At 32.9% G+C, this 72089-nt stretch overlaps 1 protein-coding gene across 1 annotated transcript; it reads left to right on the top strand.

Annotated features, from left to right (window-relative positions):
* The first annotated feature begins 34270 nt into the window (after positions 1 to 34270).
* Positions 34271 to 53238, top strand: LOC144467692 (histone-lysine N-methyltransferase SETMAR-like). Its single transcript, XM_078176606.1, has 2 exons — positions 34271 to 34274; positions 52667 to 53238. Exons 1-2 carry the CDS (start codon positions 34271 to 34273, stop codon positions 53236 to 53238), a joined length of 576 nt encoding a protein of 191 aa, XP_078032732.1.
* The last annotated feature ends 18851 nt before the right edge of the window (positions 53239 to 72089 follow it).

Genomic DNA, 72089 nt, shown 5'->3' with positions numbered 1-72089 from the left:
TTTAAAAAGAAATTAATGCTAGAGAAAAAGGCTTAAATATTTAATAATTCCCTTAGCGCTTAGGATTGATTTAATAGAATCATATCTCACGCGAATGATGATAAAGTCTGGTGCACGTAAACAAGTGAAGCTGCTAACTCGACGAATTCAATTTGCTTTCTTTAAAAACAAAGCCTCGCACCTAAACACATCCTCCTCTGTAAATCTGTTCAATGCTATTACAACTGTTAAATCCTCTGCAGACTTTGAAAGTTGTAATGTTTCCGCGAAAATATCGACTTTATTCGAATCAATCAAATTCATCCACTTCTGTCACTACTACTGTAGCATTATCGATTATTTATTCGCAACATCCTTAACTGCAAAATGTGCAATTAGTAGATTACAGTTTAATTATTTATAGCATAAGGTGAGATTAGATGAAGAATTATCTTAGGACGTTTCATGCGACCATTTATTTTATAAAGTCTAAACATTAGTTATAACCAGTTAGTTATTTAATAGTATATAAAACGAAATGAATAAATATTTTAATTATATTTAGCAAATTATATATGAGTGTAGGAAAAATAATATATTGACGCACTGCTCAAAAAGAATTATAACAATAAAAAATTTTTGATAGAAATTAGCCAACTCTGACTGACCATTGAAACCTCTATTTTACGATATGGTTTCTGGTTTTCATATCTGATGCAACCTCGCCACAGCAACGCTTTAAATGCGAGGCCATGCTTGTTACAAAATTATCAAGTTTGACAAAATGGTAATGCAAACTCTGATTTCATGCCAAAATTGCAAGGGTTACTCTAAAGTGCTGTAAAAAGAAATCGAATGTAATTTTAGAACGTCATTTCATAAAATTTGGCAATTTCTAATACAAGAAACCTGACCTCACATTCAAAGAGTTTCCATGGTGATGACGTATAAAAATCTAGAAATATGATCTTAAAGTATGGGCTTTGAGCTTTAATTTAACAAGCAATCGTCACATATAATGATTATTTCACAGATTTATCGTCAGTCAAAGGTTGGCCAATTTTTATCCAAAATTTACAAGTACTATAATTTTTCTCGGTTAATTCTTTGTTCCTAATTCTCTTTATTTATGTTTTCAAAATCTCTAGTTAAAACTTTGACAGAAAAATGTACAGTTTCCTTTTTCCTTAAGCCGACGTTCCATGGTAAAAGCAAGTCGCCGACTGTTGTTCTTGATACATCAGAGTCGTCGAGTCGCATATTTCCGGTAGGCGATGCGTCAAGTGCCGATTCACTGCAAATTCAGGCTGCCGCGACTTTTTCGCTGACCGGGAGGCGACGATAATCGATGGACTCGATCGATCATCGAAAACAGCGGCGTGTAACAAAGAATTGCCCGGCGATCCGACGCCATTTGGCGGATCGAAGCCGCGTGCATACACGCTAGAGGTCCGTTAGTACGTACAGCAAATTGCGAAATTGGGTCGGCCAGAAATTGAAGCTGATCCGCTTGTTCTTCGCGGCGATGACGGCAACTGCGAAGGCGACACGTGAAATTTTACCGATAACAAGGCGACTTCGAACGCTTGACACGCTCCCGTGAACCCGATCGAGGACCTCGATCCCTTTTCTTGCGAGTTCGCGATCCTCGTCGTCGCACTGCTTCCGCTTTGAAATATTTCTTTCGGAACAGCGATAACCTTCTTACAACTGCATTAAATGAATTGAATTTTTTTACATACAAGGTTTACTGCAAAATGATTAAAATAATTTTTTTTAATTTTGCTATTAGTTAAAAAATACTCTTGTTCTTATATATATATATTTTTAAGTGCATAAAAATGTAAAAACATAATAGATAATTGTGTTTTTATGTTGTTTTGTCACTCCAAGTAATAGGAAAACAAAAGACAGTATTTTAGTAATTTATTATTTAATTTATTAACTAAGAATATTTGTCTGAGAGAACTAAATTGTGTATGAAAGATTTAGGTAACAATGAACAATATTTCCTGATATTCTGTTAGGCACGTAATTAAATTGTAAAAGAGAGGAGCTATGAGTGGGAAACTTATGTTTCGAACGCTATATGTATAAAATTGAAAGATCATTGTACTTGATATCATTGAAAAGTACCAACGGTTTCAGTATTATGTACGTAATATTATTAATTTGTTCCTACATTTATGTACATGTAATATTTTCGATTTTTTAAATAGCGTATTTTGGTGATATTAAAAGCTCACCATCGATATTTATGAATTAGCATAATAAATAGACTGTGGATATTGTTCATTGATTAAATACAAAACTAACCACATTAGAAGAATCCAACGATATTGCTATAATATTTCTATTTTCTCGTAGTTATCAAATGAAGAAGCATATTTTTATTTAACGTATGTTCCCTGCAATTAACGTTTTTGCTTAAACGCTTTGCTTACACGTGGTTTACTAATAAAAGGTTATTGCCATGATTTCTTGAATTATTATGTAACAGAACGATGAAGATCTTAAAGATTTTGCAATTGATCGTATCGAGCTTCTATTTTGTATTATTTTATTTACCGTACCTTGTATTTTCTTTATACTAACACGATCTCGGTGCCATAATTCGACTGAGAAAAAAGCAACAAAGTAGATATTCGAAACAGGAATTGTTTAACTTGCAATAATTTACAATAACTCGCAACAATTTCGCTTCTGAATTCCATGTCGTCGATATTTTTACCGACTGATATTCCTGCAATAGTTTCTAATTGACATTTACGAACTAATGTCCCTGTCTAAATGCAAAAGGTCACTTTATACGTCCAAAGAAAACCACATTTTACAGAGACTATATATTTCGCGCTGCTTTTAGTGCTTCATATTAACATAAATCTTATGCTTCAAGCTTCGACCCTTATCTAGCAATAAAATGCTCTCTGGCATGTTTCAGTATTTTTTACTTAACCAAGAAAATGCTTTTTTTTCTACGAAAGAAACTGTTATAAACCTTTTCATGAAATGTTTTAAAAACATTGTAAAAATATAATTGATGCATATTGTCTTGTTTACAAAAATTCGAGGAAAGAGAATAGACAATGAAGAGATGCAAAAGTGTATTATTTTTTAATAACTGGAATGTTCAACAGATTTTTATAATATAATGAGTACGTTGAAATTAGGGTTTACTATATTAGGGTTTATTATATTAAGCTTTATTATATTAAGGTTCATTATAGTAAGCTTTCTTATATTAAGCTTTATTATAGTAAGCTTTATTATATTATTGAAATTAGGGTTAGGTTACATTGAATACATACAAATAACCATTCTCCAGTTGCTATGCGAGACTGTTAAAGGACAGACAATAAACTCTGTCAATTTATTTCCAACACTGTGTTAGACGCAGTATGTATATTACTAATAATTCAATACACTGTACATTAAAATATGCTTCATTTGAACATTACATGTATAGTGAGTAACAATGATATTCAAACACATTTTAAAACGCAATAACATTTTCGAAAATGGAGTAAATGACTTTAATTTTGTTGAGTCGTTACACTGGTTGCTTTAAATAAACAACGAGTAAAAAGAATCATATTAAAAATGTTCAAAGTATTCAATCTAAAGGCTTGAGTAAGTTCAAACTTTTTAGGCAAACTTTAAAAAAGTCATCGTTTTTCAAAATGCATTCGAATATTATCGATATTAATTAATACATTGTATATTATATCGCGATACATATATAATGCGTTATTATTAACCCCTTGCCGTACTTTGACGAGTCGCACTCGTAATGGAAATTACTAGTAACAAATAATTAAATATGGATGTTATTCTGTTCATTAAAATTGGAATAAAATTCGAATCCCTCGTTATTAATATTTAATCATTCAAGTAAATTCAGGCACGGCATAAACATTAATGTTCTGTCCCTTTCTAAGGAATTGTGCCAATTGAAAAATCCCTAATCGCGGTGACTGTGAAGAAAATGGTACGTTAAGGGGTTAATACATCTCACTGATGCATCATCGAATGAAAACTTATAAAATTTAAAAAAAACAAGACTTATAAAAACTTATAAAAATGAAGAATATTTAGCAAACGATTCTTTATAATGGTGAGAGGTCCCCGCGAATCGACACCCCCGTTCCCGCATTATTAGGACGTCAACGTTTATCCAATGCGCTCCGCGCGGACCTGATAAAATAACTTCGCCGCGCATAAGTGTCTGGGACTCGCCAACGGCGGTGTACGTTAGAATGTTTTCAGTTTCAGCCTAATTTAACGCTCCCACGCGAATGCCGCGCGGAGTCGCAGAAAAATGGGAACTAAGACCATTTCCCTGCGCGGCGGCGCAAAACCCGACGAGTACGAATCAGTTTGATACACGAACGTTTTCTCCCCCTGTGCACGCCACGATAAACACTTTTCGAAGAAACTTTCCATTTTTATTTCGTGAACGCGCATAATAGTGGGCAACCGGCCGGTGGCCACGTTCACCGAATAAAACTGTCGTAAAATTTAACAGCGAGATAGTGTGGGTATCGTGCACGTAACAAGTCATCAGCATTTCAATACTTTAACTGGTTCACCAAAGATTATGCTGATATGTCATTTAAGAGTTGTAGATAACGATTGATTAACTAAGTAAATAGTTTAAGCATAGAAATAGAATTGATAAATAGATCTCCACGGGTTTCTTAAGTAATGTACTTGGTTAATTGGATTTTGTTTGTGAGAGTTTAGACTATGGGGTTAAAGCTCCATATCCTCTTCATTTCTTCATCTAGCTTATGATTAAGATGATTCATAGTTAATTTATAGATCAAGTTATAGCTAGATTGCGGATCGTTATGCAAAGTACGAATTGCAACATTAGTTGCAAGAAAGAATTTTATTAAATTCAAAATAATACAGCGATGTTTTCTAATTACTTTAACCTTTATTAATATTTCTAATTCCTTAAACTCTATTATTTTAAATCGAAACTAGTTACTTTTGTTATAAATGCATGAATTCCTCGGTTTATTTATGACTTATAATGTCATTTGTCTGTTTCGTAGATTACATTTTATCGAGTAGAACAAAAATTTTCGAAGATGTGACTTACAATGTTATTAATTTATTCACATATTCTATAATTCATAGCATGTTTTACTAGAAAATTTTAAAGAATGATTTCTTAAAACATTATTTTTTGATTAAAAAAGTTTAGAAAGATTCTGTATATACATGATCTTATCTACAGTTCATGAATAACGGTAAAATTTAAACTTGAGAAATTGCATTTTTGCGATGAAATACCTTCCTTTCATACGTGCAATTTATTATTTGTATGTGCAATTATTTATAACATAGTAGGCAATTGTCATTCAACCCTCTATAAGAGTTAGCAATAATTTGTCAGACTCCGGTGTGGATGTTTATGCAAATTTCAATTGATAAAGGTTATTTTATGAAAACTTGAAGTAAATTTGCTAACCAAGAAATTACTTGTTTTAATAATAGAGTAAAAATTAATGTCTGCTTACGTGAATGTTGTACTTTAGAACTCTTCACTATTAAGCTACGGATATTTCATGGAAAATGAAAATTATCCTTATTAATCACAAGATTTTAATTACATAGACGCTTACTTCTCTCCTGAATCATTTTAATGAGTTCTATAATAACATTTTCGAATTGTTTAAATGTTTCTACCATTACCGTAAGCATAAAATTACAAAATACACAAATACATAAAATCCGCAATTCGGGAAATTAATCGCTAAATTAATTAATCAGTAAATTAATAAATAGGAATATCATGTTTTTCGATAGTCATTACGATAAAGCAACGGCATTGTTACTGATACGTATAGTTGAGCATCAACCCTTAATATTCCCATAACATAAGAGTTATTTAATTAATGAAATCGAAACTGTGTAGGTAAAATTTACCACAGTAACTATTGTATATATAAAATATACCATAGTAACTAAAAATCCTAATAACTTCAATAAAACTGAACTTCAAAATCTGGTTAAATATTAATGGCATTTATGAACGATGCGGTACTCAACGTATTCATTATTTATAGTACGTAACAACATTAACCGATTTCGATGACTAATTTCGCTTGTTTAAATAGTTGAAAATATTATATTTTTTTATCTAGCTATTTCAACCAACCGCAAATGTCTACAAAAATTTATCTAGACATTGTCTATTAACTACCTTCCAAACATGACGACAACTTCAATTCGCTTAATTCAATTTTGAAAAAGTTGCAATGTATGGACATTTTACATTTCTCGCGTTTAAACAAGAACTTAATAAAGCATATTTTTATATTTCTATATTGAAAATAATAATTGATGGAAATATGCAAAACATATTGTTACATTTCTATATTAGAAATAATAGTTGATAGAAATATCAAAACATATTGTTACATTTCTATATTAGAAATAATAGTTGATAGAAATATGCAAAACATATTGTTATATTTCTATATTAGAAATAATAGTTGATAGAAATGCACAAAATATATTGTTATATTTCTATATTAGAAACAATAGTTGATAGAAATATACGAATACGACGTTTCGTTGAGCGTCGGTCTAAATGTCATTAACAATGTAACAGTTACCTTGAGTTTATAATTACGCACACCCCTATTATGCCTTAAAACGAAATTAAGACTGTATTCGTACGATGCTGCGAAGCGATGAAAATAAGCACTATAGCGCAATAAGCGCCGAAAAGGTGAAATAAAAATTCGAAGGGGTTGGTTATGTTTCCGACGCGCACCATGGAGCGCGAATGGCGGTCGAATTCGCGAATGCGTTTAACGCCTGCTATTTATATACCGATGCTAACAGTGAGATTATGCAATATTATAGATGCGGCAGGTACACCCGGGGCTCCTTGTTCGCGAACGCGTCGCCGCCTGTTCTCCGTTTCGGTTTTCCTAGAGATTCGCTTCGCAGAAATCCTCTCCTCGATCGCTTCGATCGCCTCGATCGCCTCGATCCACCTTGCGGCTGCCTGCTGTGTCCCGGCTGATTAATTAAACGATTAGAGCCGCGACGGTGTATCGACGTTCAATAATACGGGAAAATTGATTGCCCGGTTACCATACAGAACGCGCCTTATTGACTTATCGTTGTGAAATGGTCGAACAATCCTCGCTCGATTGTGACGCAACGTGCTCGTAAAATGTAAACACTCGTCGGATCCGTCCCGCCATAGTTACGCCTTCGCAGGAAAGTTCGTTTTTTGTTTGCGTATCCGTTATCTGGCAGAGCGGTGCTATCTTTCTTTTCGGTGGCCTTCCCTCGGCGTAAAAGTCAGCTATTCATTGACCACGCTTCGTTCATGGTGGAGGCGAGAGAGGCCCCTTATCGGAATTCCTGTCACTCAATCTTTCCAATGTCCACTGTATCAAACCTGTGTTACTTCGGGCATGATTGATTAATCATTCTCTTCGACCGTGCGGCCACTCGACCGCTTATCCGCCGGCCGTATCGAAAATATCGAGTGCGGCCGACGAAATTAATCGGTTCGATTTCAATCGGTCGCCGATCGATGTTTTTCATAGAAAATCTCGCGGTAGTCGCACTTCGGAGGAAAAAATAGAACGAAGATAACGCTCGACTACGCTCAGTCTCGAGCTTCCCGCGTTCTTCGACGAGAGTTCCGCGAGTTTTAACAATGTATATTTCACGTTAATTGTTCTGCAATCTTCCTTTTACGTAATCACCGCGGATCTGAATGCAACATGAGAATTGCGTAAAGTTAACTTTAGAAATATTAGTTAGACGAAAATGCCTTTGCATTTTGGTATTTATAATTATCAATTATATTTATATTTTCAGATTTATAACAATATCCGTTTTCTCGTGTCTTTAGAATGTTTTAATCGACTTCATTTTTGTCGTAAATGCACGCTAGACATAATTTAGTAATGATATTTGAGCAATCTTTTTGTGACAGCTTTAGCAACACCGTCACACATGTAATCGTTATATGATGTATATAATTGATTCACGATGTATTATTAATTAAGTACTGTCACAGCTTACATAATTTCTTCTTCATTCAAACTATGCATTTTTCTGCTAATTGCGAATTTGTTGATGTGATTTGAGAAGCAGAAATGCGTTTCGTATTATTTAGTTCTGAAATGCGCTGAGAATTAACCAGTTTCTTTATATATTTGTTATGTCTATCGGAAAACTTATGTCCGCTAAGGTCATTTCATTTGCGACATATATTTCTCACATACGTGACATCAATTATAAATGTAAAAAACAACATGCTCTCACAATCTACCGATACTGTTTACATTTCGCAAATGTGTTATAATAATTTAGTATGAAAATTAATTATCAAACCTAATAATTCTGCCAGCCACGTATGGAGGACACATGAAATCAGTGTACATACGATCTTACGTAAATACGTAAGCGATTTTATATTTAATATGTTTTTTAATATTTGACTATAGAATAAATTAAACAAAATTTCTTTAGTAAATCAAGCTTCGTAAGAGCGGCGTATTATAAAAGCGTACTAATTATCAAATTTTGCCTTTTCTATTCGTAATCAATAAAATTCTTTCAATTTTGTAGGAGGTCTACCGGAAAACTTATGTCCGCTAATGTCATTTCATTTCCGACATATATTTCTCAAAAATGTTATTCATAAATCGCCATCACGCTGACAATAGAGCACAAGTTACAATTATATTAAATTATTATAGTAATACAATAAATATTAGGTGCATACAAAATTTATTGTTTTCTTTCTTTTTAAGAACAGACAGAATTTTCCGGTAGACCTAAAATGGTAACAAATTTTATGGAACTTGAAACTCTGTAATTGTGTGTAATTTTGATGTTACGTATTTGTATAATACTTACGTTAAGTAATTATTTTCAAGTTTGTTAAGTTAATATTTTAAAGTAATAATTATGTTAACATTTTATTCCATTAGAATTGTAACTAACGAATATTATATAATACAATATAATAAATGTTTACTATCGAATGAATTTCTTTGTAATTCGTTAACTCAATTAGAGAAACTGAATACGATAAATATAGAACAAATATAATATTCAGCGAACTGCATTGCAGAAAAACTATGCAAAATATGTAGAAGTCGTATTTTCTGATGTAGTAGTGATAAGTACGTACATGTCATTGCTATTTTATGTCCTTGCGAGATAAATTGTTGTTAGAAAAACACGCCTGTAACATTTACGGTTTTCGAAAGACAAACATTTGTTTATAGTTGATGATTATTTTATTTATTTTATTTTGATTTCTTAAGAAAGCATTAATGTTAAAAGAAGTATAACTTTTCAATTAAATATTCTGCGGTCACAATTTCGATGGTGTCTAAAAAATACAAATGGGATAAAATCCTTGAAATAAAAAAGTTTGTTAATACAAACGTCTTTTCGAATGTAGAAATTGTTGCACTTGAAGTTCTGTTTTGCTGTATGATCGTACAAAGTCTTGCGATGCTGTCACACTATTCAAATTTAACTATCAATGTTGATTTATATCATCGACAACTCGAGGGAGCAAATGTTGTAAATTAAGAGACTATATTGTTCATCAATTCAAAAATGTTTACGATTGCATGAGAACACGAGGTATGTTTTAGAAATAAGAAGAATAAAAGTAGAAAGTTTTGTTAATATCGCAGTAACAGCTTACTTCTATGTACTATTTTTCTAAATTAGGTAGCAACAAATAGTCGCTTCCATTGATCACTATGACGTAATTCGAACTGGAAAAAATATCAACAATTTCAAGGCTTTTAAAAATGCGATTAACCGTATGGTTATAGCAAATTCAAAAGTATTTATAAGATATTCACAGTGCCTAGCTAAATATAGTTTGACAAACAAAACGGAGTTTTAAGTAAAACGTAGTTGCCCATAATGGTAATTTCAGAATTTAAATATGTAATAACACCGTAGTACAGAGTTTTACATTTTACCAATTTCTTAAAATTATCATGCATTTAAACAGTCCGAATTATTTAAAGAAATAAAATTGTTTTTATATAGTCTGAAAAATACAGGCTATGTCGAAATTATACATTCATTTTGCGTCTTGGCTCTGGATTTTTTATAATTATTGTAAAACCAACAGTATAGGATGCATAGTTGAATATTGTATTCAGTGAAATCATGTATAATGCATAGAATGATATAAAGACGCGTAAATGAAAATAAAGTATCGTCCATTAACAGTCCAATGTTATATATTTACTGGGACTTACTACACCCCGTTGAATAATACGGAGTCTTAGCTTTGTGAAGTTTTTCGCATTCTTGATTTACCGAACTATTAATACAGGAAAACATGTTATTTAATTTTAGATTCTATAAATTCATCGGTCTGTCTATTCATCAACCGCGGTGGTTAATTATAGTACGAAGCAAGTAGAATTTCTAAACATCGAATAAATATATTATTAAATATATAAAATAAATCATAAATACATATATATTATAAGTATATTATAAGTATTATTATATTATTACAAGTTAAATATATTATTATACTATTATATTATTCTTACTAAACTGTCGAACTGTATGCAAAATAAAAATTGTCTACATTAATTTTAAAATCAAGAAGCCACATAGACATTGTTTTCTTTCTTTAATAATTTAATTGACTTCAAACTAATACAACAGTGTATTTACATTTAGTAATTTACTTTTATTGTATCGTGTTTGATGTACTCATTTGTGTAATCATTACGTAACATTCTTCTGCAGTAAATTACGAAGAATACTTTTTGCAGAGTTCATTAAAGTTTTTAATGGTAAAACATGAAACACAAGGAAAATTTATTTATACTTTGTATTACTTAAACAATTGGATCGTATATTTGAATTTATAAAAATGACTCATATCATGAAAGGCTACATTAGAAATCTGTTAATAAAGTAAACATTTCTCTCTTCTCCCTAAGAACCTTAAAAAATTGAAACTAATATATACGTGTTCCTGTATTCCTTTAATCTATCTACTATTTTAATTATAAAAGTATTGTCATTTATTAATACTACTATATTTGTTATTTATTAAATACTACTATACTAATTCTACTATTTTCTAATTATACCATGTATAAACGAGTCTTTTTTAATTAATTCAGCTATTATTTCTATTTTATATTATATTATTCAGCTATCATATTATAGATTTGACACGTCACCCTGAATCTTTACAAAATACATATTCTAATGAACACGTGATAGCGAATCGAAGCAAAAGTGGTAATTTATTGGCAGAGGTAGATAATCAATTTTGCTTCATAATGACTACACATTCACAGGCAGCAAAAAAAACGACAATGGATATTATCTTCTCTTGGCGTTGGTAAAATCTTCTTCGTATTGCTTATTTTCTTGATATTACTTCATCTCATTACCATTTCCTTGAGTTACCGCAAGATTATTAAACAGACATATATCTTGAATCGGCTGATCGATTCGATTAATTTAACATCCTTCATTACAAAATTAACGCGAAGATATTAAGCACTGCACGATCAATTTCCTGTCATTATTTTTAAATAACAGTTCTATTTTATTCGCAAATTGCGAAGAGTTAATTCAGACATTTCACGGTTACATGATAATTTCATAATCAGTTTAAAATACATCGCATAAACAATAATATTAAGTCTACCGGAAAATTCTATAAAAAGAAAGAATTATCTCTTAGGAAGAAAGAAAACAATAGATTTTGTATGCACCAAATATTTATTGTATTATTATAATAATTTAATATAATCGTAACTTATGCCCTGCTGCCAGCGTGATGGCGATTTATGAATATCATTTTTGAGAAATATATGTCGCAAATAAAATGACATTAGCGAACATAATTTTCCGGTGGATCTAATACAAAGTTAACAGAATTTTATTGACCACGAATAGAAAAGGCAAAATTTGGTAATTAGTACGCTTTTACAATACGCAACACTTGCGAAGCTTGATTTACTTAAGAGACTTTATTTAATTTATTCTATAGTCAAATATTAAAAAACCTAGTAAATATAAATTCGCTTACGTATTTACATAAGATCGTATGTATACTGATTTCATGTGTCCTCCATACATGGCTGACAGAATCATTAGGTTTGATAATTAATTTTCATACCAATTTATTATAACACATTTTCGAAATGTAATTAGTATCCGTGAAACGTAAGAGCATGATGTTTATTACTGTCAGAATTTTATTGTGGAATACGCGAAATGAAGAAGTAATTAAAAAGAACGAATATTTGAACTTAACGCGACCACTTCTATACAATATATAACATACGATAGAAAGATTAATGTTACGGACAAGATAAAACCACGTATTGCGCGTACGACTGCTGGCTCATGAAGAAGGAAGAATCGCATTTAGGGAACAAAAGATTCGCGACAACTCATCAACGCACGCGCATTCTTATTATATGTACAACGGCATGGATCAGTGCTGCCCAAAATAATTAGATCGAGCTGATTACACTAGAAATTAACCTATTTCATATATTTATAATTGATGTCACGTAACCGAGCTTTACAATTTTAACATGATCGAGAACAATGGTTTCATCAAGTTCATGAGATTATTATCATGATAAGGTGATATTTCTTGTTGAAGTATCACAGTCCCAAGCAGTTTCATTATACTCCCTAAGAAATAAAATCCAAAGTGCAAAGGATTAGAACCAGTTAGGGTCGCGCGAACAGCCCTGCTAGCGCCAGGTTAATTGCTAATCGACTTCTGAAACACCGTTCTCACCGCGCCGCGCACATTTGCTACATAAAACATTTTCCTTTTGTCAGCGCAACTGCCGATGCATAAAGTCCGCGGCTCGTGACGAACACCGGCGCGGAATAGGAATAAGGCTTCGCCGTTTCGGTGCGCCGCAGAAGCGCAAAAAAGTTCGCTCGCACGGAAGGTGGCACATCGAAGGAAACAGCGCGCGACAAAATTGCAACCTTGGGCGAGCAGATAGGAGAAACGAAGCGTAGATACGAAAGAACCATCTGAGACAGAAACGCTGTAAAATGTAGCCTCGGCCAACTTAGACATGCCCATAAACGCCAACTCGCGGGTACTCGATAGTATCGGCGCGCCGCGGTGGTACGCCAGGTGAGAAGAGGCTCGGCGAATCGAACGATCCCAGAAGAAAGAGGGAGAACGCGATTTCGTCTTGTTTCGCGTTGCAAGCCGATTCCGCGGAATTAACATCGCGCGCGACAGACATGGTCGTTCGAATGCAATTATTTTTAGATGGGCGTACGCGTTGTTTCCCCGCGCGTAATTACGTGGCAGTTAATTCGCGCGCGGCGCGCCGGCCCGTTTCCAGCCGATCCTCTCTCTCCCTCTCTCATTCTCTCACTCTCCTCCGTTTCCCAGTTAACAGCCGTCTTATCACGATTTACATTTCAATAAATGTTTCCCGCGATCGCGTTACGAATCATTCCTGATACTCTTGTTTCAACCGCGCGCAAATCACCGCGTCCGAATGATAAATGCTGATTTTAATGGTCGCAATAACTATGCAAATTGCAGCTTAGCTCCGGTGAAGTTCGTCGAGGCGGCGGCGGCGGTGTCGGCCAGCTATTTTAATGATTCGCGAAGAGAACTGGGAGCGCTTCATGGTTATTCAAACGCGGAAAAGTTTTTTCCTGCCGCTTTTATCGAGCTCCCCACGGAGAAGCGCTTTTCCTTCGTTTTCATGATTCCTTTTCCTCGTTCCGCGCGTTCGCGAAAACCTACCACCTGGCCGATGAATATTTCATCCGACTGGAAAACTATAAATTGTAATATTATCTAAATTATGCCGTGGAATTTCTGGGTACAGGCGATTCCCGTTCGCTTCGCGGAAGTTGACGTTCCGATGCTAAACGTTGAACCTGACCAGCCGATCAAAGTGATTGGCTGTTTAAACAAGTTTGAATAAGTTCTGTCTTGTCATTCTTATGAAGCAACAGCGCGTCAAGGCTTCCCGCTGAAAATTTATCCTTTTGTACATTATGTTCACCTTGCTGCACGCTAAATTGATATTCTTTCATCTTCTTCGCGTTTCTCGCTTTAAACCGATCCTTTCGCAAATTAAATTTGCTCATTTTCAAATTTATATTTTTAACAAATGAACGACGATTTAGAAATAATTATTGAGGATTAATGAACATTTGCAATAAAATTTGTATTAATTTATAAATACGTATATAAATTCATTTGTTTTTAAAACGGAGTAAAAGACATCCAACTTTCATCTGTGAAATGGCTAAGTTGTTTTTCAAAGTGATGGATAAAACCTGCAGGACAATTAATTTAATTTACTAAGACGTGAACAAAATGATTCATTTTCAGTAGTACTTTTAGAGCTCGATATAAATAGTATTAAACCTTAGCGGACGGCTTGCGGATATATCCGCCCAAAATACTGCGCGCTCCAATACCCGTCATCCACAGCGGCGCTCGCCCGTTGAACGCCACCGTCCGCAAAGGGTTAAAAAATTGACGGAACTCTGTATCGAGATATTTCAGATTAATTTTAATCTTGCGACGATCAAAGGAAGTTGTTATAGATGTAGGGAGTACGATCTTAACGATAAGATGCAAATTACAGACAGAGTGGGATATTACATTGCCAATAAGATAAAAAATCAAGGTAATCTATGAATCAAAGATCAATCGATAATGCATAACTGAATAATTAATTTCATCGACAGAAGAACTCAAATGCGATTTAATGGCAAATTTGTTTCACTTCTAGCGCGATTTAGAACTGTCTTAATTTTACATACATCGTCTGTGAAAGAATATATTTTATATATGTATGCTTTTTATAATAATATAATACGTGAGCTATTTAATTAATGTTCACGATCATCATAGTTACTATAGTTAATAAATAATTATTCCACTTACGTTCAAAATGATGTATAAAGAACTTCTTGTATTATAATACAATACATACAAAACTTATTGTATTTATTATTATTATATTGTATTAATATAAACGTAATATTTAGTTATTATATTTATCAGTTACTTATCAGTTATCATTTATTACATAATATAATTGATTATTATATTATATTATATTGTGTAGATATTATTAATTTTATTGCGTATAAATGTATCTATATATGTAATACTTAATTTTGTACGATATTGTTAAGGTTATATATCAAATTTATATACATAGTTTATATACCAAATTTCAATCATTAATATACACGAAAATATATTCATGCTACTGAAAAATGTTTGGATCGGCATTCGTTGCGAAATGAAATAGTTTCATATTAATGAATTTGCTATTAATAAGGTAAAATATCTTATACATTATTTGGCTGAAAAATAGAGATTTCAACACAATGTAAGATGTTATATAAAAATTACTTTGTTATACAAATCTTAAATTTTGCTAGTTAATAAAACTGTGAACAAAATACATTTACGCAACCATTACTATAAAAATATCGTTTCTGAGAAGACTACGCCAATGTCGAAGGAAGAAATTATGAACACATGCTGCAGACAAAATAAATAAACCGACAGGAAAACTCCGTCCTCATTTGTTATACTAAACATTTTCTTTTTACAACTCGGAAGATCACTTCAAGGGCGCTTGAATTCGCTTTTACACGCTGTTTTATTACAGTTAAACAAGCATGCAGCATCCATTTAAAACAAAAAAAAACATTAAAAGAAAATCATCGAACGACCTTAGAAGATTCTGTGAAAAATTATTCGGTTCTCATTAACATATTCCATGTAAAAAATACACTCAAACCTTTTTTTATAAAATCCTATCGTTTACCAGTTATTTCAAATGACACTCGTTGGTGGCTCTGTGAACACGTAACCCTTCCATGTTAAGCCATAATAAGTAGAAATCTAAAATAATTTCTCCGGCTTATACTATTTCCATTTTATAAAACAGAGTGCACTTGATACTTATGTAAATGATTCTTGCGATTCAAACTAACATAACATAACGATGTATTAAATGCACGCAAATGAATATTTTAAATACAAACTTTGCTGGTATAAAGATTATTTTGGAAAGCTTCAAAGTTACCACTCGAGTGCAAAGGGTTAACAATTCCAAGACTCTTTGTATACTGGCCTAAAAATTCATCCCCGCTCCCTGATGGAACGGTTTTACTGGCGGCCAAGAAAGCAACCAAGGCCGGCGCATTGCTGAAAACTATATCGCGCTGACAAAACCAGAACGGCGCGTACCAGGAAAATGGCAAACGAACCCTTTTTTTTCTCGGCCAATCTGTCGAAGGTCTAACCGAAGACGAAGGGTCACAGTCTCAGCATTACGAGGTGTTTACGAGGTCGTTTACCGGCGTCCGACTGGAAATTATTCGGGCCGTTATCGGTCACAATGCCCAGATTATGAGAGTTTTTATGCACGGACTCTTCTCCGGGCCGCATCTCTTCTCTTTCTTCCGCTCGGCCGTTTTTGTTTTTATTGTTACCACCGTGAAAAGGGTTTGAGGAAGTTGCCCGGTCGTTTTTTTTTTTGTCGGGTCGTAGCTCGGCGGTGGACGGAGCACGAAGGCGCGGGAGGAAACCGCCGCGTTATCCAAGACGATTTTCACTCGTTTCTTGTCCGGCCGGCCTTTTCTTCGCCGAGTTTTTCGTCGGTCGTGCATTTTTTGCCCGGGCAGCCGTGTTTCTCTTATCCTTGAGTCGCAAAGGGGATTAGAAATTGGCCTTCGACGCGCGCCCATTAAGGCGTTTAAGGGCACACGGTCCGCACACCGACACGGAAACGGGGGAAACGATTTTATTTTACTGCGCTCAGCGAGCGCTTCTCTCGGTGGGAAACTGTGTCAGTGAAATCGGGGCTTTCGGACGGTTTTGCATCGAATCCTTCGGACAGCCTTGGACCGTCTAGTCAATGCTACCCTCGGTCAGCTTTACCTCGACGCCGTTTGTTCTTGCGTAAACATACATTTCCGATGACTCCTTCCAACCCTTTTTAGTTGGACAGTTTTCTTGGGTCGTTTACTTGAAAACCAGATCTTGAACAAATTTCATTTGTTGTTATCTTCACGTTGGATAAAAAGTTTTCGTACACCTAAATATTGCAAGAATTGTTCGAAAGCATTAATTGTTAGTAACTCGTAACAACGTTGACCGATTTCAATGATATTTTTTCAATGCCTATAGTTTAGTCAAAAAGCGTCCTTAAAATTTAGGATTATATTATAAATTATAGGATTATATAAAAAGGTTGGAAACACAATTTTTTAATTATATCAATATTCCAAACAATTCCTGTTTTTGATCTATTTTGTAGTAAATTCATTCTCTTGTCTTTTTATAAAAATTTAGATCGCTTGAATCAACTATAAAAAGGTTATGCTGTTTTAGAAAATATAGGATAACTGTTTAGATCGAAATTCAATGAAAACACAAAATTAAGATTAATATCTCTGTTGACACAATAAAGAGATGAAAATATTTTTATTTACACATCTTGACATAACCTTAACATGTGAATATTTCAATAACAATAATAATAAAAAAAAAACATTTCGAAGCGAATAATTTCTAACAGAACAGTACATAAACTGTTAAAAGTTAGGATCAACACATTTCGTGGGTCTTTAAAAAGTAGGTAAAATGATTGTTTAATTATTGTTAATTATTGAATAATTGTCCTCAATTTTAACTAGAGATGTTTATAAACAGTGAAGAAAACGTTTTAAGAATATGATTTTCGCCATCTTCAAATCCATTTACAAATATTACATACAATCAAAAGAATTCATACAATATTACATATAGTAATGTAAAATTGATTACGTATAATTGCATGTTGTTCTTGCAAAAACAATGGACGCGATAAACATTTTGCAAAGATCTCCATTGTGGGAATACTTCTTCCGATGTGCCACAGGTTTAACACCTGTTTTTGCATCGCGGCGCGGCGGTGCGATTATGTTATTTATGGGTACGCGTTACTTCGCGTGATCAGTTTTCGTTAAAATAACCGTTTTTCGCGATGCAAATCTATTTACACGGTCTCACCTCGACTAGAGAAATGGGAGCAAGGTCCGGGAAGTTAGGAAGAGGCTGCTAAGGTGCAATAGGTGGCTCGAAGCCAACTCCTTGGTCAACTGACTAACTCGTAAGAAAATAGACCAGTCCGAGAAATATCGGGTCAGACGTTTCAGAATGTTGAAACTTGTTTATCACTTCCTGTTCGACATTATACATAACAAATAGCCTCTTTTCGAAAAGACGCGACAATCTATGGAAACGATAACAAATAAATGTTCAGTTAAGTATTTGAACAACGTATAATATTTATCGCCAGAAAGACTATTTATTTGTTTAAAGAGTATAGTATAATCGAATTAATAAATTATAGTAGATCGATAAAGAGTATGAAACTTCTTAAAAATAAAACATGTATGGCACTTTAAAAACATTTGCAATGAAAATGGCTAAAGAAAGGTTTTATTTAACACAAGTGGCATGTGCAAATTTCTAACAAGAAATCATGTGTATTTTTAAAAATGAATAGCACTTTTATTTTATTGTCATCGTGAGGAATCTTTTACTTAAAGAAATTTTATTTTATCTCAGTCTACATAAAAATGAGCATTGAAAATAGATAATATGTTTTTATCTTTTCTTATATATAGTTAATATATTTTTATTTGTATATACTTAATATATGTTTATAAAATATAAAATAGCTATTTGTTTGTATATTATGAACAGTTAAGCTGATATTTTGAATTTGTTACTTATTCATAACAAGTGCATCAACAATTTATAATCCAACCCAAAGTTGTTGCCATTTCTATCGTAATACTTTTTCCATAAACGTTCTTAAGGTCAGTTACGGATAAGTAATGTAATATAAAGAAGAACATTTTGTTAAAGAGTTTTCTTCGGACGATTAACATTTATTTTCAAAAAGATTCTACGTATACATTCTCAAACCTACATAAATTCTAATAGGTCTTTATTGTAAACAACTAAACAATCGAATAAAAAGGAGCACACTTTACAAAGAAGTAGCAAAAAAATTTACGAATCATTCCATAGAAATTCCGCAGGTATTTTACGAAATTAAACTCGCTGAAAATAACTTGCTGCAAGGAGTTAAACAATGACATAAAAAGGAGACAACCGTATAAAAAAAGTTCCCAAGGTTGACATTTCTTTTCATAAGAATTGAACAAGGCGCTTTCTCAAATGAAACACACAATTCGAAGGAGAATTTGATTGAAAATGAATGGACAGCTATTCCGACCGCCGTTTTCAAAGGCGTTCCTCTTCTGGCCGGCATCGGGGACAGGAAGTTCTCCACGGGAAGAAACTTTTACCAAACAAAGGTCCCCCTTTCTCGGGCATCCGGCTGGCTCTCGCCATCTTCCTTGGCAAGCGGGAATGGTGGCGGCGCGGCAGAACCAATGTTTGGTTACTTTACTTTCATTTTCATTTCGTCGCCGTTCGCGGCACGTTGGCGGTCGGACGAAATTACGTAAGCCGGGAACGCGGCTCGACCACAGCGTTGCTCGATCCAAGTCATGTCAAAATAATAGTGGCCATTCTTATTATGTACCTTGTTCTGCCACCGGGTAGCCGGCTCGGACCCGAGTCTTTTGCTCCTCGATCGGGAACACCGGGATACACTGCCAAGAAACGCTACTCGAAATCGACCGTCAAATATTTGCGGACGTCTGATCGTCGCTCCGACGGTGAACCGACGTCGTATCCTGAGCAAACCTTGCGGATAGAGCTCCCGGGTGATTTCGTAGATCGTTTAAGATCCCCTCGATGGGATATGGTTGACTGAGAAGGGCATCCTTAGAGGTGGCACAATTGGTGTTGGATTTTCTTTTTAACCTCTTGCGCTACGATTCCTTTCTCGTTGCGTTCATCAACGATTATTTGTCTTTAATATATCTAATAATAGGAACAGACAATTTTTGTTTCTTTTATTGACTTATCTAGACTTTGGTAAGAGAAGAATTCGTCTTTATTTCGATGTAAAAGAAATTAATAATGTTCATATTTAGTGGATCTCGCATGAAATCTGTATCACGAGTTTGACTAATTATTGTAGTGCAAGGGGTTAATTGCTTGAGCTATGAAAATCAGATTTGTGACAATGATTTTATAAACATGCTATTAACACATAAAGCGCCGACAATCGACCACTAAAATCCTCACATAGTTAAAACAATTTAATGAATTGAAGCGAAATTAGAAAATCAATATTTATCATAGGGGGTGGCATTAGAATTCTTTCACATTCGAAACATTCTAGTCAAATTCAATTTGTTCAAATTTATTACAATAAAAATGAATTTCCAAGATCGGTCAGAAATTAGTGTCATCCATAGCTAGGTGACGCGGCATTTAACATGTTTAATATGAATTGTATTGGTTTCTCCTAAGTCGAAGCTTCGTCTCTTTATGCATTTTTATAGTAGGAAACCATCTATTTAATTGTCTCTTTTTTATTTATCATTCATCTTATTTCATTTGATGGGGTTTTGTTAGTATTGCTGTGGGTTTCACTTAGAATAATTATAATTTTAAGAAAACTAAACGTACACATAGGTGGCCAAGGCGTGAAGATGTTAAGGTTCTTTTGTTATTAAAGTATAGGAATGAAAGTAAATGTTATGGGACCGTAAGTGTTAGAATCAGTATAAAAGATATCATTACATAGTAATTATTGCTTTGATTCAAATGTTTTTAGTTAGAATTATACTTATATATACATATATTATAGTTATATGTAACCGAAATTCTATTTTTGTTGTTTATAATTGTTATCTATGATAGAAACTTGTTTCAGTTAGTCATAACAGTATGCAGAATGATTATAAACAGTAAAATCGGATTTCCGTCATCTGTAATGATTATTGAAAACATGAAAAATTCGTATTTAATTGTATTATTTTTAATTAAAAATGGTAATCTTTTAATTATATGGTTTTTGAAATAATTTCTTTCACGTCTCGCGATTAATAATAGCTTAAACATAAATAATAAACACGACTTTGTTACAGATTTTTATCGTAACAATTTTTTAAATAACTACTATTTTTGATCTTACATGAAAAGAAAGTAATACCGAATATTATTAAATATTCGAGAATATTATTACATTTTTCAAATTTTTTAAGCTTCATGACTTCCTTGTCCTAAACTTTTTTGATCTCAGATTTTGCAATAATTGAGTTTTTACAGATAATCAATCGCACTACTCCGTAGTTACGATGTTAATAATCTTATAAGCTGCCATGTGGTTTAAATTAAAGAATTGCAGCACTGTAATATAATAAATCTCGATCATCCACATTATTTTATTAGACGATAAACAATATTTCTAATCGCGTCTTTGTAGCTTTTTCCTTTGAATGCATGAATAAGACAGCTAATTTTAACATAATAAACATTTCTATAAAATATTTCCATAGTATAATCTCATACATATTCCTACACATATATTTATAACAGCTATAGTTAATTATACCGAGTTTCAATAGATTGACAATGCTATAAATACATAAACTCGACGTTTTAATGCAATACAGATAAAATATTCCTAGCTCTTATAATTAATAAGAGACCATCAATAAGTAAAATACGGATATTTTGCATATTCGATAAAAATAAATTAATCAAATGCAAAGCAGTCGAAGAATCTGTATGATTTTCAAACGCCACAATTGTAGTCAAATTTTTCAACAAGAAACATACGATGCAGTAGTTTTTGCATCTTACAATTGATGCAAACAGTTTCTATCCTGCGTCCGAATCCATGGTCTAATAATAAACGGAGGCACGCATTTGTTACAGATTGCATATATGTATGTAAGTGTAAAACAGAATAATGCATTTTGCGGATATTCTTTCGACGGAGGAAGTCAAAATAGGTACAAGTGAAAATTGGCGAAATTTTCGACGCGGTACGTTTTTACGAGTGTTAAAATAGGGTTAATTTAGTCTTCGCCGATGGTGTTGTTTGCAGCAGCGCTAACAGGCTTCAAAGAGTATCGCGAACGACGCATTTAGAAACGATGCTCCCGTTTCAAGACTAGAGTTAAGGTCGACCTGAGAGATCGTCGTGACTCGGCAGCCTCATAGAAACGTAACCATCGTCCACGCCCCTTTCCGCAGGTCCAATTCCGAATTCATACCGTACCTTTAGCTTCCCTCCAGCGTGTAATTTTTTCCGGCACATGGACCGTTTATTTTGAAAGTGGTGTAAGTCTATTTTCTCTCGTTTCGAGAAAATTAAAGGTTAACATATCTGTTAATTAAAAAATTTAGGCAAATTATATAAAGTCTTATCATGAAGTTTTATCAATATGTAATTTGGTTATATAAATTTCTTTTAGGCGCATTTTATTAAACTGATGCATACTTACGGGCTGCAAATGGACTTACACCATTTTCAAAATTAGATAATTGTAAAAATCGTTGTGTAGTATTTTTAATTTTAGACGCTAATTAAATTGTTAAAATTACAAGATATTGATAGTATTTACTTATGCTCTGCATGTGGCAGTGTTTTGAAATATGCATGATGCATCGGAGGTATATGAGGTAATAACGGTTTGATGTCTTTATATTTTTCATAAGTAATAGGCCTGGTATCTTGGTACAGGGGTACCAGGGCAATTTTTCAAATTTTAGCGGTCTTCCAGGACGTGCAGGTAATAAATTTATAGTTTTAAATTCTTTGTCCTACGTCAATGTTTTATATAAATTAGCGTATAGTGCTCTTTTGAGAAACCTCATCCAACATATTTGCGATTAATTTACCTGTTCTCTATTATTGTTTTTTCTTATCTGTTTTTTGATCGCATTTTGAAGATTTTTTTATTGGAACAAAATTCTCTCGTTTGATTTCATGTAAAATGAATTTATCATGTTGACACGTAATATGACACGTAATATAAAACAAATGTAAAATAACAGGCTACTGATCGGCAACCATCTGCTAAGCCTACTTTCATAATCGATGATTATGCAATTTCATTTACCGACCAATTTTAAATTGTAAAAAACATGGGAATTTATAAAAATATTAAACACGGACTAGTTATACATAAAAATTTACATTAAATTAACCATGAATTACGTGATATCTCATTTTTTTCAAAAATGGACTTACACCACTTTCAAAATAAGGGGTCCATATATTGTTAATTTACGTTCTTATATAAAGCTATTTAAAACTCCGGATTACTATAGCGCACCGATCGCAAGTAGTTATTAGACTGTTTTAGGCTTCTTTCAAATTAATCCATTCCATGTAATTTAATACCTAGTCCTTCAATCACTCCTCGGAAATCTTTCAACGTGTGATTAGTACATCTGTTCCTCTAGCTCGTATTCAAACGATCTCAATTTGACAAAGTCCCTTTTTTAAAAAGAAGAAATTTTCGATAATTCATTTTTAATCCTAGAACAGCCCCATAGATTTAAGGGCGACTCTACAACACTATCAAATTATCTGCGAACATGTAAATAGATACTAAAACGTCGGGGTTCTTCTTGTCCTCCTAATTTATGCCGTTCTTCATATTTTATATTCTGAAAACAACAAAAAATATATTATTTTCAGTAGGACGCAACTCAGCGACATTGTTGTCGCATTATGTCGAAAAATGGAAGAGCGTCGTTCTAGGGTTAACTTTATAACTATTCGCAAGGGGTCAGCATGTTGATAAATAATCGATGTCGTATAACCTCGCTTTGCAATTTTAATTGAATTCAATGAAATACCTAATTCTTATGAAATGTTTGCTATTTTTTGTCACCGTCGTCAAAGAGTTAAGGGCTCGATTGGAGTATTGCGGAAAAGATTGTTAGATGAGAAGTCGCGTTCACGCTTCCAAGCTGGAAGAGCACCCGATAAGTGGTGAACAGTTGGAGAAACGGGGGGGGGGGGAGTGGCGGACAGTCGCGCGTGGATCATCGATGACAACGTTGGGACCGAGAAAGGGGTCCTCCTCCGCGCATTGTCCGCTCTGTCACAATTGGACTGCGATGTCGCAAACGACGAGCAAGTTGCGGGGCACGCGATTGCGTCTCGCGTTGCGATGCGTGCCCCCCCCCCCCCCCCCCTCTCCTCGCGCGACGCACGCACTCGACACGCGTTCGAACGCAACCGGCGTGACGCACTATTTATAGGAGATCGGGCAAAAACGAAAAACCGAGAAGTCAAGGAAGGTGGGAAGGCCACGAAGAAAGCCTCTCCGGTGACCCGAATTTTCCCCCTCGTCCCATCGCGCTGCTCTTTGACCTATTTTCAGCCCCGCGTACGGGCCACCCGCTGTTCCCCAAACGATTTTTCACTTTCCGTGACTGCTTTTCCTCCGTGGCTCACGTAACGGCGCGTTAACCCTGGAAGGAATCGTCTCGACACCGAGCAACATTAACCCATTGCACTCGAGAGGCGCCTCTAAGCGCTAATGGAAATTGTTATAGAATTAACAAAATAATGTTGACATTATTAAATACCATTCTGTTAAAAGCATAACGGTTTTACGAGTCACAAGACTCAATTTCATATAGCAAATTATACTAAGTACTATACTGGTCAAAATAGCAATTTTGGATTTAAGCTTCAAATGGCTTCTAGTGCAAAGGGTTAGCTGCAATCGTAATCCTTTATTTCTTTGACTTTTTTCCGTGCACGGTGGTTCCAAACTTCATTTTAACTTTTGGAAGGCGGATGTTTTTAAAGCATTTATGGCAGTCACGGCTGATCTATTCATATTTTTATTATCGATTTTTATTTGTTTGTTGTTAAAATCTCTTTGTTGAGATTAAAGTTAATTCTTGTATTAGTTCCGATATTTATAGTTGATAATTACATATGATTGCCGTGAAATTGGAATTTCGTTGGAATATTTGGAGCTTCGGGTCAAACCGGACCCAGCGCCCGTCATCCGAGGTGTCTTTCACTGCCCATTGTTCACTTTCTTTTAACATGTTTCTGTTTAATAATAACTAAACTGTTGATATTTATCGACGATGAGAATTTTTCTTGTGATGGTTTTAATTAATTGAAACTAGTGTAACAATATTCATATGTTTAATATAATAATAATTAATAATTATTAAATTGTATTACATCGAACTGTTAATCGTTTTCGGCGGAATTTTTATTAATTTGTAAAGATCTTCGAGACACATTCTGTCAATTTTCGTCACAGGTACAAAAGTTGAAGAAATATTTTTTAATTCTTCTATCGTCCTAGCCAATTGAAGTTTTTGAAAATAATTTCTCAGCATGTTTGTCTAGTATTCAGCAATACCTGTCTAGTAAATTAATCTTTCCAACATCGTGTAAAAATTTAAATCGCTGGATCGAGAAAATATTGTAGTTAATTCGTTATAAAAGATGTACAAAAACTTATTTGACCCACTGTACATAATTTATAATACCAACATAATACAAGTACAAATAATACGATCTAAACGGCATCCATGTAAGACGAATATAATGTAAAGTTATAAAAATTATGCCAGGAGTTGTAGGGTTTAAATTATCCAAATTGAAACTGTTAATAACAATATGAAACCGTAGAAAGATGGATGTAATTGTAATGTAAATTCGATGAAATATTGCATTCGCGCATATTTTATGAAACGAGAACGGATAATTTGGAAAGTACGATAATTAGAATATATGAATCTCATATAATATATTAATAGAATATATTAATAAAATATATTAATCTCCTATTTATCATAATTTGTTAAAGATCGTATTTTTCAATCATTGTTATAATTATACCATCTTTGGTTGAAATGATCTCTGTTTGGTAAAAACTAGAATTTAGTTTATTTAGAATTAAAAGAACAAGAATCAATTGTTCTCTGTAATATACAAATTTTCATCATTCGGCTATCGTTGATTATTAGCAAAACGACGAATTTTCGTCATGCAGACGAATATGTGTTAATATAATATGTAGACTCCTCGAATAAATTACGGAATAGTTATTTCGTACTAAAAGACGCCCGAAAAACATTGCCGTGCGTATATGCGGGCAACAATGCGAGTGGCCGTTACGCTGCGTATAAAAATGCGGGAGTGTAAAAAATAATCTGTTGACATTTGGTCGCGGCGTCGAGTCATCTGTAAACAGGAAGAAAAATTGGAGGATAGTTAAACGGCATTGACGGTATAATAAAACCGTCTTATCCATGATAGCTTGACCTATTTTACGACGGACAATTGCATAAACGCAGTCGCGTAAGCTTATACGTATATTTATAGACGAGGAAGGTCGGGAAGAAAGCGCCTAGACCGTTTGACCATTTGGCAGAGGCAGCTGCCGAGCAATCATCCAGACGGGTCACTAATAATATCATCTACGCGTTGTGTAACGTTATTCCTTGCAAATAAGGATGTAAATGATATTATTGTACCTAGCCGTGGACGCGGACGAATTGGAAAATTATATACGCTCGCGCGGTGCTAATAATGCATTCGCGCGAACGATGCCGACAACGGCTTGGTACGTCCACCAAGTTCGCGTTTTATTACCGGAAATCGACAATGGATTACTCTGCTAACGGTGGAATTTACAATCATTGTAAATTACCGTGATCCCCGGTGTTGACGAGAGCTACTTCTCGAAGGATGGTGGCGAATTAACTATGCGACGGCGATGTGTAAACATGGCAATGGCGAGGCGACGTTTCTAATACGAGATTGCGTTCGATGGAACATTATCGTACCGAATAATTAAATAGCTTGTCTCGTCTGCTGCTACTAGACTGCGAATTTTATAATGACAAACTTTTATAATAACAAAATTGAATTGGTCAAATAAACGACATTAGGAAAGTTTAAAGATATGGTTACGATATTTTCATCTTATCATGGTTGTTAAGAGAGAAGTGATATTTTCGTAGAATTAGATATTAAATATCCTTCTGTTAAAAGCATAACAATTTTACGAGTCACAAGACTCAATCTCGTATAGCAAATTATACTAAGTACTATACTACAGCTGGTCAAAATAGCAATTTTGGGTCTAACCTTAAGGCTTCGAGTGCAAAGGGTTAAATCATTTTTATTTTATATAAAGATCTGCAGACTGGTTGATCTAATTTTCGAAAATGTATTGTATTTGCTTACATTGTTTCATGTAAAGCATTTATGTCGATTCAGGTAACAATTATTAGTTAAAATAATTTATTCAATTTCTTCTGATGCTGGCATGGATTGGTTAGTACCTGACTAACATAGTTCTGAAACATAGTTCCTGATGTTACAAAAATATTTCCATGGGAAATATCTGAATTGTTATGAAATCTGACAAAACTCGTTTACGCTATACATTAATTACTGGCTCGGAAGTTCTTTTATTAAATTCTATACTTCTACTTTGAGCATGTGACCTTAAAATTAGGTCTGGTATTAAAGAACAATGTGGCGTATTGTTATGAGACAATGTTACTTGATTTGTTATTTTTTTTCTTTTTATAGGAATTGTTAATATTTACTAATTTTTTACACTTTATAATTTCAGAAGTGAAAAATACATAAACTATACGTGTACGCTGTATGTGCATTTATTGCAGTGACGTTATATGATTTCATTATTGTTTGCTAAATATATATGTGCATTTATTACAGAGACGTTAAATGATCTACTTATCGTTTGTTAAAAATATCGAGCGTATTATAATACCTATAATAAATATTTTATTTCGTTTAAGTATGCTGCATACGAAATATTGTAATATATGGCCGTGTAAAAATAAATTGATGTATGCATGTGATTCTTCTCTTATCTATGTGAATTGGATATACATTTCGAAAACACCCTGAAAGCTATCATCACTGCTGACGTGATTGTGACGTCATATGAATTTCAATATTCAATGGAACTCGGTTAATTTATCGTCATTTATTTTCTACTGAACGAACGAAGGCTGTACGCATTTCTTATTAAATTAGCCAGCAGTACCATTATCAGCAGTTTATTCCATCTACATCTCTGTTTCATTAAGAAATGATGCTCGCATCATTAAATAGAATCTGCCGAATAAATATTTATTAACACGAAGAAAGTTCTTTACTTGAAAACTAGTGGTAAACATAAACTGACAATTATAGACTGTCTTGTCAAAGTAAAAAACTCTTAGTTTAAATAAACATACATTGCAAAAATAGAAATTAATATTATAAAAAGTTAAGAAAGTATAAAGATGCGTGGATCAAATAGAAAACTGTAAAAATGTTGAAAAGATCTGAAAATGACGAAATTTTACAGAAATTTAAACGAAAATAAAACGGTACTTTCAGTCTCGCCATGATTCTATTCAATTGCCAACACAAGATTTTGAATAAAAGACGTGGCATCCATTGTTGCGACAGGTTTGCCGGTTCATTCGCAAGAAGGTGCCCGCGGTTAGACGGTCGAGCGCGTCCTCTTTTCCACGGAATATGTCGATCATGGCAGCTTATTTGCAAATGAAAAACCTAGCTAGAAAGACAAATGCGACGTTGGGTCACCGCGATAGATCGCGTGCTTCGAACCGGGGAGCATAGTCGAATTTCTGGCGCATCGTGGCGTCTGGCACAGTAGGCCAAACGTCGACTAATGCCTCACGAAAAAATCATGCTTATCAACAGTAAAAACTACCCAGCTCTGAAAGCGAACAATGCGCGTTACTCTATAAGGGTAGCAAAAATGAATTTATTTGGAGTTTTCGCTTGTTGTACTCATTTATATTTTAGATTTATTAAAATGCAATCTCGTGCGAAGGAATTTATTAAACTTGTTTCTTAAGAATTCAACAATTTGAAAATAAAAAATTTGAGAACCGTCATTTTGATTAATATGGTAGGTTTAGTGTTGGAAACGTAAGTAAATTGGAGAGTAAGTAAATTGGGATCTTTGAATTCCTTGTAATTTGATTCGCGAGAACTTAAAACTTTTTTAATTATTTGAATCACGTATTATATTTTTAAGAAACCTTCCTCTCTCTCTCTCTCTCTCTCTCTCTCTCTCTCTCTCTCTAATTTAATATTTTAATCATTTTCTCAATAATTTATATTAAATTACAACGAATTCAAAGTTTAAAGTTTCCAATTTACTTATGTTCTTAATACCAAACTGACCATATTAGTTAAAATTATATCTGAAAATTATATCACATTCTAATATAAATATATATTTCTGTCGATATTAAACGCATTTTCAGTCATACTGTTTCCTGTTACCAACGACATGGAAATTTCTTGTTTATTGAAACCGTTCGGAAACTCGGTTAGAGTTTTTATTCATTCTATGTTTATGTGTTTCTAATTGTTCTGGATTTGACGATAAAATATTAGCAATTAGTGTAAAATGAAAGTGCGATCATTCCTATGCAAAATCCGTGAAAGGATTCTAGATTTTTACGACAGGCTATAACTATCAACTAATAGGATGTTAACAATTACACGATATTCTTATTGAAATGTACCTAAAAAGTGAAATAACCGTTAATTATAACAGGTACGCGGCTTTTGCAATTTTTTATATACAATAAAAATTGTTTACACATGTAAAACAATAGTTGAATACAAATGTGTGTTCTCTTTTTTAATAATTTGAATAAATATAAAACAAATACTGATACATTTTTTTCGTATTTCCAATAGTCTGTGTTTCTCTTATCTATTTTTTCCATAAATGCATTAACTTCCGCTGACTAATTATAATGTGTATAATTTACATGTGACCATAAAGTATTATACATAGTATATAATTATGTAATTATACATAAAGTGAATTGTTATACGTAACTGTGAAATTACATTACTGTACTTTGAACATAGCGAGGCAATGACATAATATTTTCATGTTGATTCACTGGACATTATTTAATGCTTAATAAAATTAGTAAAAAATCGTACATCAAAGTTTAAAGCGTCATTGTACAAAAGGATATCTAAATTATCAATTCTTAGAATCAATCACGAAAAAATGTTCCAATGCATTTGCAGACATTTCAATTTATAAAATAAGCAAAGGGGAACATGTCAATTTCCATTTGCTATGTTATACAAAAATATAATATAAGGAAATGGATGATGCATAGTAAAAGTTAGAAATGCATATAGTATTTAACAATAGTAAGCGGAAAGGCGAAGTTTTATATATAATAAAGATCTAACATTTCATATATCAGCTAAACAATTATTATTGTTAATTATACCATAACTTCTTTTACAGTCTTCAGCAAAGTCATATTTTACCAAAAGGAATGTTATCAAAACTCTGTATACCTAACAAAGATATTACTTTAGCACTATTCGTTCAAGAACCCGACATTTCACATGCATAAAACCAATATGAAAATTTACTGTTACTTACAATAAAAATGTATTACAAAGCTGTTATTTCTTTTAACTTTTTTATCTGTGCAAATAATGAAAATTTAAAAGTTCATTTAGTACTTTTCGATAATTTATATACATATTGAAAATTTTTTTCAATTCGTTTGACACATAGTCAAGCTACAGGCCACTGAAACGTGTAAAAATTATCCGCGTTTGGTTGAAATTTGAGAAATGCTACAATTTTCGCGATCCTTGTTTATAGCTTGTGTCATCGTGAACCGATTTCGATGAAATTTTCAGCGTGCATACAGGTTACTAAGACGTAGCAAATGCATTTTTTAAATTGTCATCATAGGGGCAAAGAAGGAACTGAGGAAACAACAGTTTTTTAAACATTTCTTTTTATTCAAAGTAATAGTTACTAAAATTCATTTATCAAAGATTGTTCCCCTGGCTTACATAAATTGCCCGGGGATAATTACAATTTCACCGCTATTACGGCCACTAAAAAAAAATATATATATATAATAATGAAATAGAACCGATAATTGGGTGACATGAAACGATAAAATTTTTGATTTTGATCAGCTGTAGAAACCAACGATCTCGAACGCCGCGTAGCGATGGGATCCACCGTTCGCGCGGCCGGCGAAGTCGAAAGTACCTAGACCACTGTTCGGCGCCGACCTATATTCCGCTCGGAACAATTATTGCACAAACGATATACGCGCTTGTAAGCTCGCACGCACCGTGTCTTTCTAACGTGTACTCACGGCCGCGCATGCACACGCACATACGCACACGCTTATTTATAGACCGGGGAGGAAGGTCACGAAGAAAGCGCGGCTAGACGAGCGATCCGTTTCGACATCGTTTCCGGCGCTGACCCATTTCGTCCTCGATTCTTTTCGACATCGACGGTTCCAGCAGTCTGACCCAGTTCTTGGGCGCGATAGCCTCTCACGCACTTTTATTCGTCGACGACGGCGACTACTTAAAAAATCAAATTGTTACAATACGACCTCGTACTTCGCGCTTACTTTTACTCCTTCTCTTGATCTTCCTTTCGCGCCCATTAGACGAAGCTATAGTAGGACGCATTAATATTCGGACACCATCGTATTTGAGAAATTTTTACTCCGTATCTTTACTGTTTGTTGAGTTAATGAATTTATAGGTTTTTAATAAGTCAAAAGAGAACAGTTACTTACTTACTCAACACTTACTTCAGATTCTACAAACATAAGTTTTATTTACATAATTTGTATAGTTTTATTCTTAATTAATATTAAATGAACCGGTGCTCCATTTTGACGTCGCAAAAATATTCGGACAATTTACAAATTATAATCTGTTCATTAAGAATACACATATACTTTAACAAAAATAAATCGATGCTAATACGTTTTGTTGAATTGTCCTTTTGCCTAATTACATGGTTTAATCGTTCAGACATACTAAAAATAATTGTATTTAAATATTCTAATGGAATACGTGACCATTCTCCGGTTAATCGCAACTTTAATTCTTCTTCGGACTTTATTGTCGACATTCTGATTCGACGATCTAAGTAATCCCATAAATTAATCGGATTTAGATCTGGTGATTGTGGAGGAGTATTCAATACTTTTGGGCAATTATAAACTAAATATTCTTGAACTATACGTGATTTATATTTGGGGTCATTATTTTGGCAAATTTTAAAATTGTTACGAATGTTCACATTAATAGCACTTTTTAGTAAATTTTGTTTCAAAATATTAAAATATTTATTTTTGTCTAAAATTCCATCAATAAAAACTAATTCACCCACTCCAGCAGCTGAGACACAACCCCAAACCTCCTCCACCGTGTTTCAACGTTGGTTTAAGATTCTAAGTAAGAAGCTCTTCATTAGCTTTACGCCATATAAGTCTGTGCCCATCAGACCCAAAAATATTATATTTGCTTTCGTCTGCAAAAATTACATCTTTCCACCATGTTTCTTCTTTAGAAGTGAATTCTTTAGCGAAGAGTAATCGCTTCTTTCGATTAATAGCGTTAATATATGGCTTTTTTCGGGCAACTCTGCCATGATACGAGTATCCATCTTCATGATGCATCCGACGTACCGTTTCGGGATGAATTTTCTTGCCGGTCTCCTCAAAAAACTCTGCTGGCAATTTTGTGGTACTTAAAGTAGGGTCTACTTTTATTTTCCTAATAATATTACATTTATCGCGATCGTTGAGCAAACTTTGGGCGACCTTTTTAAGGGATAGATTCAATTCCATCCTCATGATTATATCTTCGTACAATGTCCGCAACAGTGCTCCTGCTCAAATTTAATAATATACCGAGTTCTCTATACGATTTTCCTTTTTCGCGATGATAGATAACAAGTAGGCGTACATTAAACGAGGTATTATTCTCTTTACGTGGCATATTCACAGCTAATATGTGCAACACGAACAAAATTTAAAGTGAAACTAATTCTATGAGATAGTGGTTACATCATATGTTTACAAATATTGCCATCAAGTATTTACCTTAGCAGGGCACTTAAACTGTAAAGCGTATAGAATGTCTGAATATTTTTGCGACGTCAAAATTAAGCACTTAATAACAATTAATAATAAAGCTATACAAATTATCTAAAGTAAGTGTTCTGACTGATTAAAAACCTATAAATTCATTAACTCAACAAACAGTAAAGATACGGAGTAAAAATTTCCCACTGTAGCAACAAATCTGTCGCAAGTATTGTTTACGGTATCGAAGGCGCTTCGAATGTTCGTTGTATGTTAACGCAGGAATAACGTCGTTATGTAATTGTTAACGGGACTCTCGTCAGACTTTTCATTTGAGTGCATACGAATACTTTCGTGACTCGCTGGAACTCATTTTGCTGTGACGGAATCGCGTTTTAAATAATTGTGCAAGATTACTGTCGTCATCGATTTTTCAAGCACTTTCGGATGATCTGACAAAAAATGTTTCCAATAGAAGATAATCAGTATTTAATCGACTATTTATCGTGATTGTGTTTCTATTGAAATTTATGATCTTCCAGATCTTTTTATGATGGCGCCTTGTATTTTTGACTTGTGGAGCTATTGTTGACGAAGAAATTAATTGAACGAGTTGTTGTACTATGATTTTCAGATGACCCTGACTTCTGCAATTTAGAAGCGTTGATATCGAAAGCTATGTTAATTCAATTATATAATAATATAATATATATAGAGAGAGAGAGAAAGAGAGAGAGAGAGAGAGAGAGAGAGAGAGAGAGAGAGAGAGAGAGATAGTATCCGAAATTTCTATATATATATATATATATACATGTAAAACATATTATTCTATGTATAGTTCATTTAAATATATGTATAGCTCTATTCGCAACTTCGTATTTCTAAAGAATTCAACTCTTCCTTATTTATAAATCGATTACACGGCATGGATACTTGACGAAACCTCGTTGTTTTTGAACAGTAATTAAACCCACGAAAGGAAAGTCGGTTATTTGGGTTGCCTTGAATTCATAAATATATATTGAACTGGGTCCCATCCCTAGCGACTACGTATTCTCGCATATTTCTGCATAAGAATCGAGTTCGTCTAGGAAACCGATCGCTCCACGCGTTTTCAACTTTGAAGTTTGAACCCTTATGTTTCTTGTACATTGTTGCGTCTTTGTCCTCGACACTGTTTAGACTTCATTCTTTCTCCGAGAATTTCCTCCGGTGTTTGAACAAATGGTGTTCGGGTCGCATAACTCTGATTAAAAAAAAAATTCGGACATTATTATAATCAGAATGTTGAAAACAGTTATAACAATCAATTTTTGTTCCGCAATTAATTAGAGAGAATTATAAAAGGCTTATAATTATATTGCGGAGTTTTATACATCTATCATAACAATGGGTAGGCAATAATTAAATTAGTCTTTAAGTTAAGAGAAAACTTGTATATTATTTTTGTTTTATTCGCATTGTTGAACAAAGGAAGAAATTAAAAAAAAAAATCATTTTTATCCGAGACAGATATTTTCGGAACACTTTTAGCTCCTGACTGTAAGACCATCTTTTTAAACTTATAAAAAATATGTATATATTGCATATACTATATGTATATAGTGTATACTTTATACACCATACCATTCTATGGTGTATCGTCAAAACCGCGTATTAACACCTTACAGTACTTTTATCTTCGCAGTTACAATGATTAAATAATTTCCAATTGGAGTAATAAAATTATTAAAAAAAGGAGAAATAAAATTAATATTTATAATGTGCTTACAATTACTTCAGCGCTTAAATATTAGTGTAAAGAAAACAGTGTTATTTCGACTTAAAAAGACGAAATAACATTCATACTTAACAGGTTATTGGAGAAATCATAATCACGAGTCAGACTCGTCATAGTACGGCAAAGGGTTACGCTTATATAATTTCTTTATTACCACCTTATCGGTGCCAAATTTATTAACTTTGCGTACTTTTAATTAATACATCTTTACTCAGTTTTATATCGTTATACATAATATATATATAATTGATCTTATTATGTATAATTACGAACATAATTAATATTATATATAACAATACAAAAGAGAGTAAAGATGTACTAACTAAAAGTACGGACAGTCAATAAATTTGTCACCAATAAGGTGGTAACAAGGAAATTATATCAGCTTAACACACGGTTTTGACGATACACCATAGAAGAGTTAAGCTTCTAGTTGACGGTGATAACATATCTTGTTCTAACAGATACTTTCCAATTGAATTTCTAATCGCCGCTCGTCTTGTTAGCTTCCGATCGTTAATTCTCCAAGTGCTCGTTGCTCAACTACCTATAACACACACTTCGGTTGTTTCTTAAAAAAATGTCTTCATTTCGATAATGTCCGATGCCAGTTTGTAGATCGTGCTCATTTCTCGAGTTAACTTGACAGAAAATTTTCAAATGCTTTATTTGTTATGCTTTTTTCAGAAATTCATTGAATGGCAATAATTTTCACGCGTTGCGCATAGTTTAAGAATCATATTTTTTTCAAAATTAATTATCAATTAGATCGGAGTGTATTATTGAATTACGAATCTTTATTGCTACATTGTTTTGTGACAGTGATCTTGTATTCTAAGAGTTCGTGAAAATTAAAAACATTTCTCGATCATAGTGTGCACAGTGCCCGAAAATTAAATGTTAAATCAAAATTTTTGTAGATTATTATCGAATGTTTTGTAGATTATTGTCTGAAAATTAAAAACTAAATGCAATTACTTCAGATTTTTGTTGAACCAATTTATCATAGTGTGTATCGTCTAATTATTACAGAATATATTGGAGTCGCAGAATGAAAAATGTATTTATATTAATACTTTACGAGGAAATAATAAGAATGAACCAGCGTCCACTTAAAAATTAATTGATTTAATGTTCGATTGTAATTCGTGCAAGTGGTTATAAGAGTTCGATCATTGTTAATAAAGAGGGAAATGATCTGCGACACATACTGAAGCTGATTACATCGTACGAATAATATTTTATGTAATTTGTTAAGCGTTAAGTCCGTTTGATATGCATTGGTTAAAAACAATTACTTAATTGAAGTGTAATACAGTATGCATTCTATTTATTTCAAGACATCGTTTGCCTATACTAATACAAATCTGCGTTTAAGGCGTTATTCAATGTATTGTCTATCCAATTTTGTTATATTTTTAATTAATCTCTATACGCAGTCAGTTACATCTTCGTATTACCAATAGAGGGGTACAACCTGTTCGAATGAAAACATTTTTTAAGTCATTCTTCTCTCTGTTAATTTCATACTGAATTTGTAAAAAATAAGAAAATTCGTATACAGTGTATATTGACATTTATTTTATTTAGCAAGTATTTATAAAAAAGAGAGAGAATCAAAGGATAAATTTATTTTAAGATTCTTAGAAAAACAGGTTACAGCATATTTTGCGTCGACGACAATATATGAGACAAGGATTTTCAAGATTTCGAGTCAATGAAAAATATTTAGAAATATTTGGACCGTTTATTTTGAAAGTGTTGTAAGTCCATTCTTGAAAAAAATGAAATATTACGTAATTCATGCTTAGTATAATGTAAATTTTGTATGTATCCGTGATTAATTTCTTAAAAAATTTCCATGTTTTGTACAATTTAAAATTGGTCGGTAAATGAAATTGCATAATCATCGATTATGAAAGTGGTGCAAGTCCAATTCATAGAGGAAAATTCTTTTTCTCATTGCAAAAAAAGAATATTCTATACACACCACAGGATTATTATGACGTAATAACACAATGTAGAAAAATTCATTTTATATGAAATGAAACGAGATAATGTCGTTTCAATAAAAAATCTTCAAAATGCGATTAAAAACAGATAAGAAAAAAAACACTAATGGAGAACATGTAAATTGGTTGCAAATATGTTGGATGAGGTTTCTCAAATGTGCACCGTACACTGTTTTATATAAAACATTGATGAAGGAAAAAGAATTTAAAACTATAAAACGATCTACACGTCCTGAAAAACCGCTAAAATTTGAAAACATCGCTCTGACACCCCTGTACCAAGATGCCAGGCCTATTACTTATGAAAAATATAAAGACATCAAGCAGTTATTACCTTATATACTGTCCTTATATACTGATCCTGTGCATCACGCATATTTCGAAACAGATACGTGCAAAGCGTAAGTAAATACTATAAATATCTTGTAATTTTAACAATTTAATTAGCGTCTAAAATTAAAAATACTACATCTATTATATGTCGTGTCATTATTTGTAAAGAAAATTGGATTAATATGAAGTATATTTTAAGTGATATTTGATTTTTCAAAATTGAAATTCAACGATTTTTACAATTGTCTAATTTTGAAAATTGGCAAGTCCATTTGCAGTCCGTAAGTATACATCAGTTTAATAAAATACGCCTCAAACCAATTTATATAAGCAAATTACATATTGATAAAACAGTAGAAACATTGCCAGACTTCATATAATTTGCCTAAATTTTTTAATTAACAGATATGTTAACCTTTAATTTTCTCGAAACAAAAGAGAAAATGGACTTACACCATTTTCAAAATAAACGGTCCATTTAATGGAAGGATTTTTGAACGAAACGACTGAAATTTCACGATTCGGGTAAAATGTCGTGGGCATAAACTTGCATCAACGACAATGCGTTGAAACGAGAGGAGGGGACCTGCGAAGGAATGACTTTTGAGCGAACAGGGAGTCGAGGAAGTTAAACGCAGCTGCTTTAAAGCCGCTCAAACGAGCATTTACGCCGAGGGCAAGTAAACGTCGCTGCTGCGTGTACACAGTCCGCGACACCTTCCACGGCGAATGAGAAGGAAAGTGGCTAGCACGATTCCTTTTTTTCCTTTCATCGCGGCGTCACACCGGCGACCTATTTCCGTGACAATCATGAGCACGCATTTGCACGTCCACGCGGCACAGGTATTTCTTCCTCGATCAACGCGATCCGGGAGACAGCTCGGCTATCTCCAAGGGAGCATTGCAATTCTGGCCAGGTTAAATAATGTCAGGATCGTATTCTTCGTCCTCGTTCCTCCGGCCTCGCCGTCGTAGAAGGAACGAGAGCTTCCAGGCTGAGTAAACGTTCCACGCGTGAAACCGTTTCGAATTAACCCTTTGAACTCGGGTGGCGCATTTCAGGAGACGTAACCAACCTATTGGTAATTATGGTATTTAAAAGATTTGCACTGTTTTTTCGGAAAGTATATCGATACAAGCTTTTATTAAATGTTATCTTTATTGTAATTTTAAACTAAATTCTTTCAATTTTGTTCTAATCATCTTCTACGTTAGTTATTATTTCGCGAATAAATATATTTCGGTTTTTCATATAATGATATTTCATATATATATATATATATATTTTTTCAACATATAAATGTTTCTTGTGATCTCTTTTTTTCAAAGTATTATAGTTAATATTGTATGATATTATTAATTTTGTAGCACTCGTTTATATAAGATTGCTTGATAAGATTTCAGAAACGAAAGAATAATAGATGAATAGGAGGAAAATTACAATATTATCGTGCACGTAAGTGTACATACATTATTTATTGTACTTCGTTACAATTTTTATATATGATATTCATATTCGTGTGACTTTTGTAGAAAAATATATTAATAAATATAACAAATCGTTCTGTCTACGTAGTCGACCATAATGCAAGATTAATAGAATGCAAAACCAAATTTTACGCTGCATCATGCAGGTACATCACGAAAGATGTTATTTATTGTTCAGTAATTGTTAATACAATTATAATGCCTCTATGTTTTAGTTTGAAAAATAATGACACGTGTGTTAAGTCAGAAATAATTTTCGAGTATCAGTTTCGAAGAAAGAGGTAATAATTTCTTACGAGAAATATACATATATGCAGTAAATTCTCTTCAAGTATTTAAATAAAGCATTTTTAAACAAAAGTAGACCATTTAAAAGGAGTAGATATGATTACTCGTGCCACGCGCGCTCTTTTTTATAAATATCATTAACTGTAAAACGAGCCACAAGTCTTGAAACAATTGTGTCTTCTGCCTCCAAATTTTTCACTTTTGTTTACAAGCTGAAGGTCAGTAGGAGAGAATTTAATCTGTAGAGTTGCTGGAAATATATAATTAAGAAGGTGTAAACAATTCTTTTCAAGAAATTATATTGTTCAAACGTGATATTGATTTATTGTATATATAAATTTTATAAATCATTTTTGAAGGTTACATTTATAATATTATATATATAAATAATAATGTAAATATATATAAATAATTATTAATATATATAATATATAATATAAATGTATGTATAACATATAATAAACATATATATGTATATATATATATATACACACGATTTTGTAGACCTAGTTTTTTAAACACTAACGTCGGCTGCCCTTGAATTTATAAAATGTGCTGTACGGAAATAGCTTTTTACTTCGCAGGAAAAAAACAACGCAGTAAAGAAATTTCAAGCTATCTTGTCCGTGTAGAATATTTTTTTCCACTTTGTTAGTCACATTTCGTGAATATTAATCGTATTTTAAGTCTTCGTTTATCGTATTCATTTGAATACGCAGGCATGCAACATCTTCTGCACGTGTGTAACGTTGTTCATAACATTGAAGATATGGTAAAACTATACTATGGTAATTTCGGTGATATTGTTGCAAGGACTTTCTAAACTATTTTTTCCAACTTTCCACTTTGAAACGATACAGTGAAACGATATAGTGAATTGCATGAAAATGTTTTGTTGTGTTGATTTTCAAAAGGTCATTTTCCCAGATATCTCTAATCAGTTTTGGAAAACCAACGATCAGAAACTACAATATCCGACGTCCTATTAATTAATACATAGACTGCAAATGTTATGCATTTCTGAAATATAAAAGGAATTTAAATATGTCGATATATTATCTTTAATTTATGCGAGTCAGTAATGAAAGGGAAAATTTGCTATTTATTTGATATTTTTTATAATTAATGGGCGTAATTTTATGTGACATGAAAATTCGCAATCTACTCATATGATATTGACATTTGATAACCCCTCAAGGACGGGACTTTTACGTCAGATTTGTAATTACTGTAAAATAATTAAGGGTCGCGTATTATCATTCTTTTTGAATTTTTTGAAGACTGAATTTAGATTTGTATGACGCGCGCTTCTATTATAACAATACTCAATTTTACTCTTTGTTCTGCACACCGACCAATACTGTTGACCAAGAAGATTATGGAAAACAAGATTTATTATTTCAAATAAAATATAACGATTTGAAAATACAGCGGTAAATAAATATAACGATATGATAAAATATAACGAAAAAAAGAGAATATATTCGAAATGTCGAAGAATGTGTATAAGTAACAGAAAATTTCATCAACGTTTTACGCGGTAAAACAATTTTTAAAAATCATCTTTATTTTACCGGCTTGCTTGCTGCACTCCCTCCCCCCATAGAAGTTGAGACACTATTATAACTCCCAATCGTTAGTTTCTCAAAAACTAACCCCTTGCCGTACCATTTTCTTTCTTCACAGTCACTGCAATTAGGAATTTATCAATTAATATAATTTCTTAGAAGGAACAGAACATTAATGTTTATTCCGTGCCTGAATTTACTAAAATGCTTAAATATTAACCCCTTGCACTCGAAGCCATTTTAACTGGAAATTTGATATAAAATACCTGTCTTATAATATTTCCTTTGTATGCAACAAAGTGCAGTTTTATGCGTGCTAAATTGATTTTTGCGACTCAGCTACAGTTTTATTACTCAACAATTTTTTAAATTTAGACTTTATCGTTATAAAAGTTATTTTGAAAAATAATAAGATAATTTTAGTGGTGCCTCAGAGTCGCCATTCGAGTGGAAAGTGTTAATAACAAAGTATTACCATTTCATTCCAATTTCAAAGAACAGAATAACATCCATGCTTAATTATTTATTACTAGTAATTTCCATCACGAGTCGGACTCGTCAAAGTATGGTAAGAGGTTAATTGAACGTCTGGGTAGATTCGTTTGCCAGGCATAAATAACTTAGTTCACATGTGGAAAAAAAGAAAGAAAATTACACGGAGGAAAGCAATTGCTAATGGGAAATGGAAAAAAGCTGATAACGCCGGCTACAGAGAGTGGAATTGTATAAAGTATAATTAACAACACACGAAAGATAAACTGTAACTCTCGTGAAAAACAATGACTACCCGTGAATGACAGTTCATTACTGTCTCTACACGCCGGCACGGAGATAAGGTAATACTTCGCTAATTTAACACAGTTATCGCGGTTTACGCAAAGCGCCAACCGGCTCGAAAGTGATTCGATAATTTCCGCAAAGGACGATCGATTTTGTTTTATTACGCGTTCGGCTAATCTCCGTTACAGATGAAACATTAATTGCTCCTTATTACCGCCTCTATAATTGATTCTTAGTCCACTGATTAATTTCAGGCGCGCGGCGAGCGATTACTTTTCATCGTATTATGAATACTTCGGATAATTCGTGACGGCCTGTATCGCGGTGGTATGTGCCAATCACATTAACGACGAGGAAGAAGTTAGCATTGAGCGCATTAACAATATGACAATTACGTGCAATCGTATTACCTCACGGAGGAAAAAATATAATACAAATACGCGTGCGCGAGGACGCATCAATATTTCTGTTGCAACCTATGCGTATTTCACAGTTGCAATGAATAAATAAAGGAATTACGATTTTTATTTCAATGTTGTAATAATGTTGCAAAGGTATATTTATAAATCGAACGATGGATCACAATTAAGTCATTCGCCTGATCCGGATTACATAGAAATGTATTATTTTTCATCGTGTCCTTACTAGCGACGTGAACAGGTCATACGTTTTAATTTTATCATGGACAGACTGTGGATTTTTATGAAAAATAAAAATTTTCTGTGTCAATTGTCGGATGCAGAACTTCATATTTTGTTCTATCTCAAATCACTTTTAAATAAATGGGGACTGATACTATCATGTTTTTTAGATTGATCTAATCTTTGCAGTGTTTTAAATTACATTGTCTTACTTTTATCAATCAAAAATGCATCATTTTAATTATTATTAATGAATCGAATTAAGCTCGGAAACAGTTTTGCGCTTCCCTCCGAAGCGTATCTACATATATAAAATGTTATATATATGCGTGTTTTTGATCCCGCGGTAACATTAATTTTTCTTTTGTCTAAATGTATATATAAATAAGTAAGCGTGTCGATTTGTGCGCTTGTTCCTTTCATGCGCTTATTAAAATCGCGTTTTCCACAATAAATCCTGACAAGACTAAAGTCCAATTTGGTATATTTTAACTCCTACTATGAAGTCAAATTAATTATCATTAAGGATAAAGTTTTATTTCGTATATTTTAACTCCTACTGTGAAGTCAAATTAATTATTATCAAGAATAAGGCTTAATTAACTTTACCAGTCTTACAGAATTACATATTTTCTCGGCCTCTTCAACATCACTTCCAGATCGTTCTTTGATTTGAATTATTATAAACAATTATTTGAAGTTGTCAGTAAGTTTAGAGAAATTAAATTATAACCAAATAATCGAGATGAGTGAAACTAATAATAATGAGGATGTGCAAAATAGTGAATCATCTGATGGTTCTTCAATACGAATTATCAACAAATAATAATGTATTATAACAGAACCATTAATATTCATTATTATGAAAAATGTGTAATAAAAATATCTTATAATTTTCTTTTTCTGCGTTAAGAAACTTAAGAATTTAAACACTGAATTTAAAATTACTTTTTTCACTCGTCAAATCGATTAATTTTTTCAGTAACATAAAAATGGTAACATTGTTAACGATTACCTTTTGATTATTTTTTCTTAGAAATATTACATACCGTTAGATGAAAGTCACATTTATATTTATGCATTCTACAATATTTATATCGATGTAACTTATAAAGGGAGTTTCCCAAAAAAACAACATACATTATTTTATTGCATTTCTCCACTTTTTGTTTTATGGAGTCAATCAATTTGTGCAATGAACGGCTCATATATTATTTACACAAATACCTCAGTTAGGGAAAGTATTCGATTAATAATTTTTCGATTTTCCAAAAGTGCTCAATGTTTGGACTGTTATAATTTCACGCAACAAAATGGTACAATAATTAATATAGGCTCGTTTGAAAGTTCAAACCCTTTCGTTTCATTTATATAATAATTTATATATGTTTTTAGTTATAATTTTACAATCCTGTTTATTATTATAACATTGGTTATAATGTTAATTCAATTCTTCATAAAACAGTAAAAAAAGCTACTGCAAGACGAGAGTTTCATTTTTTAAATCTTCAATTTTTAAATATGGCATGTTCGACCATGACAATAATTTCTTCGTATTTAGAGACTCCTTCGAGGTTTAATTTTTCATAAGATAGAGTTTGAAAGTCATCTGCATAGAAAAACGATTACATAATTTTAGCTGGCCGTAAAAACTACTCTGCACTTTTTTCTGTTCTGTCATTTACATGATTAATCAGTTTTCGGCCAGTTATCAGGACAATGAGTTGCGATATCGCAGCGAAGGCAACAATTTTAACGTTGTGATCGATGATTGTCGATAAAAAAATTTAAACAGAGAATGAAACAAATCATCCATTTTTAAAGCCTTTGGCCTCAAATATTTAGTTTTCTCTGTGGTATCTTTTCTCCGAGTATCTTTTCTCTGTGGAATTTGTATGAAAACAATATTCAAGTGTCCATGCTGATTGTATAGTTTAGAATCTTTGTTATAAAAATTTTGTCGAAACAAGTTATTTTAGAGCGTTTATTAAAAAAGGTGCTATGGAAAAAATTCTGTGAAGAGTTTACATAAATATCATAAATATGTAACGTATTCAAATTATCAATTGAAGTGTAATAATTTTATGAATATAAATACAATTATGTTTATAATTAGATACACCGATGGTAAATAGAAATAATTATAAACATCTAACGTAATCAAAATATCAATTTAAGTGCACTAATTATTTAATATTATTTTAGTACTATTCATTGAGTAATATTCATGGCTAGTATTTGTATAGTGATGGAGAACATATTGAGTATCAATAAAGAAAGTAAACACGTCAGTAATAAATAAATTTTTATATTTTCGAATCTCCCTTCCAACTTTTACATTTGCGTAATTTTTGGTTATCTGTTTTTGTAAAAACATACGCAACTTGTTAACCTGATTCAAAAAATTGCTATAATTCATATTTCAACACTTATTACTGTTAGATTTTTTATTTGAATTTCTATATCTTTACATTAATCACTTACCGAAATTTGGCAAGACTTGTTGTAATTTTTCTAGGAATAACCTATTAAATTGTAAACATTATTCCTTTCTCTCTAGTTATAATGAAATTCTGTTGTCATTATTTATGAAAAGAATATAATATTGTATATTTATATAAGAAATCATTACAGTCGGTAAAGATAGATTAAACATAAACATGGAATTAGGAAGTATTTGACAAAATATTTAAATAAATTCTTGATCAAATAATAAACACAGTAAAAGATTACTTCGTTTTGTATTCAATTAACAAAATATCATTCCAAAAATTACTTAATTCAGCATATAATGTATAAATCAGCGTATTGTTATTACAAACAACATGTAGCAAAATAAAACAATATATTGTCTTAACAATTATTTCTCAAATCATTTATTTCAACGATTCCCAGGCCCGTGATTATAGTTGTAAAGTTACAAATGGCTTCGAGCGCAAAAGGTTCGAAATTTCAGCAACATCTTCGGTCTCGGAAAGGTATCCGCAGCCATAACATTGGAAAGATTGCCATTCGAGAAAGTAATGGTAGCATAAGAAGCTCCCGAAAAGGTAGTGGAAGCACGTCGGCATCTGAAGGCAACGCCCAGGACCACCTGAGTCCCCGATTTGATCTGGATACCTGTTTGCTCTAAACACAATTAACCCCCAACGGCGGTACCCAGCTCTCTTTGTCATGCCCGACGGGGAATTGTCATCTTGGAACGGTCCCACGTCGGTGCCACGCGCCCGACCTGATTTACAACCGATTTACATTTTATTTCCAATCTTTTCAACCCGTGACACGAAGCCTCCCCACCCCTCCCTACCCGGTATATCCTGTTGCCTCTATTTTCACCATTGCGATCCGTTGCACAGCACGGAATGGTTAAACAGCCGGGGAGAGAGAAACGAGAGGAGATTTTCAGCGGATGCCTTTGCAAATCTTGCGAACGATCTTCCAGGGAAACAAGGTCAGTGATGTCAACATTTCGTACTGATTTCAAGACTTGCTGCAGGAATGCCGACGCCGCCGTCGTGTCAAGATATTCATTGTTCCTCTGTTCACGCTGTCATGCTGAATTATTATTAGACACTGGATTTTATGCATTTAGGACGAAAATGAATGGTTGAAACGTGGAGCGCTGTTATGGCATTGCAAGAATTAGCCGAGGTATTTTTCTGTTATTATATTATTTGGAAGTTGATAATGTTATCGTTAGCGGAAGAGTCGAACGGCTACTGATGGCAACGAAACGATCACTTTTTACGTTGAAAAATTCGATATTTTTGCAACTATTGCGATTTATGCTTTATTTATTTTTGCAACTATCGCAATAGCTTTAGGTAGAAGAATGGTAATAATTTTCAAATCTTCTATCTTGGATGTTATACAGAATTTAGCATTCACGCGTACGGAATTGTTTGTTTAGAAAAACAGAATAATTAGAAAATATTTTAAGAAATATTTTATATTCTACATTTTACAACATTCTATATTTTACATTCTATATTTTACATTCTATATTTTACATTCTATATTTTACATTCTACATTCCACATTCCACATTCTACATTTTATATTTTATATTTGTTTTAGTACATCATTCTTATACCTTATTTGATCTCGTTTATATTTCGTTGTACGATTTTAAAGAAGTAATAGCATCTCACATTGGACCATTTTAAAGCAAATTACATTTATCATATGGAAAAAGTTGCACATTCAATTTGTTTAGTAGACTAGACTTACATAGCTTCTAAAATTTGTATTCATTTTATGGTTTCTCTATTCTATAGTTTTTGAAACCCATTAGTTTGCTTAGATACTTTGTTGTTATTGATTTTTCTTCACCTTTTTCACAAACTCTCCAAATTTTCATAAACTTTGACAAATTTTTCCATAAAATTATACATAATTATTAAAAGAAACGATGCTCATAAACAATGTTTACTAGAATTTAACTAAAACCTCGACACTGAAATTGTATAAATAACTATGTAAACAATATCAAGTTACCTGAAGGCGATAATGATGCTTCTACATCAATTGTTTAACGCACGCAAGTATATTTTATTTTTCCGACCATAAATAACGGTACTTAGTTATTTTAATTAAGTTAATACGGAGGTGTGCATAATTATAAACTCAAAGAACATTTTACATTGTTAGTGGTACCTAAGCGAAAACTTAACAACTATTAGAAGTAGTAGAAAATAGACATATACATATAAGTTCACAGGGTGTACCGGCTGAAAGAGGCCACCTACAATGTTATAAATAGTTCTCAAAGTAACTTTTACATTTTCTCTAACATTTCAACAAAAACGAAAGGAAATTATATTTGTATATTTTATTTAATTTATTACTATTGCCTTAAACCATATGAAGTATTATACATTGCATATAGAGACTATAATTTTATACATTATATCTAATAGTTATATCAGTAACTAAATTCTTAGGTTACATTTTATTGTAAATATATAATTTCGAGACCTTTAATATCAGGTTCAGCTATGAAAGAGCTAACAAAATGGTGTGTAGTAGTTATGGGTTACTTTATTAGAATTGCACGTTGTTCAAATTCTGGATACAGTCATATCGTTCAGATTTTGAAATTCTGCTGCACAGAATTATTCATAATTCGCAACGAAATTAACTTTTGCTAACATGCCATTTAAATTACAGTGATTTGAACGACACCTATTTGCAAACATGGCGATCTTCTCAGTCAATTCATATCCTGCGACCTTGCTTCTCAATTAAATCGTTAGTAGCCACTTTCAGTTAGCGTTCATAAGCATTGGTGAACTGGCCTTTAATATCCAATACAAGCGTTAAATAGAACTAATATAAGCGACTAATAAATCGCTTCTTTTGCAAGTAAATTGACATGGGCTGATATTGTGATAAATTGAACAACTTACTTATTGCTATTTTTACGCATTATTGCCATTTTTAAATATTCAATATATTTTGTCTATATTCTAGTATTTGTAATATAGAAATATAAAAATATGGCGTTTCGTTTTTGTTTAGATGTCACCGAGATTGTAAAAGTTACTATAAGCCTATAATTATTGATACTACTGTAGAACAATAGATATTTCCTCGTTTGACCTAATAAGATAATGAGCTAGATGACAGCTGATATCGATCATCCGAGTACCGTCGCGACGTGTCGTAATAATTAATGCGGCAAAGGATTTTTAGCTTCCGTCTATGCACGCGATCTTAATATTATAAAGGTGTATTACGTGTTTGATTGTGTTACTCTAATATTGGGGTACGCCAGCTACCGTCTATTCTCCACGATGTTAATTGCCCCGAAGATAAACTCAATCGAGATCCGTGAACTATCTTGTGCAGTGTCGTCCGCGTACTATGCACGTGATTGTATGACGAAATGTTTGTCAGTGCGACCGGACGTCTCGGACGAATTTCCATTGATCGCTTTTCATAGCATCGATTGCATTAATTGCACATTGAATGGTATTCGGCAGTCCTACACGGAGCTTGATACCGGATGAATTATTTATTGGTATTAAAATTGCTCTCGACGTACTGGGCTCATCAAAGAGTCAGCTGTTAATCGCTGATTCTAAACAATTATTATAAAATTAATTATTATTTTAGTGTATAATAATAATTATTACTATTGAATACAATTTTCAGAGCTCGGTTCATACAAGTATTAAATGACGACAATCTATCTATTATAGAATTCAAATAAATGTATAATTGCTTCAATTAAACAATGTTCAAAGTGAATAAAATATTGTAAAAAAATATTAGATTAATTGGTCTGCGATATTATAGTTTTAAAAGATTGAAAGCTTTCAAAAATAGAATTATACAAGAATATATATCCAAGAGACTTTTAGGGAAGAGAATAACTTAGTTAGAGCAATAACATTTTCCTTTTAGTTTAACAGTAAAGTAAAGTATTCAAAGAATCTTTTTCAAATCCTTCATGTGAAGACACATGTGGTTGTTAAACGTTAACCAGCGATTTATATTATACAGCGTTGGCAGAACGTGCTTAGTTTGACTGTTATTATGTAACTAGAAAGCTATTTACCAAATTAATAATTGTAAGTAAACTAGTATTTAGTAACATTTTTCTTTTCCTGTGTTTCTATAACGAGAATATTAATCTTCTATGTGCTGTCTACATTAATGTTTAATATTGAAATTGTTCTTATTTTATTCATTCTTAATTTTTTGCATAATTTATGAAGACTACTTGTTTGTAGTAATTACAAGACATCTATAACGACTTTTCAATTGCATTTTAACACCTGGAACGTCGTGCCTCCCATATACAATATAGCGACGGAATTATTTACTTTGTACTTGTTTCTAACTATTTCTATTTCTATTTCTTCTAAACTGTTATTTTAAACTATTATAAACTATTAATTAGATTATGCGCAATACTAAGAACATCAAGAAAGCAATTCGACATTTCACTTTCGATTCGACTAAATCAAATAACATTTGAGATTATTGCAATAACTGATAAAGTGTTGAACACATTTTTGGAAGGAACAATAATTCTGACTCACACTCTCTCACCAGAGATCCATCTCTCCGGTTCCTTGAAAAGTTTCTTTTGCTCAAAGAATCGCGTTGTACGAGCAACGAAGATGTCGCAACGCCGTTTGAATGTAAAGAAGCGGAAGAATGATATTTTTCAAAGGACATTGTATCTCGCGTATCGTGTAGTCTGATCGTTTGCAACTAGATGAAAAAAACCACAGAGAAGGCCTATATATGTCAATGAACATTCATTGATATATAAATAAAGTCAATTCGCGGTTCCGAGAATGCACGTGAATGGCGGCCTCCCATATTCATCATTAGTCTGATAGTCGTCACTAGTTTATTTATCAAAAATATTCCCCCGGGCATTTGATGTAAGCCTGGTGGAACATTTTTTCAATATATAAACTAATTCGTGGTTTCGAGGATACACGTGAATGGCGGCCTCACGTCTCGTCTGGGCCCGTCGTCGATCGGGCCCCGATACCCGAGCGTGTGCAAGAAGCTAGCGCGTTTATTTATAACGTTTAAAGAGAAGCAGGCAGACAGTAATGGCCGTGTGTACGTATGTGGCGCGTATCCTACCTACATTTCCCAGGCAGGCCTCTCGGCAGCTTTCTTCTGACATAACCGAATGAAGGCGCGGGCCGCGGTTATGCAATTCGAAAGTGCCCGCCTTACTTTACGTATCGCGGCGAGGATACGCGGTATCTTATGAAGGAGCGCACGCTTAGTCTCCTGCTTTTACTTGCCAGCCTGGGCTGGCGGGGATCAAGCCACACGACGAAGTGAAAATTCGCCGGCCCGAATTGGCCCACGCGAACCGTTTTCGAAATTGTCCGCCGGTACATCCGGCGAATTTTTGGAAACCACCGGAACGTTCAACTGGATTCCAAAGCTGGTTCGAAGCTGCAACGAATCCGATAATAGCGGGAATTTGCCAATATCGTGCTAGTTTTCTGAAGCGTACTTTATTTAATCATTTGCACTCGAAGCCATTTCAACTGTATAATTCTAAAATAACTTTTCTGACATTTTATATGACAAAATTTATTTTATGCACGTGAAATCGAATCTTGTAACCCATGCAACAACAGTTATATTTTTAATAATTTTTAAAATATAATTTTTCATGATGTAAATAATTATTTTGGAACCTGCTGTAACAATTTTAATAGTGCTTCAGGGTCATCGCTCGAGTGCAAAGGGTTAAAATTCGCTTAAAATTGAATCGTAACGGTAATTAGAGACATTTCTCGAAAGCTCAGTCGGTAGTAATTGTTGTTAACATTTTATGATGCGCAAGAACGCGTTTCTATGGTATCTCTCCGCTAATTTCTATGAAATATCTAAGACTGATGTAAAATTTTAGCAGTGTTAAATATGCATTATCTGTTTTAGTGATAGATACAATCGTATCGTATTTATTTTAGCATAATATTAACTAGGATTATATCTATAACTTATGAGAATTCTAAAAGCATATTAATCCTTTGCACTCGAAACTATTTTAACTGTATATCTAAAACAATTTCTCTGACTTTCAATATCTCGATTTTATTTAATAAAGCGTACTTTATGCATATAAAATCTGTCTCGTAACTCGAATAACAGTTATGCTTGCAACAATTCTCTGAATCTATACGTTGATGATATAAACATTATTTTTTAATATGCTGTAACAATTTTTGTGATGTCTCAGTGTCACTGCTCGAGTGCAAAGGATTAAAATTAATTTTAAGATTAGACAATATCGTTTTTCGTTAGTTCGTCATGAGAAAATGGTACAATATTTAAAATATAAATATAAAATATAATATAAAAATCCGCAATGTAAATCTTGAAAATGTGGAAAATATTTTCTACATTCTAATTTTTATACCACAATTTATGAAAATAAGAATTTACATAAAGCTCTATGATAAAAGAAAATAATTATACATATTTTCTAAAAAATTCATCTTAATAATCTTCTACTTTGCAGATCGTGGATGAAATTATTTTGATTGTTATTTTCAAAGAATTCCTCCAGCAAGAATTAATAATATAATGTAATTAATATTAAACAGAATATAAAGTTATATGTAAAACTGTAATTTTTAAATAATTTATGAACGACATTATAGGAACGGGAACTACTATTTTTTGCTTCAACGAGTATAAAAATATCCACTAACATACAAATAAATAAATAAATAAATAAATACAAATTCACACGCATTTTGCATCATTATAGAGTTCTGATTAATATATTCATTATCTGATGTATCTGATATTGTTACCTGATAGTATCTGATTCATATAAACAAGTCAGTTTGTTTTACCAAAGGACATATGTAAACAAATGAGTGAATCATTGTATTTCTTTCCGAAAGTTCATTGACAGTGCACGGTACCCCGTGTCTCACATAATAAAAGCCATTTTTCTTGTTACGATAATTCTCGAAAAATATTTTCGGCACCCGATGAAATCGTTAAATAGACAGAGATGATTGACGACAGGGTAATTATGAATCATAGTATTGAACAGGATGTAAAGTAAATGGACGATAAGAGCGGCGCGGCTGTAACACGTGCGCGGACACGCGTGTTGCGTTTTCTCGCTCGTGTACGGCTCGGTTATGACATAACCGTGTAATGCATGCGTTTAAAGGAGACTATCGAGGGAGATGCGAGCTTTCTTATGAGGGAAAGCAGTGCTCACTTTCACCGGTTCGTTGGCTTTTACGTTGGACGCTACGCGTACGGGGAGCAGGCCTGTAAGTCGCTTTTAATTTACCGGTTGATAGAATTATCGAACGACTCTGATGACTCCGTTCAATTTGACAGCGAACAATAATCGAGCGTTCGTTTATTAATCTGCAGAAAATTATTAAGTAACGATGCGATATGTAACTTGACGAACAGGTATTTTTTGCAAATTACAAGGTCGCCGATTAAAGCGAGTTGTTCCAGCTCACCATCCGATCTGTATTTAAAAAGTTTCTTAAATTATACTGTTAATACACTTTATTAAGTTTCAACTTTTTATATTTAGCTCTTTATATTTATAATATTATATTTATAAAAAGACATTTAATCTTTTTATATTTAAATCTGAACTTTTTAAATCTCCTTCATTTTGAGCTACGTACTATGAAATAACAACTTTTTTGGCAATAAAATAAAAGATCATTTATTATTATTAAAAATATATATCTTAGAGAATTTATTATGATACATGTTTACTTGACAATTTATTACTGTATGTGCATATTAGTCAATTGATCTTTATTCATATGTATTGGATAATTTATTGATATACATGTATATTAAACAATTTATTATTATACATATGTACTCAACAGTTTATTGTTACACATGCATTTTAGATAATTTATTTCTATTATTATTATATATATACGAAGCAAATTGTTATTACTTTACTGAAAAGCGATTTATTTATCCTATCAAGAGTTGCTCTAGTTTGTTTCGTGGTATTAGACAATTTGATAAATGAACGAACCGTCTGAATCTCTTCGAAAATTATTATGTAAATAATATAATATAAAATATGCTGTACATATAATTAATTTAGAATTAAATAAACAATTTTACCGATATTGCCATGTTTCACGTTTAATCGATTTTCACATATCTTTGTTTGCAATATAAAGGTCTTTACACGTTAATTTACATTCAATCATATTGGGTTGGCAACTAAGTAATTGCGGATTTTGTCGATAGATGGACTTTACACTTTCTTTTGTTTCATTAACGTAGTCAAAGCATCTAACCTATAATTTTTTCTTATTGTTTGGACTTCTACCTTTAATTTAGTAAAAAAATTATATCAATTAGTGCTTTAGTTTTGTTTTTATTCCAATTAGAAATAGAAGAACAGGACGTGCGTTTTAGACATATTTTATTGTATCACTTCCGAAAAGGCAAGAACGCATCGCAAGTACGAAAGAAGTTATGTGCCGTATATGGAAATGAAGCTTTGAAAGAAAGGCAGTGTCAAAATTGGTTTGCCAGATTTCGTTCTGGTGATTTTTCGCTGAAAAATGCTCAACGATGTGGCCGTCCAGTTGAAGTCGATGAGATCCATATCAAGGCCATTATCAACTCAGATCGTCATAGCACAACATGTGATATTGCGGAGAAGCTCAATGTATCGCATAAGTGCATTGGCAAAGAATTAAAAATGCTTGGTTATGTCAAGAAACTCGATTTATGGATCCCTCACAAGCTGAAGGAAATTCATTTGACGCAACGCAACGAAAATAATCCATTTCTGAAAAGCCTAATTACTGGCGACGAAAAGTGGATAGTTTATAACAACGATAAAAGCAGAGAATCACCAAAAAAAGATTATGCTGCCAGTCAGTTTATATTATGGTGGGATTATAAAGGAATTTTGTACCTTGAACATATGCCACCAAATCAAACGATCAATTGAAACGTGTACGTTCAACAACTCGCCAAACTGAGCGATGCAATTCAAGAAAAGCGGTCGGTATTGTCAAATCGTAAGGGTGTTGTTTTCCACCATGATAATGCAAAGCCCCACACGTCTTTGACCACTCGCCAAAAATGATTGGAACTGGGTTGGGATGTTTTGTCAAATCCACCACATGGCCTGATCTTGCGCCTTCAGACTACCATTTGTTTCGTTCCATGTAGAACTCCTTAAATGGTAAAATTTTTAATTTTAGATCACACTTAATTCAGTATTTTTATAGCAAAGATCAGAAATTTTACGAACATGGAATTTTGACACTGGCAGAACGATGGCAAAAGGTCATTCACAAGAACGGACAGTATCTAACTGAATAAAGTTATATTTTTAAACAAAAATTTTGAATTTTCCTTCTTATTTGAAATCCGCAATCACTTAGTTGCCAACCCAATATTTATACTGTAACGTCGCTTTAAACAATTTTATTTGTCACAGTTACAAAATAAATTCATTTCTGAACATTTCCGTAGCTGTAGTCATAGTGATAAATATATAATTGAAACAAGCAATAACAAATGAAGATGCAATACAGGATAACATTTTAGCAACTTACTAAAATTCCAATGACAAGATTCGTAACGAATAATTTAAAAGTGATTATTCATCCAAATTTACTTAATTATCGAATTGCATTAAATGCGGTTCGTCAATTTTTCAAAGGGCATACACGACCGCTGCTTAAACAGAACATTTAGAAAGAACTCGTTCGATATTATAGAATTAGAAACGGTAATTTTATATACACGATTTAGTTTACAAAACAAATATTGCAACCAATGGTAATAACGACTTGCCTGGTTGATATTTGCTTAATCTTACGTCAGTGAATAAACTTGTATTTCGTAACTGCTTAATAAATCCAGCACCGAAGCGTACACAATTTCTATAAAATGTTATTAAACAAATAATTTTATTATCGAATAGCAATGACTTATTCGACGTATAGTTTCGACACGTCTGTACGCAATTACTTGTAAGAGTTGTTCAGAAAATTTCATTACTTTAAAAAATGTTGTATTACATAGTTGATGAAGCAATGTAGCATTTAAATGATAGCCTATTGCAGCAGCACACACACGCGGGCACACATAATCATTAGAAATTCCATTTTCATTGACAAAAGTTCGATTCCTTTATACTTTCACTTAACCGTGGTAGGTGAATTACCATAATGAGGTAAATACTGTTCGTTTGTCCCTGAGAGTGTGGTGGTATTATGGCAATGGAGAGACAAGTATAGGTAGCACTAACATTTCGCAAACCCTTTTGCTTCGACGTTGACGCTGGTAATGGGTGATTGGTTAAACAGTCATCGGGCCTTAGAAAGTGTACCGACCGACACTTTTTTCTTCGCGTAGACAATTTGGAAATCACGAATGATTGACACCATCGCATCGAGCGGCAGCTAATTTTTTTACGAAAGCTGAGGATTGGCATAAAACATGCCCGTTCCCTGGAATGTATTATTCTAGTCGTCGAACTTTTACACTCGATTAATGCCTCGATCGAAAAAGAAATCATTTCAACAGTTTTATTTTCTTTTAACGACACTGATCGTTTCTATTTTTATAAACGTTATAGAATGCTATATTCTTCACGAATACATACCTGTTTTCTCTGTTTCGTGTAAATTAAATATTGAATTTTAAAGGAACATAAAATAATGCAAAGCATCAAATGTTAATTTACTGTGATGCACAATATTTGATTGAAAACATTAAATGAATTCGTTTAATATCGTTAGATAATATTAGTATTTTTTATTATCTAAAATGTAGATTCTTTATTATTTTATTGTTATTTTATCATTATTATTATTATTATTTTTATTATTATATTTAGACAGTTCCTTATTTTCGTCGACACTATATTATATTTATCATATTGTTTTACCATTTAGCTTCTTATCATTGAAATGTAAGCACAAGTTTAATATATTTAATTTGTTAATTAAGTAGAAGTATTCTTGAAGCAAATTACCACGTGGAATGAGATATACAGTGTGTTTTGTTTAACCGAGTACGAATAAGTGCGAATAAGTAGACGTATGGCCTGTTTTAAAAAAATCAAGTTGACCTTGAAATATCTTCCACTATTATGTGAATGAAAAAATTGTTGATAGTTCTGAATACACCTTTTTATACCCTACAGCTTTTGTGTAAACAGTTCTTTCGTAGCTTCAATTTATTTCGATATTTAGGATGTTCCAAAAATGTTTAACAATCTGTAAATGGGTGATACCTGAGGTTTTTTGAAGTAACTTTTTCTTTTATACCAATTTTCTCCGTAGTGTCGTTAACGCGTTATTAACTACAACTATTGACCAATGAGAAGCGAGTTTCGTTGACGCGACACGGCCGATGCGAACGAGTGATCCGCCAACGAGCGGACGAAGTCTAGTTTTGCTCATTAGCTTGATCTCCTAGCATCGGTGGTGCTCGTCTCTGATTGGTCACTGTTTTTTTTTTGTTAATAACTCGTTAACAACGACTCGTGGAAAATTTTTGTAAAGGAAAAAGTTGCTTGAAATGATTTCAGGTACTCCCCATTTACAGATTATTTGACATTTTTAGGACAACTTATATTTCGCTTTACTTAGCCAAAGCTCGTTTTATATATACAAATGTAAAACAATTAATACGAACAAAGATCACGTACTTACACGTTCACATCTAATAATTTGCACTTTCGACAAGCAGTTCTTGAAAATTTGGTTATGATTTGAAACTATTGGAAAAATATAGAAACTTTTAATAACAATTTGCTCGAGTTTCCATACTGCATCTACGTATTCCGAGATAGAAAATGTAGTGCAGCTGTTTGTAAAATTTTATCGTGTACTTTGTTTTGAAACTTTGGAGCAACTTGTTTTTAAAGTATAAAAAGTAATTTATTTACAGAATATAACACTTACTTGCGACTTCTAACCAAAAAGATACGTGTTGTTGAGTATTATCAGTAAACTGCGAATGTTATGTATTAATAGCACGTGCAGATTTAAACAAAAAAAAATCGTATAAATTAACAAAGTCTAATAGCACATTTATTTTCTTTCTAAAATGAATAACCTCTTAGTTGTCGAAGAAAATTGTTCTATAATTCGAGGTTTTATAAAATGACATATGAAAAGGAACTAAACGGAATTGATAGTTGAACTTTAATTGCTACGATGTCTTTTATTAAAATAATTGTTATAGACACTAAATGAAAAATGCGAACGCATCGGTCAATGCGCGTATACATGAACCCTTCATAGCATTTCGTTCCTAGCTGATACAAAATCAAACAAAAGCATGGTAAATTAAAATTCCGCTGTAAAATAAAATAGAAATACAATATCGGCCTCACTAATGATTCAAGAATATTTGGAATTTTGATTTATTTAGAAGAATATTTATTTATTAGTGAATATTGATGCGATCTTCTTCGAAATAGTGGCTATCATCGTTGTTTTTAGACTTTTGATTTTTTACAAGACGCTCTTTTTAGAATTGCTGTCAGCACGTTCAGTAATTTTACTTTTATTTACTCTATACTTAACTGCAACGCAGTGTGTCGTTTCATAATTTCTTCATCTTCGGAAACACAAAAAAGTCGCCGGCGGCAAATCTAGCGAACATGATGACTGGTGGAATCACTGCCGCTTTGTTTTTTGCCAAAAATCCAGGAACGATTAACAGAGCGTGAGCTAGTAAATTTTTCGAAAAAAACTGCTACTAGTAACTGCTATTAGTTAACAGTAATTCGACGATTATGAACATTAATTTTCTGAATTTTTCTCATGTTTTTTGTAGTTATTTCATCACGATATCATCATGACAATGATACGTTTGTACCATCCATAAGCGCTGAATTTCTTGCTTAAAATACTCAAATATGTATAAATATTAATTATGTATAATTATGTATGAATATAAATAAATGCAATATTTCACCCAAAATACTGCATTGATTTCAATTTTATCGCAGAATTTATGCAAATTCTTTGTTCCGCCATTTACGCAACTGAAAAATGCATTTGTCTTTGAATATCGAAATATTCGTTGTTTTCCTAAAGGCAAGAAATTTTGTGGTCGATGTAAAAGGTCCTTTCCATCTTCAGATTCTTCTAAAAGAATTCATAAAATTGAGAATTTTTGCATAAAAATCAGAAATCCATTGATCAGTTACATTTCTAAAGAACGTAGCGAAAAATGTATCAAATATATTCGACTATATCACAAATATCTTGAAAATACATAAATAAATATAATTCGACAAATTAGACATTGTTTTACGAGTCTTGTTAAATTTTAAATTGTCAAATACCTAACGTCCTAAATGAACTAAAAAATACTTTTAACGCGCCTAGGTGCTTATATAAAAGTATAGTAAGGACGTTGCGTTTTGATATTTTCGCCGTTCGAGTGTAAAGGGTTACTATTCTGGTGAATACACGGGTAGAAAATTCTGTCCGACTATAAAAGCAGAAAATTTGAGGTCTGACCGGACATTGTTGTTTTCAAGAGCACCATGTGCTTTTCATTGCCACGATTGCGGCGATAGGTTTGCTCGGCCGTACGCGGTTCCTTTCGCAGTTTTCATCGGCACGTCGAGCGAGCGAGCGAGCCCGTTCTTCTAACCCGCGCACGCAATTACGTACACGTTGCGTGCGTCTGACACGCTTCGGTGTACGCTGGCTCGCGATGCGTGCAGGTGCGCGCCACAGGTACGCCGATCAACGTCCACGCTGTCTCGGATTCTGCGACCTTCGCGGCATGCGTGCCCTGCAGTAATCTTAATCAGAATCGGCCGTCCCACGGGGGAAATTTATTTCTCCGTGAATGGTCGAGAGGCGTCGGTCATCGAAGATCGCTTACCATTTCGATTAGACGAATTCTCGGCGTGCACGGACATCCATATTCGATCTGCCTCGTTTATCCGTGCCCCTATCTATTCGTTCGTCGAATTCAGCATCGCGCCGCGCTTTCACTTCGACGGCTTTTCTATTCCTTTTTTCTATTTTTCGTATTAGTAGCTCGCATTTAGCATTTCGATCGCGAAGCCTGTAGTTTCTTGGGTTCATCTGTTGCTTGCGATGAATGTTGTACGACTGAAACAATTAAATTTTTAACTGATTTGAAAAATTCATTCTTATTGTTACACACTCGATTCTATTTTATTTGTTATTTTTTTACATGGTTTTCGTTTGACACGGTCTAGGAAAATAAATGCAATTTTCTTTGCCTTTCCTTTTCTTTTTCCTTTTTTTAGTCTATTCCATTCTACACGGTTATATTTTCTTTTTGATTTCGTTCGATTTTGCACGGTTAAAAAGCTATTTTATTTGAATTTTTGGATTTTATGAAGATTGTAAATACAGTTTTTTGTATGAATTCTTTTATTTAAGCAATTTTCTACAAGTTTTTAATACTGAGTTTGGGGAACTTGTCAAAATGTCGAGTTTTCTAATTTGCGATTATGCAGATTTATTTATTCAATATAAAGTGGAAAGCAAAAATAAATCAACATTTCTAAAATCATATAACTTTTTTAAATCTGGTCTCAATTTTTCTGTAAATATTAGAGGTACAACGATCGAAATGCCCCTTTCTTGAAATTTTACAATTACTTGGAATAAAAGAACGTAAAGAAGCTGTCATTTTTTCACTTTTTTATCTGAGCCTTTAATGAAAATTTAAAAAACGCATACATATAAGTTACCAGAAGTAGCAAATGCATTTTCTAAATTTTCATTACATTTTTTCCTTACAAACGACAGGATTTTTTTAATTTCTTTTTAATTCCAAATAATACTAATGTTAAGCAAAATATTTCATTTAGTCTAACGTTTAGAAAAAAATCCAAGTCAGTTTTTAAAGAAGTTATACCATTTTAAAAGTATTTTCTCAATTTTGCTCTTCACTGTATGTGTTACGTGCAGGAAAAATGGCAATAAAACTTGTTAAAAATCAGAATAAATATCTGATTGCTATTTTTTATAAACTAATATAAAACAGCTGATTATAGTGATCCTTAGTGATCTCTGATTTAATGGTTCTTAAATTTAGTGTTAAGGATATGGAACCGAACGTCTATTTTTCTATAAATAGGATAAAAATGCGACATATTTATTGTATTAATATCACGGTTTCATTTATAAAACGGAACATTGAAAATGATTATGTGAAACAATTTTGCTAAGAACGCCATTATTCCTCCCAACTCCTCAATTCTAATAATAAAATAGTAAACCGAATGTTCTTGTTGCATATGCACAGCTATATTATCATACTTTTCAACGTAATTTCTTTTTCCAGCTAGAATGATATTAGCAGTCCACTGGCAGCCGACTTACAAAATAAGTTATTATAAAATAACTTGCTTTTCAAAGTACATAATTTCTTTTATCAGCTAGAAAAATATTTCTTTATTTATAGCACAAATGGATACGAGAAACCTAATCACTAGAAACATCAGACTTTATTTACCCCTATTAATAATAATATAAAATTATTGGTTCACTTAAAGATTTTCAAGCAAGTTATAAACATTTTCCATTATTTAATTTTACAATATATTACCGAAAACCATTTAGAAAGAAATCAAAAGTTTATCAGAAGAATGGAAGGTGATCGCGTTAATCTTACGACATTGAAATTTAGCGTTGTAAAATGGGATGACTTATGCAACGTATTTACATTGAGAGAATCATTATAGATATTTACCTTGAGATGTCTTCTTTAAGTAACTATGTATCACGAACGATTTTTCAACCTTTGCTACAATTCTCTCATAAATGTTGAAAGAAGCAATCCAATTTCCTGTCACCGGAAGCGAGATCCTTTGTATGATTTAGAAGCAAAATGTCAGCCGTGTAAATAGAAAGTATTATTTATCTCGAAACGAGAACGGGCGAAAAAACGCTGAGAACGAGGCGTCGAAAAATGAGTGCCAGGACTGTTTCCAACTATTCTACGAACTTGGCAGAAGCGCGAAGCTGCACAAGAAAATTATTTTGAAAGGTGCGGTGTATAAATAACGTTAGTGTTAGTCATTTTCGCATGAATCAGGCCACTAAAAAGATCAAAGCTCTCATATTTATACGCGTGTTATATAGGTAACAAATAATCACCCTGTATTTACCCTATTAATAAGGAAACTGCAGCGACGCTTGCACTTGGACATTGCGAGGACCTTTGAGATATTATGGCCGCACTAAAGATTTTAGTTTAATAACAAAAAATACAAACAAGTAAAAACGAGATGACGTCAATTTAGAACAATATCAATTTAGAAATATTGGAAATAGTTTCGTTACTCTTAAAGTGCAATATGCAAAGCTTCGAAGAAAGCTTTTGCATTATATGTTAAAATTAAATAAAAAATATGTCCAATTTAGTTGAATATGTTACATCTATATTTTTATAAAAGAGAAACACTGGTGCAAATTATTCCTTTTTATCATGCTAGAAGCTATAATATAATAAGTCATAGTCTTATTTATACAAATATGTAGTCAAATATGGTTTTATTATTTCCTAACGTTTATTTGACGCTGTCGAAGTAAATGAGTAAAAATGCCAGTATCGGTGATTTGTTGAATATGTTTGGAGTGGGGTATAATATAATACAAGAAATATTGTTAAGTATATAGTAATGTTTCTCGTTTAAGGAATTTAATCTAGAATAAATTAAAATTCTATATCGATTCAATAAACTCATGTCGTATGTTAATATTATTTAGTTTATTATTGTATTTGAACAGTATGTACATTTTGAATAATATATACAGTATGAAATATGCAATATACAATACAGAATATATAGTATAGGATTTATAATTTAATAGTGTATACAATGTATATTATTTAATACTATCTACAAAATACGTAGAGGAGAGGACATTATACGACGATAATTATTATATGTATCTATTTTTCTGGGATTATTCAGTTACAGTGGTTTATTTTTCACTAAATTTGCTTGTACTACAACGTTTCTTACCATCTCAGTATGCTTTTATATCCATTAATCGTAAATTAAATTCTTGCATACGTTATGAAATTTTTAATTAATATGGTTGCATATTTAGGTAAAAAAGAATGTTTAAAGAAAATGTTGAAATTTTCACTCGTCCGCGTAGACAAACATTCAACAATGATGTAATCTGTTATGCCAACGACATCCTTGAGCTTCTTACCTTCATTGTTGTATGCATACTTCAATGTTTTATGAAATATTTTTTTCTGTAATAACAATAACGTTGCTGTTTTAAATTTGATAAACGATAGTCAGTTTTATATAGTAGACCAGGAATGTTCAAGCGTATTCATAATTTTCAAAAATGAGTTCACGGAACGAAGGTAACGCTAAACACTGCCAACCAGATTCCAGTATGTGTGTCATAATTGGTGCGCGTAATATATGCATTTATGACAAAACCGAGTAGATCAAATGTAAAACAGCGAAAGAAATTCAAGAATTTAAAATTACTGTTGTATTAATTTCAAGTTATTATTATAATATCAAAGTGGTCATGATTGGAACGAGCATATTTTTTATTTAATTTTAATATAGAATGCAGACGCTTTCTTCGTAGTTTCACACATTGCAGTTATACAATAATATAACTTGAACTTTATAATTAATATTCAATAACGTCACTCCGTTCTTATCTGTTTCTTTTTTCTTATTAAACTGTTCAACGTAAGTTGAATTTGAATAATCGTTACCTTTCGTTATTTACCTATATTTCGTTATTTATGTATCTTCTATCTTATATGCCTCAAACATGATAATGGAAATGAACAAATTGTTGCAATAAATATATTTTTACAATGTGTTCGCTGTACACTCACGACAGTAACGATTTTAAAAATTCATGTTTGTATCAGCGATAACTTATCGAATATGAACAAATGAACCGATGAAACTATCTATTGTTTCCCGATGTTAATGATTTCAATATAAACAATTAAGTCGGCCGAGTTTGCTTATAAACAGCGCAAATTAAAATGCAAGGAGTTTAGGTCCCTGCTAAGTATTATGTTAGTGCACAAATAATTGTATTATTGAAGGATAAACTTCTTTTATCTATGTCCTTCAGTATGAAGTACATTTTAGGCAAACAAGTAGCTAGTATTTGCATTCATATTCTTGTATATAAATAATGCTCACATGTTATTTAAATTATGTATTCTATATACCATTTAGGTATCATTTAAATTGTATATCGTATATAATATTTGTTGTATAAGCTATTTAAATCGTGTAGGGGAGACCGATGGTGGTTGTAACACGCTAAATATCTCAAAATATATTACAGATATTGTTACGCTATTGATTGGGATATATAATGTAAAATAAAATTTCGAACGTATTCATCTATAATTCTTAGGTTTATACGAAATATAAATCAGCATAAGGAAAAAAATAACTTTCTTATCTTAATGTTTTCTTCCTTTTTGTTATAAATCTCTAATTTCACGTGTCCTGAAGAAATACTGATAGTTACTTTACACTAATAATCATGTTATAAAGGACAATTTATAATTAAAGATTAAAAGAGCAGTTGTATACGTAACCTAAAAAAAACATAACCTAACTCCGACAGTCAGAGTCGATTGTAAGAGATTTCTAAGCCGATTTTCTTCATTTTATAATTTAAACGAGTACCTATATTCAGTAGGCTAATTATTAAAATTAAAATTGCTATAATTTAATATTATACTTATATCGTGAAAATGTCTCGTACAAAAATTATAAAAATTAATAGAGAAACAATGGATATAAAAGCATACTGAGGTGGTGAGAAACAGTAAATGACAAATAAACCACTGTAACTGAATAATCTCAGAAAAGTAGGTGCATATAATAATTATCGTCGTATAGCGTCCTCCCCTCTACGTATGTTGTAGATAGTATTAAATAATATAAATCGTATATACTATTAAATTATAAATCCTATACTATATATTCTATATTGTATATATTATCCAAAATGTACATACGGTTCAAATACAATAATAAAATAAATAATATTAACATACGGCACAAGTTTATTGAATCAATATAGAATTTTAATTTTATAGATTTTTTTAAATTTTAATTTTATACAATTTTAATTTATTCTAGATTAAATTCCTTAAACGAGAAACATTTTTATATACTTAACAATATTTCTTGTATTATATTATACTCCACTTCAAACATATTCAACAAATCACCGATACTAGCAGTTTTACTCATTACTTCGACAGCATCAAATAAACATTATGAAAGAATAAAACCACCATTGATAATTGTGTGCTTTACAATGCAATAGCACACGACATATTGAAGTAAGAAATTATCTTAAGAAAATCGCCTTATAAATTGGCTAATATACATGATCAATAATAAGTTGTCTGATCAACATAAGTAACAATAAATTGTCCAATACATATGAACAATAATAAATTGCCTGATAAGTAATAATAAACTGTGTAATATACACGTACAACAATAAACGAATCACATTCGAGTAACGATTACTCTACGAAACTCGCAATTATCGTTACACGGAAATGAATCGTTTTGTAGAAAGACGTTCACCGAACGTTCAAGTTTTTTCGAAATTTGGTTCCTGTTGCTAGGTCGTATCGCTAGAATACGAGATCGAGATCGGCTCGTTCATTGTGGAGTGTGCCGCACAGTTTCACGTGTATTTTTGCCCCATGCCGGCGACACGCAGCATTGCTCGAAGCCTGAATATTGGGTAATCTAACGCGTCCAAGGCTAGCCGAGCCTTGAGCCGCCTTTCCAAGTGTTTCACTAACCCGATCATTCGCTCGATCGCAACGGTTTGATCCGAGTCTCCTTATGATTAGATCTCGAGTCGCTCATCCGTTTGTCCAGGTGTCCGCGAGCCTGCTTTTCACCGTCTGTCTCTTTCGAGTTAGCGACAGGAGCAGCAATCCGATGCGACAGCCAATGACTCGCGCGAAAATTCCCGATCGTCTATTGTTAATTACAGGTAACTCAATTTTTTCTTGATCGAACCGTTTCAGACGTTGCTAATTTGTTAATTTAGACAGTTTCTCAAGTCGACTTCGATGCTCGCGCAAGCGTAATTATGGAGTTGAAGAATGCATCTTTTTACAGACCGAATGAAGTTTGATTCCCATTGCTATAACTGTGAATTAAGTGTATTTTTATGTTGAATTAAGATTGATGACGAGTGAATCTAGACCGAGAGATCCAGGACGATTAGAGACGGGAAAAATTAGTGAAATATACCGTCGATGGGAATAGACGAGTTAATTGTTTATATTAAGATAGCAGGTTAATTGTTCAATAGACTCTGTAAACTTAATTTTATTGCTATTAAAGAGATAAATATTGAAAAAATATTTTGTTATTGATATTGCTTGTAAAAGCGTGCTTTACGTTATTTATTGTTCACTACGTGGTGACAATAGTTTTTATATTATTTTGATATTGTTTATTCTAATATTATTTAAGGTTAATAGTATTTATTTCATGATAGCACTTCTAGCATAATGGGAAAACATTACTTTATTTTTTAGAATAAATATTGCGAATGAACTGAAAGTTATATTATTTTTAATAAAACATCCGATAAATTTCGATCTTTTTTTTTAAAGCTGTACATTTTAATAGTACTCTTGCTTTAAAAATTCTAGAAATTATTAATTCATTTAAACGAATGTTTTTATGTATTTGATCTTGTTGTATTTGCAATTTATAACGATTTGTGTCTTTTAATTTCGTAACAGTTAATGCATTCAAATAAACAATATATCGAATAAAATTTCATTAGTATATCACGTATCATTCATAATTCAAAGAAAGTAATATAATTCTCTGAGTCGCATTATAAACTTTCGAAGCTAATGCACAAATTTTTTAAATCTCTATTACATTCTTCGCATTATTCCTTTGCTTTGGTTTGTACTTTACATAATTAATTTTATTCGAGAAAAATATAATTCACTTCTAAATGATAGTTCTAATTCTTAACCTCAACTTTCTTCGAATATGTGTAACGTGTTCCTATTTTTACTGTCCTAATTTTGTTATTCCAATTATGTTCTCTTTTATCCAATTACAGTTGATATATTTTTATATTTAGCAGTTGATTTTGTTTTTTACAGGTACCATAACATTCTATTACATCACCGGAAGTAATCTTATCTAGCCAACCAAAATATATTAGGTCTACCGAAAAATCTGTTCTTAAAGAGAAAGGAAACGATAAATTTTGTATGCACCTAATATTTATTATATCATTATAATAATTTAATATAATCGTAATCTATGCCTTATTGCCAGCGTGATAGCTATTTATGAATACCATTTTTGAGAAATATATGTCGCAAATAAAACGACATTAGCAGACATAATTTTTCTGTGAATCTAATATAGATACTTGTAAAACTTTTATATTGAACATTTCTTTTATAAATAATAATTCTAAATGACTTACATAAAATGTAAGTATAATTCCAAATAAAATCTCAAACGGTAGTTTATTCCTGACAAAGGGTACCGAATAACAAAGTCACAGAAAATGAATCTTTAATGTTAATTGAACGAATTAAATATGACTGCTATTTATTGTTATATAGAAATAATAAGATATACAAAAATCTATAAAAACTTTTTACCATGTCAGCCATTTTAAAAGAAAAGAACGCACGTAACTGGTCGAAATGATAATGGGCGTTAAAAAATAAGTGTAAAGTTTCACTAAAATGATGTGTTAAGACGTATAAAAAAATCGTTGAGAAAGATATAGCGCATGGATAATCGAGTAAAGACGAGTTGCTTGGACGTTTGTCAAGAAGGAAAGGAATGATGAGATTGTGGATATCGAACGACGAGGACCAGTTTGTGATCGTCACGGAAACGGCGCACGATATTGTTCCTGGAATGAAAGGGGCGACGACTCATCACTTTCGGCTGAATCTCTCTGTGGCTATCAAGGCGACAAAACGTTCGGTCGTGTCATTCCTTTTCTGAGTTTGTTCATCGCGCGGTTCCGATCTCCGGTTCTCCGCTCGCGGGACCAGTTTTTCCTTGTCCGAACATGGACCGGTCGGCTGATACCCGTTGGTTTATGTAGCCCGAGAGGGTCAATTGTTTTACCCGGTCTAACTGGAAAACACGATAATTGCTATTTAAGATGAAGACGCAAGAAACAAAGAGTTTCGTCAGAGCGCCGATCCGCGCGGTCCACAACGTCGAACACGGAAGCTTGTTCAGCACCATAATAAATAGCGATCAGCATTTCTCTCCCCCTCTCTCTCTCTCTCTCTCTCTTTCTCTCTTTCTCTCGCGACTCTTCGGTCCATGAATTTTTCTGTAACCTTCCCGCTAATGTTTATTTCATCTCATTAATTACCGTCGGCGGTATGCGATCATTAGACACGCTCGCTCAATTTCATGGAGTCAGCTTTAGACATAAGAAGTTTTTCAGTTTTCCCGAGGCACGAGGAGAGCCGGTGTCTTTGGAATGATACGGCGACCGGATTGTCCGCAAATACTTTGCACTAATTATTGTGTAAGTCGTTAGTGCTCGCATGGAGCCTCACGGGGTAAATTAACTGCATCTCGAAGGAATTACGGAGACGTAACGATGCCATTGTTATCCATTACATATAGTGGGCCGCATTAATATTCGGACACCATCGTATTTAAGAAATTTTATTGTTTGTTGAATTAATGAATTTATAGTTGATTAATAAGTCAAAACACTTACTTTAGATTCTACAAACATCAATTTTATTTAGATAATTTGTATAGTTTTATTGTTAATTGATATTAAATGAACTAGTTCTTAATTTTGACGTCGTAAAAATATTCGGACATTCCATACACTTTGTAGTTTAAGTGCCCTGTTAAGATGAATACTTTGCTTGATAGCAATGTTTGGAAACATATGATGTAAGCACTATCTCATAGAATTAGTTTCACTTCAAATCTTGTTCGTGTTGCACATATTAGCTGTGAATATGCCACATAAAAAGAATAATACCTCGTTTAATGTACGTCAACTTGTTATTTATCATCGAAAAAGGAAAATGGTATAGGGAAATCGGGATATTATTAAATTAGAGCAAGGGCACTGTTGCGGACATTGTACGAAGATATAATCGTGATGATAAAATTGAATCTATCCCCCAAAAAGGTCGCCAAAAGTTACTTAACGATCGCGATAAACGTAATATTATTAGGAAAATAAGAGTAGACCCTAGTTTAAGTGCCACAAAATTGACAGCAGAGTTTTTTGAGGAGAGCGGCAAGAAGATTCATCCCGAAACAGTTCGTCGGATGCTTCATGAAAATGGATATCATGGCAGAATTGCCCGAAAAAGCCATTAATCGAATGCAGCGATTACTCTTCGCTAAAGAATTCACTTCTAAAGAAGAAACATGGTGGAAAGATGTAATTTTTGCAGACGAAAGCAAATATAATATTTTCGGGTCTGATGGGCAGTTGAAGACCGATGAGTAGTTGCAATTAATAATATTATTGGAGAAATTGTTTTCATTTCTGAGAAGCAGCGGGTAATAATTGTGCTTTGCATGCTTCGGACGGCACCGAAAGCATTCAGTGTCAAAGATTATTATACTGACTTCTAATTTTGTAATTATGTTGTACAGTATATGGGCTTCATTCTATTTAGTTTTTTATGTTATTAAACTGCTTTCAGGAAGAATGTTCTTTATACAGCTTCGTTTACATAAGATAGTTTGATTTTTAACGTTCACTTCACCTTGATTAATTTGCTACAATACAGGCAACGCTATTTGCAACGCTATTACTTGGCATTCGAACAAATATCATTAAGAACATTGTTCTCGATTTACTTTGCTGTTAAAGTACAATAAATATTAGTACATACTATTTTTTAATTCAAGATTGGAAAATCTACTTAAAACTAGTACAATTATATTTAATTCAAAAATAGAAGTCAAATTTAGTTAGTATTGGAATTGGTACAAATCTTTTCATTCAATATTTTACTCGAATGTCTATATTACACAGCAATTTAATAATAATAATTCAATGTCAATTTCATGAGTTCACAATTCTATTCAATGTGTCTATTTTACAACAATGTAATAGAATTTGAAAACTCTACTTGTTTCGAATATCTTAAAAGATTATTTCAGGGGAAAAAGAATTCTATGTAAAAACATTTTTATTTAATGTGGATGGATTTTCACCTCATCAGGGATGAATTTTTATATTTGGGGAACAATCTATTTAATCGTTTCTTTTTTTATCATCCTGTAGGGTGTACGTCGAGAAGGATATGGGTATTTTATTTAATACACACAAAGTGTTATGTGTAAAATGTGATAATATATTACTGATGGCTCGGGAGTACAATGCTTCGCGCAGTGGTGGATGCGACCGCTCGCCTTAATCGTTCGTGCTAAACTCCTCGTCTTAGGAGCAGATCGATCCAGCTTCGATGGTTAAACAAATGACACGCGTTGGCCGTTGGAAACGGCAACGCAGTGCCGCTGGACAGGAGGTGCGAGGGGCAACGCGGGCCAGCATGCCAACGGTCCGAGAACGTCGCAGACCCGAAATATAATGTATATACAGTGTCTCACTGCAGTGAACACATAGTATTACCATGTCCCACTACAGTGAGCACCGCGACGATAACGGTCCGCTACAATCCATTTCATTTCATTCGACGAGGTTTTGTTAATATTGCTGAAGAATTTTGTAGCGAATAGTTTTTCATCTGATTTTGATTTCCCTTAGAATAATTATTGACTTAGAATGATTGTAATTTTAAGAAAACTAAACGTACACGCACGTGACAGTATCCATGAAGAGGTTAGGGTAGGTAAACAATTGTCATCAATGTCATATTTGTCGTGATTTCAAGGTTATTGATATTTTGCTAAGTACAGCGACATGTTTTCATCATCGTGGCGTAATATTAGAGGTCAAGAGCAATTACAATGATCCACGATCACATGACATTTACGTAACCTTGACTAGGAAAAACCCAGAGACATGTGGGATTAAATGTAAATGATGAAGTAATCTAGGACGAAGAGATTATCGAAGAAAGCTAATATCGACGCAATTGATTGGAACGCAATTAATTAAAAGTTGATGTTCTTCAACTTCAACAAATTAACCCTTTGTACTCGAATAGCGACTCTGCGGCACTATTAGAATTGCTTTAACGCGTTCAAAAATTATTTTTAAAGATATTGTCGGAGCTTGCATTTAAAAGATTGTTGAAAGTATAATTGTTATATGAGTTGCAGGACTCATTTTCATATGCATAGAATTAATTTTTTTAAATAAAATGGAAAGATTGTGAGCAGAAAAATTATTTTAGATTTGGGGTCGAAGTAGCTTCGAGTACAAAGGATTAATATTTTTCTTCAAGGAAATGAAAATTTTTCTTCTAACATTTTCTGCAGTCGATAGAATTCAAAGAATCGTAAAATACAAAATAATTAAAATATTAAGATTCTTTAAATATGCTATATTATCTAGTTTCAATTATATTAAATTTGTTCCGAGCGGTATTGAACAATATTCGGCAATGTTATTATAACAAATCTTTGAGTAGATTTAAATGAAAACTGGAAGAGCAGTTGGAATTGATTAAGTTCAGTTGAACTTCAAAATGGATCCCAAAATTATTGGAAATATGTATAATATTTTTAATATTTATTCTTTTACAATACATGCTTTACACTTTAAGATTACTAAATAAAACAAAAGTATATTTTTGTTTCTTTTCTTTAATAACTACAGTGTGTTGAGAATAATATATGGGTGGACTTCAAAGATTCTTTTAATGTTTTCATTGTTTTAAGTTTACCTAACCATTTGTGTTAGAAACGCATACAATCCGTAAAATGTATAAATAAAAAATAATTTGTTACTGTACTCTGATTGTTGCCTATAAAATGTGATCGACTTTATGTTTTAATATTGTCTTATTTAATATTGAGTTTTAAGGGCCACCGATTTCGACTGTTATCTAAAACACATTACATTTGTTGCATATTTCTATTTCGTGATAAATCAGAAGAGATACTAAAATAAAGTATGATCGAAGCATGATACCGCGATAATCGGTGATCGGAATTGCAACTTCGTTTTGAATTTTCATTCCCTTTCTACGGAAGGGCTGAGCAAATTAATTATTCCTTCCCGTCATTATTTTATGATAATTTAGTTTTCGAATACGTTGAACATAAATCATTTTATCAAATGCTGTAAAAGTACAGTGTCGTACAAAGGTTTACGCAATTTTCTTATCGCGTTAGAACAAAATAATGTTGCAGATTGGCCTATGGGAAGCCGTAAATTACGGAAAAAGTGTAGTATGTTTAAGAAAAGCGAAAACAGCATTTAAAAATTTTGCTCAAAGTTTAAAAAGCGATTATTTGACCGCTCTGATGGGTTTCGTGTCAAGATCTTACGCGTCACTACCATCTTATGCATTTGCGCGTAGCGTTCACGCACACGATCCTCAAAAACGATAAATAGATAGTACATCGTTGTATATTCAGAACACGTTCAGATTTTTGAAATACCACGAACCACGTGCACGAATCTACTCTGGATTTTCTTTCCAGGAGCCTGGTCGCCCAAAACGCATTTGCTTCTTATTTCCCGACGTTACACTGTTGCCGGACGACCGATAAAAATGCGAATTTGCGTAAAGACGATCCGATAGTAATCGAAGCATGACGGAACCGACGGCCGTCGCTAGATCGAATTTTTCTCGATTTGATTGCATATCTTCCGAGGGACACGGAAAATCGATTTCTCGTACGAGAAGCGGGCTGGCTCGCAAAAAACCGTGAGCCAGGTCGAAAGTGACGTTTCGTCCGCTCGACAAAACAATGTAATTAGTTTCTTGCATGGTTTCATGGATGGCGTCTTGCATCCTTTTTTTCCCCGACGACTGTCGGCAATTCGTTCCCTGCCAACCGGACGCGAGGACGCATGTCCCGTGCTCGAATTATGTAACATCGCACTTTCGTCGGTGGCTCTTATGTCAGTAGGCCTTTACCATCGTGCACAGGCACTAACGCGCTGATTACACACGTACACGTACACGATTCCCTTTTTTTTCTTTCCTCGTCTCTCCTCTTCTTGTCTTCTTTCCCTGTCGTCTCTCTTCTCCTAGCCAGCTTCTATCGCTCTCCACCTCCTCCGCCTCCTCCTCCTCCTCCGCCTCCTCCTGCTGCTCCTCCTCTTCTCTTCTCTTCTCTCCTCTCGTCGCGTCTCGTTTTCAAACCGTGTTTCATTGTGGCCGACGCTAACCTTGTCGCAACGGCGCGGCGATTGCGACGCGGACAAAAACGGAAATTAAGTAACGAGAAAAGAAACTTTTCTACTTTGTTACTGCTTCTCGGAAGAAAAAAATATAATCGCGCTCACCGTTCGACTCGCCCGGCCACTGGGGGAACATTTCTTCGTTTTAGTGCCGGCACTTCCGTTCGGCGCTACGACCGAGTGACCCTTGCCGGGCGAACCCCGGGTCCGTTTTGACCCGGCATATTATTCGTCGAAATTTTCGAAGGTGTTTTGGACAAGATAGTTTTTGAAGAAAGTTATCGTATCGAGTTTGGATTCGAACTTGAGATTGAAATTTTTGATTGAAATAAACAATTTATTAATTTATCTTTCTGTACCTGTTTTGATGATTAATATGAAAATGGGACTCCAAGACTTGTAACAAGTGTTAATTATTAGTATTTTATTAGTGTCAAGAGCTGATTACTATTTGGAATATATAATAATT

This window comes from Augochlora pura, chromosome 3, assembly GCF_028453695.1.
Source record: "Augochlora pura isolate Apur16 chromosome 3, APUR_v2.2.1, whole genome shotgun sequence".
NCBI lineage: Eukaryota > Metazoa > Arthropoda > Insecta > Hymenoptera > Halictidae > Augochlora > Augochlora pura.
This window is presented reverse-complemented; position numbering and strand designations above follow the sequence as displayed.